This window comes from Peromyscus eremicus, chromosome 15 (assembly GCF_949786415.1).
Source record: "Peromyscus eremicus chromosome 15, PerEre_H2_v1, whole genome shotgun sequence".
Taxonomy (NCBI): domain Eukaryota; kingdom Metazoa; phylum Chordata; class Mammalia; order Rodentia; family Cricetidae; genus Peromyscus; species Peromyscus eremicus.
In genome coordinates, this window is record NC_081431.1 from 9183319 (window position 1) to 9255407 (window position 72089).

The 72089-nt window shown below is 42.7% G+C and overlaps 2 long non-coding RNA genes across 2 annotated transcripts; both read left to right on the forward strand.

Moving 5' to 3' along the window:
• The first annotated feature begins 12216 nt into the window (after positions 1–12216).
• On the forward strand, positions 12217–25396 carry LOC131925578 (uncharacterized). Its single transcript, XR_009383295.1, has 3 exons — positions 12217–14990; positions 18523–18610; positions 25189–25396. It is a non-coding gene; the product is annotated as an uncharacterized LOC131925578 (long non-coding RNA).
• A 1857-nt stretch (positions 25397–27253) lies between these two features.
• Positions 27254–28542, forward strand: LOC131925285 (uncharacterized). The gene is made up of 2 exons (XR_009383209.1): positions 27254–27676; positions 27951–28542. It is a non-coding gene; the product is annotated as an uncharacterized LOC131925285 (long non-coding RNA).
• The last annotated feature ends 43547 nt before the right edge of the window (positions 28543–72089 follow it).

A 72089-nucleotide genomic window follows, 5' to 3' on the forward strand; every position in this document is an offset into this window, starting at 1 on the left:
CTACTCCAACAAAGCCCCACCTCCTAATAGTGCCACTCCCTATGAGTTTATGGGGGCCAATTACATTCAAACTACTGCATTCCACTCCCTGGCCCCCATAATCTTACTACAATATCATAATGCTGAATTCATTCTGTCCAACCTCTAAAGTCCCCATAGTCTGTCACAGTCTCAACAATATTTAAAAGTCAAAAGTTTCTTCTGAGATTCACTTAATTTCTTAACTGTAATGCCCTATATAATCAAAGTCAAAAAAACACATCGCATATTTCCAATATATAATGGCACAAGATATACATTACCATTCTAAAACATAGGAAAGGGAGCATAGTGAGGAAATACTGGTCCAAAGCAAAACTTTAAACCAGCTAGGCAAACTCCAAACTCTGTATCTCCATGTTTGATGTCAAAATGCTCTTCAGATCTCCAATTCCTTTCAGCTTGTTGACTGCAACACACTTCATTCTCTTGGGCTGGTTCCACTCCCTGTTAGCAGCTCTCCTCAGCAGGTATCCCACGACTCTGGCATCTTTAACATCTTGGAGTGTCCAAGGCAATCCAGGCTTCAACTTCACAGCTTCACATGATGGCCTCTCTAGGCCTCCATTCAGGGACACCCCTGACACATGCCTGGCCTCAGTGGTTTTTTTTAATCTTGGGGGAAATTTCGGTAACTCATTTCTTCTATCCTTAACTCCAGAACCATGTGGCTGAAGCTACCAAGTTCTGCTGCTTACTGGGGCTGGAACATGGCCCCTTTGTTCAATTACATCTTCACAAGCTTTCTGTCCTTCACTGCCTAAGCTTGGCTGTCCTGAAACTGGATTTCTAGACCAGGCTGGCCTCAAACTCAGAGATCTGCCAGCCTCTGCCCCTGGAGTCCTGGGATTAAAGGTGTGTATCGCCACACCTGGCTCTATGGCTCTAAGTTTTTCTTTAGTTTCTTTTCACAAATTGGAAACTTAGCTGGACGAGATCTTGCCTGAAGTCACCACTACTTTTCATCCATTTCATAATTGTTTATCTCCTTGAACATGGAACTTAATTCCCTTCCACTTTTTGGTGTTCCTTTTCACCTTAAATTTTACATTTTGTAATTTACCCTTTTCAGCTTCCTCCATTTCATTATAAATCTCCCTTAGAGTTACCACTAATAAACACACAACAGAGTCTATACTAGGCTACTTTGAGATTTCTTCTGCCAAGTAAATTAATCCAAAACTCTTCACTTTAGCCTTAGGCATACTCTTTAGACAAAAACAAAGGGCAGCCACATTCTTCACCAAAATATCACAAGAATGATCTCTAGGCCACATATTAATATTCTTCTCTGAAACTTCCTGAGCACCCCCTCCGTAATAAATTACATTCAGCACCACTGTCTTTCATGCTCCTACTAATATGGCCCATTAAGTAGCACTTAAAGTATTCAACATTCAACTGCTTTTCTTTTTTTTTTTTTTTTTTTTGGTTTTTTGAGACAGGGTTTCTCTGTGTAGCTTTGCGCCTTTCCTGGAACTCACTTGGTAGCCCAGGCTGGCCTCGAACTCACAGAGATCCGCCTGGCTCTGCCTCCCGAGTGCTGGGATTAAAGGCATGCGCCACCACCACCTGGCTCAACTGCTTTTCTAATCTACATCTCTAAGGTCCATATTCCTTCAAACAAAAGCATGATCAGGCCTATCACAACAGTACCCCAGTCCCTGGTACCAACTTCTGTCTTATTTAGGGTTTCTACTACTGTGAAGAGACACCATAACCATGGAAACTCTTACAAAGAAAATATTTGATTATGGTGGCTTATTTACAGCTTCAGAGGTTCAGTCCATTATCATCATGGTAGGATGCAGCCATGTGTAGGCAGACATGGTACTGGAGAGGTAGTTCAGAGTCCTACATCTTGCAGGCAACAAGAAGTAGTGTGTCTCACTAGGCAGTATCTTGAGCATATGAGACCTCAAAGCCCACCTCCACAGTGACACACTTCCTACAACAAAGCCACACCTCCTAATAGTGTCACTCCCTATGAGCTTATGGGGGCTAATTACATTTAAACTACCACAACTTCCATTACCACAATCCAGTAAAAACACGAGAAAGGTAACTTTAGAGGTGACTTTTTTTTTTTTGACGAGCAGTATAGAATTTCATTATGTCAGAGAGAGTCTCTCAAAAAAGAGATGGTCATTGTTTTATCACTGAAGAAAGGTTAATAGGGAAAAAGAAAAGTTTGTTTGAATACTAGTAGTCTGTGAGGTGGTGTTTGCTTATGGGCAGGTGGGGAGGCATGCCAACTAGAAAATTAAAATTCAGTATATTGATTATTTTATCTAATTATTGCATATCAGTTATTTTGCTTAAATAATATCAGCTCAAGTTGGGGATGTGACTCAATGGTACAGTGCTTGCCTACTTTGTGCAAAGTGCTGGGTTTAATCCCCAACACCACCAAAGATGATGATGAGGATAATGATACAAATTTATATATTTGGCAGATTTTATCATCAAATGAAGCTGACTTATCCATTATCGCTTAATAGATAATAACAGGTTGCTGAATTTATGTTTGTACTAGAAATATAACAATAAAAAAACTGAAAAATTCTATACCCTCATATAGCTTTATTCTAAACAAGAGTGTAGCAGAAAGTTTCTCCCATTCCATCTGGCCCCATGGTCCTGCAGCTGCTTATAAAATAATCACTCAGAGGCTTAATATTAATTGCAAATGAGATGGCTTATGGCTTCTTGCTTCTTGCTAGCTAGCTCTTATAACTTAATTCAACTCATTTCTACTAATCTTTGTATCACCACTTCTGTGCCTTTACCTGTGTCTCATTACATGTTGCTCCTTGGACGGACGGCTGACATCTCCTCCCACTCTCCTTTCCTCTCTCTCTGTCCTTCTCTCCTTTCCTCTCTCTCTGTCTTTCTTGGATTTTCCCAACTGGCTCCATCCTGCCCTGCCATAGGCCAATGCAGCTTTATTTATTAGTCAATGGGAGCAAAACCTATTCACAGTGTACAGAAAGACATCCCACAGCACAGAGATTTAGAACATGGCAATAAAAAGACAATATGCTCAAAAGTTATAGGAGCTGTGAAGAGATAAATGAAAGGATTGAGATGTATGATCTTGGATGTGCATAAGCATGCCTAGCACCCACGTAGGAAAAGTCCAGTGAAACTGAACCATCAGAGACAGTATATATCATGATTTGACCCAAAGAAGTAGTGGTCAGAGTTGAAGGTCCCTCAGGGTCTCACAAAGACATTGGCATTTACTGAGAGTGAGAGAGGAAATAATTATGGTTTTAAAAAGTGAAGTGATGGGGTTTAATTTAATGTTTTAGTATGAACCCTGGTTATTGTGTTATGAAGATATAGAAAGCTTCATGTAATTATAATATATATCTTGAATATCATTGCTAACCTTACACATTGTCTTTATGCAATGGTACCTAATTCAAGGGAAAATTAATAAAGCTAACTGCTATTACTTCCAGTCTGCTGATGATATAGTTGTATCAATATTAAGCAGGACTGTATGTAAGAAATACAGTCAGGGGTATCTATCTATCTATCTATCTATCTATCTATCTATCTATCTATCTATCATCTATCTACCTAGCCATCCATCCACCCATTCTCATCCCTACCAAAAGGTCCATTATAAGAAAGTTTCCTCTCTGACTGTAGGTACTGACTATTGCAAATCCAAAATTAATAAGATAGGCTAGAAACTCTCACACTGATAAACCAGCCTATCAGATAGAAAAAGTGTAAAGCCATGTTCATAACTCAAAGGAGCCCAGTACAATGGACAGTGAAGGGAAGGAGTATAGTTGTAAGCATCATCAGCCTGCCCAAAGCTGGGCTATTTGTTGTTGGATAAAAGTTCTCAAATGGGTCAGTCTGGTTTTCCATCTTGTTAACAGTGAGGACCTGGCTTCTGCAGGTGGGCTTCCTAATGCCCACAGGGTAGCTTCCAACCTGCCTGGATCTCATATCTGACATTATTGACATTCTAATCTTCAATTCTTTAATATAGAGAGTTCTATAATATAATAAGAGTTCTGTAATATTATAATTACATGAAGTCTTCCATCTCTTCATAACACAGTTTTTTTAAAAGAGCAACACAGTGCCTGCATTCTTTTGTGAGTAAAATCTATGCATAAGGAGGAACTACCATACAGTGCACCCTATTGACCCAGTGAACTCTGCTCAGTATTTGCAATGTGAACATCATCATGTCCTGAGTTAACTTGAGGAGCCTCCCACTACAGTGGTGCTGTTGCAAACTTTATCTTAGTAATTTGGAGAGATGGTGAAGTTGCTTTGAACTGAAGAGGCCACTATTGGCCAAATCATATGCCTCTGTAGAAGAACAGTTCCTGTGCATAAAAAAAGGAGGGAGAGAAGGAGGAAGAAAATGAAAGAAGGAATCCTCATGACTAATATCCTAAGAATATCCTCATCTTCTCTGGAGTCAGGCAGAACTTTGCAACAACTCCCTGTCACAAGCCTCAGTAGACATGCAGATCACCAACTAACCACACATGTGTGTCACACAGAATGGAAGATCCCAGGGCTCTTAAACCACAGGCATCTCTCCTCTGGATTAAAGGAGGCAGCTTTACAGGCCCAGACTGAAAAGGGAGGTGGTGATTTTTTACAAGATTCTGATTTATAGTTAATAAGGTGAAAAGTTAAGGTACACAGAGTCCAGGAACCATTTGGATTTCTCGTCACCACCCCCTTTAAAGAACTCGTGGCTGCTGGTGGTTTCTACAAAGATACCAAGAGTATTGCCATTTCTGTAAGCATGCCTGGTTCTTGTTTCCGAGCTCCGAGCACAATCTGTGAAGCTACCCTTTGGGATGAAACCCCTGCCTTCGGTTACTAGCCCAGCCAGGGTGAGATAGTTTCCTCTTTAATTAAAACAGAACAAAACAAAAAGCTTGTCCATTTGCTTTGGCCAGCTTTCTGCAAGTTCAAGCACTAAAGAACACTTCCCTCCACAAACAAGCTGTGAGATGTGTTTGGAAGCTGGTTTACACCAGCAGTTGCTGCTTGACACATCGATTCCACTGTGGAGGAAGCGAGAATAAGGACTTTTTCCTAAAAGGAAAAGAAAAAAAGGCAACTTTATATTTATCATTGGCTGTCTATGGGAAGGGTTATATGATTTTGGGGTCCTCTTTCAGACATTGATATAAGCAAGGCACCCCTCAGAAGGGAGGTGACTGCTGCGCTTGCTTGACATTTGAAGAATTCCAGTTTCCATCTAGAAAATAAAGATCTTAAAGCGACCCTGTTCTCACTTTGGGACTTTCTGTCTTAGGCCGTGATGCAACTAAGTAGATTTCTAGAAAAATCCTTCATGAACTGTATTTTTAGATTACAATGTTGCAAAGCTGAATAGCATATTCGATTTGCAAGGCTTTTGAGAGTATTCTCCACTCCAGGGTAGAGATGACATATGCTCTGGTGTTTGTGGGGGAGATGAGTCACAGATTGGGGCCCGAAACGCAGAGGATTGAAGAATAAGGAAGAATGCAAGCCAAGCATGTGCTGCCCGCTTGGTTTCATGTTCCCACCTTCTAGGGTTATTTTTCACTTACTTAAGACGTTATTTGAATTCACATCTTTGGTAGTCTACAATCTGATGTTCTTCTCAGTGTACCTTCCAGGCCTTTGGGGCATCTGTCTCCCCAAGTCACCATTTCTTACAATGTCTTGCCCTGCTAAATTCTCATTTTCCTTTGTGTGTCCCATCTTGTTGGTTCTCTTTGTCTCTTAGTTCTAACAAGGGCTGTGTAATGTTCAGATAGGATACCCATCAATGACAGCTGAACCACTGCCAGCCTCTTAAAGGAGCTATCAAGTGTATTGGTTACCTTTCTGTTGCTGTGACCAACATGACTGGCGAGAGCAGTTCAGAGGATGGAAGGGTCACTGGACTCATGGTTTCAGAGTACCTTGGCTACAATGGAGTCATCCCCTAGGAGTCAGCAAGAAGTTGGGGTAGTGGCTACCCACCCGGTAGTGGGCTAGCAAGTCGGAGATGGACTATAAATATCAAACACCCAGCTGTAGTCACCTCTGTTCACTAGTCAGCACGACCCATCTCCAAACCGGTGCCACCAACTTGGGCTCAAGCATTCAAACATGGGCCAATGAGGGCTTTTTGGAGTCAAACTACAACTTTAGGTAGCCACTCTCCAGCATCCTCAGTGCCACCAGACACAGCAAGATAGCCTACTGACCCACTCTATTGGCCACTTTCTACTATTAATCTGAGGCCACTGCTAGTGAAAGGCAATTTTGATGTAATATGATATCCTTGATATTATGATTCAAAGAACCAAAAATCTTCTGTTGGCATCACAGTGTGAAGGAAGATTTCAGGGCTCTCTTCCACATGGTCACTCAAGTACCTGATTGTTAACTTTTTCCTTCAGTTTTCCTGATCTTTATTGTTCACATAGCCAAAGCTGACATAACTTGGTGTTCACAGCCGTGAGAGAAGAAGGGGAAGAGAGGGGAACAGAATGCTAGTCCAGAAATGCCACGCTCTGCTTCTTACATTTGCAGTAATGAGTCAAGCACATCAAGATAACCTCAAAGAGGGGAAAGAAATAAAAGTCCCTGCCCAGAGAGTCACATGCTTATCCTCTTCCCATCTTCACAGAAAAAGGGAAGAGGAATGTAGGGGACAGTGTGGTGGTATTGTGTTCCCCAAAATATTGTGTACCCTAATAAACTTATCTGGGGTCAGAGAACAGAAAAGCCACTAGATACTTAGGATAGGCAGTGGTAGCACATGCCTTTAATCCTAACACTCCAGAGGCAGAAATCCATGTGTTCAAGGATACAGCCAAGCATGGTGACTCATGCCTTTAATCCCAGAAAGTGAGCCTTTAATCCCAGGGAGTGGTGGTAGAAAGCAGGAAGGTATATAAGGTGTGAGGACCAGAAACTAGAAGCTTTTAGCTGGTTAAGCGTCAGGCTTTTGAGCAGCAGTTCAGCTGAGAGCCATTGGGATGAGGACACAGAAGCTTCCAGTCTGAGGAAACAGGATCAGCTGAGAAGTTGGCCAGGTAAGGTTAGCTGTGGCTTGTTCTGCTTCTCTGACCCTCCAGCATTCACCCCAATAACTGGCCTCAGGTTTGATTTTATTAATAAGAACTTTTAAGATTCATGCTACAGGAGAGCTAGAAGTCCCTGTTGTAATCTTCTCTTGATTCATTTTTCGGATAGGGTTTCATTGTGTAGGACAGCTTTGCCTCAAACTCAGAGACTTACCTCTCAGCTCCTGTGAGTAAAGGCAGGGATGGCCATCTCTTGCTTTTTGAAACAGCTTCTTATAGACACAACTTTCTCTCTAGATCTCAGTAGGCAGCTCCCAAATTCCCACGACATTCTAAGCACAACACAAAGATATTTCTTCCTATTTTAAATCTTTCCTCCCAGACTGGACTTAAGGTTCTCAATGTTGAACACAGAAACAGTGTATTAACCTAGATATTTCTACTGCACTAGCTGAAATATATATTCTTTTCTCCTGTGAGGAAGCCTCTGGGTGGTTTTGGTTTTGTGTGTGTGTGTGTGTGTGTGTGTGTGTGTGTGTGTGTGTGTGTGTGTGTAGGGGGATCCACTCATACGCACACCTACCAGTCAGATTTGATCTACTACTTGAGGACTGAGTGCAGATCTGATAGGTAAAGGGGCAGAATATTCCCAGAACCAGGGAACACAAAAGCAGGCAGGTGTAGACAGCAAAGCCTGAGACAAGTCCAGCCCTAACTACCACAGCAGCTCTCGTCTACCTTGCTTATAGACCGCATGAAAAAAAGGCCGCACGGAGGACCTTTCCAGCTGCCCATACTGGAAACTAAAGGAAGCTAGGAAAGACTAAATAAGAGATCATCCTGAACAGAGAGTCCTACATTTGGCTTAGCTCCAAGGCTACAGAGAATGTGGCTGAGCTTTTCCTCTACCTGAGTCTACACAATGCTCTCCAGGGGGACCTTGGCATCTTTAGGCCTTGTATTGTCTCTCTAGGTTTAAGCTGATGCTGCCAGCAAGTTGCCAGAATAAATTAAAGACAGAATTATAGAGCTGGATTATCCTATGTTGATCTTGCAAAGTAAAGGACAGTGAGCTGATTTTAGCTACTCTTATGTCCTGATGGTGGAATGGAGACTTTAAAATGGGGGCTTCCAGGGACAAGGTTCTGACAGTGGAGGGCAGGGATTCTCTAATGGGATTTCATTGGCTGGCAAGAGCCCTTCTTCAAAGTCCTTTCTGTGAGTGCCTCTGGAGAGCTGCCTCTTACTGCCAGCCTGCTGAAGACTCATCTTAACTTTCAAGACATCGACAATGGATGTTGGAGTCACATCTGAGCAAGCCAAGGCCACTACAGCCAGATGAAGGAGCTGTGTGGTGATCAGCTAGCCTTCTGGGGTTATTGGGCTAAGAGCTGTGGTAGTATTTCTGTGCTAGAGGGAGACGAGGTAGGACAAGAGCCAGTAAGGGCTTAGCATAGGTCTTGTCTGGTGAAGGCCACCAGGAAGAATGGAGGAAATACAGGTGGTAAGAAACCAGAAGAGAACAGGGTATTCTTGGAGCATGCTGGAGGACTCACAAGATCTCCACCAAAATGACTCATGGGAACTACAGGAAACAGCCTTGCAATAATAAGACTGCCCAAAGAGAGACCAGAAAGTAGTAGTAGAGATGTTTAAATATTCCCCATGCAGAAGGCATACACAGGGGAAGACTATGTCAGATCTGGATTTTTCTCACTCCTTAACATGCATTACCTCTTCCCATGACTCTGACACCAAAAGGATCTGAATGGAGGGAGCATGTTTTCAGGTGGGCAGCTGGGAGAAATATGTGGTAAAGAGATACTAAAATGTGAATCATACCATTTGCTCGCACACTGCTGGTTCCCTCTGCTGCTGCTGAGCTTGAGGCAGACCTGGAAGCTGCATAATGGAAGGATATTGTGTTTTCAACCAAGTGCCAAGTTTTCCTAAATATTTTGGTTGCAGCATTGTGTCATTTCTAACTTGAGACTTTGTGGCTTAAAGTGACCCTAGGACTTAAGCATGATCTAAAAATGGCCTAAGGGAATTTTTATCTAGGTTAGATAAAAGTTTGAAAGAATAGTGTAGAAGAATTTTTAAAATTCATTTGATTACATCATGGATTCTGCTTGCTCGGGGAACTGTTTGCGTTCCTGTAGATGTGATGAGCCCAGGACAACATTCCAACCATGCTTCCAAATCCATCCCATCACCTAAAAAATCTTCAACCAACCCTTCCTGAATCAGTGCTGCATCCTACCAAATTTGTGACAAGAAAGCCACGTGGTTATAACAGCCTCATTAGGTCACTTGGAGAAAGCAAGGGGCCCGTTTTGTAAAGAAGATTCTGGGGCCACATGGATATCCCCTTTGGCAGGACGTAATGACAGGTGACATCTGAAGTACTATAGAGAGAATCCCCTCAGATGGGAAGAAATGACTAAGATTATAGCAGAGCTTTCTTTCCTGTGGTGAGAGGGTGCCCAGCTGCTGGGGACTGTCTCCTTGGGGGTCTCTGACCTAAGGTGTCAGAGGGACCAGTGCTGGAGCTTCATTTGTTGTGACAGTTGTCATTCCCAAGCTACTCAGGCCAGCCTAGTCATGAGAACATGCTACCCTCCTTGACATGCCTGTTGGAGGGAATGGTGGGGAGAACTGCAGCATTCCTCAGGAGGGTTTGGTGGATCTCTCAGTAGTCAGCACTTAAGTATGAAGATGATGATATCGCTATCCTGTATTTATGAAACAAATGCTTAACCCGTGCTTTGGGGGTACCTCATCTGCATTCCTGTATTCTGTGTGATGGGCACCATGCTAGAACATAAACATAGTAAGAAAAACATGTGCATGTTTGCTCCCCTTGGTAGAACTGAGTTCCGCTAGGGTCCAGGCTGCATCTACTTCACTCTGTAAACTTGATGCAAACCTAGATGTCTAACAAGGAATGGAGAAAATGGGGTTTACATACAATGGTATTTTTTCAGTCATAAGGATAAAGAAAGTTGTCACTTGTAGGAAAGTGAATGCAACTGGAGATAATTAATTAAGTGAATTAAGTGAGTCTGAGAAAGTTATAGCATGCTTTGTCCCATTTGTGAACCCTAGATGTCACAGGTACAGAATACCATATATACTCCATGGACATGGATGAAAAAGAGCTACTGGGGGGAACAAGAGGACTAGTGAGAAGGTGGGAGAGGGTGGTGGGGTATAGGGAAAATGTGCTCAAAGTACACTATATACTTGTACAAAATGGGCTTTTGTAACTCTGTAAACTAAGAACAAAGACTATGGTGTAGAGTGCAAACATTCACTTCCTTGGGTGAATTACGGTGACTGCTGCCATAAGGCACTGAAAATTAAATGGAGGAAGAAGCTGTGTTGGGAGAATACTGTGCAGATGGGTGGCCCAGAGAACGAAAACTACATAGCCACAAACAGAGCAGGGGTGAGGGAGGAGTAAGAATAGGAATGACAGGGTGCTCTGAGCACATCCCAGCCCTAGCTTGGCCTTGTTCACTGCTGGTTCTTGATTTCATTTCCTCTCTTTTGGTACACTGGGACTGGGACAATGGTCCAAGAGCAAGCACATGGAGTAGGGTCCTTTCTGTAGCTCTGTAATGGTGAACTCACAGTACCTTGTACTTACCTGCACAAGACCTACGCAAGATCAAGCTCGTCAACATCCCAGCTTGGAATGCCACTGAGCTTCTCCTGGCTGAGGATGGCTACTGGAAGAGGAAGGGTTAACGTGCCAATGATGTGACCCGGTAGGATGTGAGCACCATCCCTGTGGGACCGTGGCCTGTAATTTCTTGGCAGAGGCCCTCAGTCCTCTCAGTGCTAAGGTCAGAGCTGGGGAAAGATGCCATAACCACCATCAAGGCACTTGGGCCCAAAGGCAACACCCGCCCTGCGATCTGCACTTGCAGGGAAGTGCACAGAGCAGACTATTCCTGCGTGTGGCCAATTTGATGGGGTTAAAATATGATTAAGCCTAAACATGTAAACACGAAATTCCCAAGTTGATCATGCTGTAATACTGTATTAGGGTTAGGTCAGATTACAGCTGGTGTGTTGCTTCATCCTGGAGCCTGGTCCAAAACGATGAATCCTCTTATAAACCCCGCAGCCGCTCTCAGAACACAGTTCGCAAGGAAGGCCTTCCTAAAGTTTCAAGAGGGCTCCAGCGAGGCATATTTTAAACACCACCTGGAAAAACCACAGGCAGCGCTAGCTGGCTCTCGGGGAGCATCAGGGAAATGCCACACATCTAGAGCCCCAGGCCCGCAGTGCCCTTCCTGGGGGGGAGTGGGGAGGAGCTCCACGTGGAGCCTGGGTCACGCGTGCTCTACCTCACATTCTAACAGAGAAGAAAAGCACCAGGCCGTTAACCATAAAGGAAAAATAATACCACACTCGGCTGAAATCACATCCAACTGGAGTCCTGTTTGTAATCCTTCATCCTTTCTGGGAGTCAGTCAGCTGCCATGGACACCCCCACAGGATGGATCTTTTTCCAAGGCAACAAACGCTCAATTCATGGGGGAACTGGAGCCCGGCTCCTGTGCTGTTTCTTCGAGGTCCTTGAAAGGGTGGAATATGAATTGAAACCAAAGACAGATTATTTTCAGAAGTGAGCACATTTTCACCCTGGTTTAAGGATGTCGGCCTTATCCCTCTCTTGCATAAGGAGGGTGTCCCAGCTCTGTAAGCCATTCCCAGTGACTTCACAGGGCCTGGAAGACAGGCGGGTCTCTTCTGTTCCAGCCGCGCTGCTTCTGACAGCCTTAAGTGCAAAAGCAAATGTTTCGTTTAGGTAGGGATCTTAAAATAATGAGGCTTGGCTTTTGAAAAGATTAGCTACAAGAAAGAAAAATGCCGTAGGAAGTCGTAACAGTAATGGTTATCATGATATTAATATGCAACATCTGGGCTTCCAGGGATTATGCCAGTGAGCTCCAAAGGGCGGCTGAGTGCACACAATTTGGGTGAGAGAGAGGGGAGAGAAACACACACACACACACACACACACACACACACACACACACACACAGAGAGAGAGAGAGAGAGAGAGAGAGAGAGAGAGAGAGAGAGAGAGAGAGAGAATAATTCTTTAAGTCTGAATGTGAGTCTGTTTTGCAGAACTATCAGAATTTTACTAAAGCTTCCTAACTATTACCTGCTAAAAGATGAGAAGCCTTCCTATTGGATAAAACTATGCAGCTGACTCTATACTCCATTTCTGTGCAACAGAGAAAAACAGGGCCGGGAAAATAATGGCTCACAGGGTAAAGTGCCTGCTGCACAAACGTGAGAACCTGAGTCTGGGACCCCAGCTCCTGTATAAAGAGCAGAATTGGTGCTGTGCATCTATCACCCCAGCACTGGGGGCTGAAGAGGGGCATGAGGCAGGTGGCAGTTGCTTGTCAGTCTGTCCAGTGGAAACAGCAAGCAGTAAGTGCCAGGTTCAGAGAGAGCCCCTGCTTCAAATGGTAAGTCAAAGAAACAACCGAGGAGGACATTCAGACGTCAGCCTCCGGCCTGCACACATGCCCTCACAGATGAACACACTCCTCCTCCATATACTCACACACTCAGATGCTATAGTGGCCTGCTTGTTTCCAGACTTAGCTGTAAATTCTTATCTGGATAAGTCCTCCTGGTATCATGTTATTGGAAGTATCTTATCTCCAAACCTCACGAGTGCCATCATCTGCAGGACCCGCTGCGAATAGTGAAATAGGAAAACTCAGGAGTCTATAGAATGGAACCCTAGTTACCCCATCCCCTTGGCCGATTACCTGGTTATATGCTCACTGTCCTTTCTTACCTCCACTGCTTCTTGGGAACTGCAACATCTTGTTAGTCCAGAGGCAGAGGCTAGGTGAGTGATATGTCTCAATCTGAAGTCTATCTGTATGTTAAAAACAATGTTGTGGGGATAGGGATGTGGCTTCATTGGTAGAATGCCTGCCTGGCAAGCGCAAAGGCTAGACTCCATCACCAGGAGTGCATAAACTTGGCAGGAAATGGAGGCAGGAGGATCAGGAGCTTCAAAGCCCTCAGGTACATGGAGAGTTCAAGGCCAGCAAGTGCTGTATGAGGCCCCATCTCAAGGAAAAGAGAAGGAACTCTGTACTGCCACAGATCAGTCAAATTTATCTGTTCTCATGCAGAGCGGAGTTAAATGAAACAACTCAGCTTTGTTTCACACAGCGCTGATTTTCATTTGGACAGTTGGATGCTTCTCAATTCTTTCCGTCATCAGATAATTCCTAAGGCCTTATCCATAATGGTTTTGGAGGAATGTGAGCTAAGGGTGAAGACATATGGGCCCCGAAGTCAGGTTGGACACTGAAGTATTTCTTGAAGATCCCTCCTTCCTTTTTTACAATTTTACCTTTGTTCTTCTTATGTGTCATAACGCTTTTCTCCAATTCATATTTCTACCACTTCTGTTTAAAAAACATAATCACTATTCCCTGTGCTTAGCCTGGTACTTGCTCTCGAGTATAACCACCCAAATTGATGTTCTGTCTCTCACTGTGATTTCTCCACAGGAGACACGGGACTAGTCACAGGGACAGTGCTATCCTTTCACATTCCACTGAGTTTCACACCTGCAAGGCAGCCCTGCTATTATCTCTCTACAGGACTTGTCTCTGTATTAGTTTTCTATTACTACCTAGGCTTAGTGCACACCTTATCTCTTGTGAGTCAGAAGTCCATACTCATCTGAGCTACACTGTCTTCTCAGTATCCCACATGACTCCTACGGAAGTGTCAGAGGCAGCAGGAGGGGAAGATTTGCTTCCAACCTGACTCAAGTTTCTACCAGAATAAATTCCCTCATAGCTGTGGGACCCAAGCCTCCCAAGGTGTTGCTCACTGTCCCTGGATTGTGCTTTTCTCTTGGGGGTTCCACTTGGATCCCTACCACATGGTCCCTTCAGAAGTCCTCTCACATTTCCATTCTCCTAGTTAGCACCTTTAGAGATGTGACTAGATGTGGCCCAACAAGATAACTCTTTTGTCATATACATAATATGGTCACGGGAGTGACATCTAACTAGATCCTTGGATACCACCTATGCTCAGTGGAGAGAATTAACTATAAAAGAGCAAAGTCAGGCTGGGCAGTGGTGGTGCATGCCTTTAATCCCGCACTCATGAGGCAGAGGCAGGTGGACCTGTGGGTTCGAGGCCAGCCTGGGCTATAGAGTGAGTTCCAGGAAAGGCTCCAAAGCTACACAGAGAAACCTTGTGTCAAAAAAAACCAAGAAAAATAAAAAAGCAAAGTCTCAAGAGTCATATTCAAACCCTGTTGACTATATCTTCTCTTTATTCTCTGCTGGGCAAAGTACCATTGATGATCTAGGAATTAAAACACACATCCTGCTTACGCTGTCCTGATACATGCAGGCTGAGGTTCTAGGCACGGTTCCACGTTTGTCACGATACCATTACATTTATCACCTCCTATTCCTTCTATCTACATACATGGTGGACTACGTCAAGACGTAAGAAATTGAAATACTGTGGGATTCTCAATTTCCTTCTGCATACTCAGATCCCGCATTCTATGTCTTGGGTGTTAAAACTCCTTTCTTTGGTTTGCAGAGCCTGAAGGGGAGCTGTGAGGGTTGTTTAGCAGAAGGGTTGTTTGGAGGCTCACTACCAAAGGAAGAGTAAGTTCCCTGCACTGGGTATGCTACCCTATATGCTCAAAGCTCATTCCTTTCCTGCTAGAGCCAAGGACACACTGCAGCTCCAAATACGAAGTAACAGAACGGCTCACATGCACCAGGCATCTGGAGTCTCTCATAAAGGTTGCTACCCCGTGAGAAAACGTCCTCAAGAATGGGCTAGAAGCACATCGCTGAAAAGGTACCAAAGTTTGTGGTTCTTTTAAAAGTTCAGATTGAACAATTATTTTGCATCTGTCGTCCAAATGGATAAAGCTGATGGTGGCCAGAAATGGAATAAACAGCGAGGCAAGAGTGGCCCTGCTATAAAACAAACTGCTCAATTGTTTTTTTCCTTTGAAACCTATTTTCATAAAGGAAATAGAGGGAATGCTACTGAATGTGCCTGATTATTCTTCCTGTTGTGGGATTAATGAAGCCAGGCTTTTTGGTTTGTTTGCTTGCTTCCTTTTGTTTCTATCACTTTCTCTAGTTAAAAATAAAAGCTATGCAAGAGTACTGGGTAGCATACCCACACACGTGTGCACCCCAAACCTGCAAGAAACAACTGCTTTTTGTCTGTTTAGCAATGTAAAAATATATCCTGTTTTGTTGATTTTCTGTTAGGATAGCTGGAATTTGAGTCACTGCACACTATAGACTGAATTTCAGGACTCCTCAGTTTGAAAAGAATGAGCATAGGAAATTTTCCAGAACCACAGCTCTTTACTGCAAATAGGAAAAAAAAAATCTGGAGTTTATCCCTGAATATTCTCTGAAAGACAGCAGGGTCTGCAGTCATTCTAAACTCAGAATATCCCAGATAAGACCCAGATAAAGGGAAAGTTCATGCCTGATGCCTTTTCACATGTTTGCAGGGAACAAGGATTGTGCACTCTTTGCCAAGGGAATGCTGAGAATAAAGGCAAGAGTTAAGTTAGGACAATATTTAACAAAGCGTGTTGAACTGGCACCAAGCTTCCATTAATGGAATTAAAAAATATCTGCCAGTGTTCCAGGGAAGATGATTCCCACAGTTCCCCTCCAAAATATTTTCAACTCCGCAGGGCGAGACAAAGGGGTGGAAGAGATGAGTGAAGAAGCAGATTGCCTCACGGATAGTTTGGCTAAGCTGGGATAAATTATGTTAGCCTCTGTATTCTGATCATTACCTTCCCTGAGACATTATGGACAGTGCCATTGCCCCAATTGGTGGAGACAGTTTAAAAATTGATCTGGAAATCTCAGCAGTTGACCCAGAACCCCACTCTTTGTCAGCACATTCAGTCACATCTGGTCTTGAGCTGTGAAATTATCGGCCTGATTCAGAGCTGGTCGCTCCGATAGCTGCAGGCATTTCCCCTCAAAGCAGCTCCTCTCAGAGAGGAAGGGAGCCAGCCCAACATAGCCTTCATTACTGGGTCACTATGTGTATATTTTGTATGTGTGTGTATTTTTATTCATTTAGCAAGAATTAACTATCTACAGTGAGTCAAACTCATTTCTCAACACACACATGACATAAAGCACCCCCAAGAGGGAATGAAGGACTGGTTTTCCTGTAGGGCTGAGGAGGTGGCTTCTTAGTAAAGTGTTTGTCACTCAAGCAGGAGAGTTCTAGTCCCTAGCACCTATGGAAAAAGCTGTTTCAGTCGTCTGGCCACGGATGGAGTGCCAGGCTCCAGCAAACAACCTCTCACCCCTGCTCACATGGGATTAAATGTAGTGGGGAACCACACAAAAGATGTGAAAATAAGAAGGAAAGGCTCGCTGGGCGGAAGTGCTTCAGGCGGAGAAGGAGGTGGAGGACGAGATGGGGTAAAAGAAATTGAAAGCATGGAAACTCGTTTTTGTTTTTTGTTTTTTTGTTATTGTTTTTGTTTTTTTTTACACGTATGAAACTGCCAAATAACCAAAATTTTAAAAATTAAATAAAGCTAGACATGGTGGCACATTCCTAAAATGGCAGGGTTGGGAGGACTTTAAGATGGCAAGATCCCTGGTGCTTGCTGCCAGGCCAACCAGTGAGCTTCAGGTTCAGTGGGAGACCCTGTCTCAGAGAGTAAGGTAGAGAGCAACCAAGGGAGACACTCACTGTAGACCTCTGACCACCTCACACATGTGATCCATGGGATCTGATGCCCTCTTCTGGTCTCCACAGGCACCAGGTACACATGGTTCGCAGATATACACGCAGGCAAAATACCCATACACACAAAATAGTAAACAAAAACCAAAAGCACACTGCTTAAGAAGCCTCTGGAAGTCAGAATTTAAGCCACAGGCCCACAGCCACAAGGGATTTCTGAGCAGAGGGATCCAGCTGGGATTCACAACCCCAGTCTCTTTGACTGTGCCATCTGCATTTCCAACAGGGGTCATGCTGGCCACTGTAGGACAGCGATGACTTGAATGAGTCCAGTCTCCAGTTGTTCACCACCTTTCAAAGAGATTAGGTAGAACAACCTACTCAGGTCACCTCAAAAGGTTATCAGTAAACTGTTCAAAGCTTCCTGTAACTCAGGTGAGAGCTTCCACATCATTTCCTTGGAATAACAGTCAACTTTCTTTGTCCTCTGATCTCAGTCTAAGTGTGTGGCTTCCTCAGAAGCTGCTGTCCCCACTCTCCTGGGGTCTATGCAGCTCCATTCTGGTCACATCACGCTGTCCCTCCCATGTCTTAAACTGTTATAAGAGTTCATGACTCTTCCTGGGGATATTTTCAGCCACACACTAACTCCGTTTGCATTTGATTGAGAAATCCTTTTACTTGGCTCATATGTCCTCCAAAGCTTATCTTTATTATTACATAGGTCATATTTAGCTGTCTGTTACCATTGGACCATAAATTCATTCTCTCTCATTCATATTTCTGATCCCAAAGTGTGAGATCAGTAGGTGACTTGGAACATGCTCATTAAAAAAAAAAAAAAAAGTGGAAGGTGATTTCTTTGTTTCACATCACCCTTTTGTTATTCTGGGGTCATGGAAAGTGTTGAATTGTACATGACTTCTTAATGTTTTCAAAGCAATACTTAGAAGGATGTTTTCCACATTTGTTATAGTCACACACAGACTTCATCAGTTATCTGTCTCTAAATATAGGAAAGTAGAAGCTCCTGAGCATTCATAACATCTATCTCCCCACATATTCAGATGCAAAAGGGCAAACATGCCTGTAGTCATTAGATCATTTAACTAACATTTATCATTTGCACATTCTCAGGGTCCCATGACACTTAAAAAAAGTAACTTTCCCTAAATAAAGTCTCCATACTCCCTCTTCTCTTGTCTGTAATCAGCAGTGTTAGCCTCTCGCATTTCAAAGGTATTTCACATCTAATAGTATAATGGGGACTTCTATCTTCTGACAAGATGTTAAAATAATATGGCCTCTTTTCTTCCTTCCCCAAACCTAATCTGGAATATCAAGCCGGTGCAAGGACCTGAGATTGACTGATCTGAGAAAATCATGCCACAGTTTTGAGATACCATAGAAAATATGAATGGATTCTGAGGAAGTAGAAACAACAGCTCAGACTAGGTGGGGGCTGTGCGTTATAAAGGGTTGGGATGCAGCCTGTCCATTATGCTCTTTTCTTACACAATATTGCCCAACAGGACCATTGCCCTGAACTTGCAATCCTCCTTGTTCCCTAAGTTTTCTAGGTAGTTGGATGATGACCTTAAGCTTCTGGTCCCCTTACATCCACCTCCCACATGCTGCATTTCAGTGCTTGAACCATCATGCGCAGTTCATCTTGGATTCTCTTGAAGGGCCTCGTTGATATCCAGCTGGCAGATCCTCAGTCTGTTGTCAAGGTAATGTTGTGGCAATCCTACAGGAAAGCAGGGCCACGGTTTCAGGCTCTTCAGCTCATCAAAGAATTATTATCAAAGGAGATTTATGACATGCTTCCCAACTACAGAGCAAAAGGAGAGGAGAGGAGAGGAGAAGGGAAGGGAAGGGAAGAGGAGGAGGGAAGAGGAGGAGGGAAGAGGAGGAGGGAAGAGGAGGAGGGAAGAGGAGGAGGGAAGAGGAGGAGGGAAGAGGAGGAGGGAAGAGGAGGAGGGAAGAGGAGGAGGGAAGAGGAGTCTCTTGTTTGTAGCAAACCTGAGATGGTACTTGTAGTAAGATCCGATGGTATCCCTGGGCTCCCTGAACGGACAACCACTGGCTGATTTTGAGCATGCTTTACCCATGGGATGAGAAGCCAGTTGTGTGGCTTTGTGTTTCCTTGTTGACTTTGTGTTTTAGTCTCTATTTTAACAAGTGAAAGACAACATAGAGTTGCATCAAACCAAAGACTGCGTTTCTTTAGCCCCCACCCGAAGTCTTTGCAGGTTCTGAACTTGCCCCCCATCTGGGTCTGTGCTCCATTTCCCCCATCATGTGCAGCTTGTCATTATCCCTTCTCAGGCAGATTCCTTTCTTCCAAGACCAGAAGGCAGCTTCCTAGGTGTGGATGTCTCAGACAAGGAAGCACTGATAACAGAGGGGTAGCCACTTCATCATCCTATGTGGGAGCTGAACAACCCCCTCACCCTCAGGCTGAACCCATACAGCATGATGTGAATCAGAGATCTCCAATCACATTTGTCTTTGAAGACAGCTTTGGGCTCCCTGGTTTAAAGTGATCCCTGAGCCAAAGATTCAGGCCATTTGCAGAGATCTTGGCAATAGGAGCCCCAGCTGTCAGCAAGCATAAGCGGTGAGTGCACACGCGCACATCCAGTGAGATGGAGTCAGGGGAAACCTATCTGCCCTGTGTCAAGACGTTGCACATCCCTGAGGGTGCTTTTGATAGACTCCGGCTTGTTCCAGGATAGTCGCCCCCGAAGCATAAGGCATCTCTGTCTTGGATACCACTGGTCAGAAAAGAATGACACAGTTTTATTTTTGTATTACCTGGGGGTGGGGTGGGGTGCTTTGCTAAAAAGTGTCACACACCACTAGCTTTTCAATCAGAAAATGGATGTTAGCTGGGCGGTGGTGGCGCACGCCTTTAATCCCAGAACTCGGGAGGCAGAGCCAGGCGGATCTCTGTGAGTTCGAGGCCAGCCTGGGCTACCAAGTGAGTTCCAGGAAAGCTACACAGAGAAACCCTGTCTCAAAAAACCAAAAAAAAAAAAAAAAAAAAAAAAAGAAAGAAAGAAAATGGATGTTGATCTTCTGTCACCTTCTGTGACAGGACTTTTTTTTTTTGTTGTTTAATTTCCAAGCTGATATCTAGGTGCTTGTTATGCCCTTGCCTTTAGAACTCCCACAGGGTAGGAAGCAAAAGCTTTATGGAGCTAGCAACTCACCTCATCTTCTATAAAGTCCCAAGCTATAGGGTGGTAGGTCATGGTTCAAAACACTGAAGTTTTCTCTCAATTATCTGATTGCTTTGTTCCTAAAGATTTCCAGCATACAAATGCTAAGTTCAACAGACCATTGCATTGACTGATGGCTTCCTGTGAATATCAAAACAAACAAACAAACAAAACAAAACAAAGCAAAACCCCATGAACACAATGACAAAGCCTACTGGCAGAGGTATGTCTAAAAACCAAACCCCACCACAGTTAGTACATAAAAGCTGCACTTTTGAATTCACTACCAAGGCAAAGAGTCCAGTATCACAAGATGTCATATCTCTGATTATCGTCTGCCACCTCTTGATTCAGAGATGCAGATACTGAGACATTTTATATCTGTGTGTGGTGGGGTGCAAAAGCACATGTAGAAAATGTGTATGGAGATCAGAGGACAACATTGGGTAGCATTCTTCGGATGCTGTCCCCCTTTTTTTTTTTTTTTTTTTTTGAGACAGGATCTGGTCTGGAACCATGTTAGGCTAATCTCCAGGGATCCACTCATCTCTACTTCTCCATGCCAGGATACCTGACTCTTTTCACTTGTGTTCTGGGGATTGAACTCAGGTCCTCATGCTTTCAAAGCAAGAACCTTACCAACTGGCCTATTTCTCCAGCTCCTGACTCTGAGTCTTCTTGATTGCAAGACCAGCAGTGACAAATGTTTGAGAGGCTGATTTACAGCTCTTGTGGACTGATGTGATTGAATATTTAAAATTTAACTGTAGCTGTCTGTCACATGAAGAGCGATGTATGGTCTCCAGTTTTCAATACTCAGGCTTGGCTGTGCTTGGGCTAAGTTTTGGGTGAGTTATTAAAACAATGTTACTATTTGTAGCCTACCTAAATATGCTCCCTCTCCACAGCAGAAAAATTTGAAATCCAAGAAGTCAATATGACATCAGAGTGCCCTTGGCTGATTTTCCTCCATATAAACTAGCTACCTATAAATGGATAATTGAATTGGAACCTCTAGGGTTCAAGTGCCTTTGGAGTACTCATCCAAGTAAGCCAGACATTTTTCTTTTACTCTGATTAACCTCTAAAAAGATATAATTGTCTCAATCTGGGCACAAGAGAGAAAACATAAACAAAACCTCAAGTATATTCAGTGGGAATAACTTGATACAGGGGGTTGGACTTTTGAGTCTTCAGAAAGGCCAAAGAATGGTCTCCAGTGTTAGCTTCCAGGAATGCTCCCTCAGCGCTGAAGCTTTAGAAACTCTTCAGCTGTGTGACAATTGCAGAGTCAGAGTGACTGAAAAGCTTGCTTTTGTGTATTTAACTCTGCCAAGGATGCAGCAGTCGGAGTTACTGTGCTCACACCGACGTCAGAGGATCAAGAAACAAATGGTGGCTGTACTCTGGAGTGCTGCTCCCTGACTGCCACATCCACCGGCTCTTAAAGGACTTGAAACTAGGTCTAAACCCTGCAACCCTGCTGCTGCTGAAAACCTTGAACACCCCGCCCGATCTTGCTTGCTAGTAGACGTCAACCAAGGCAGCAGTTGTGTGGAAATGGCTTCCTTTTGCTGGCCACGTTTTATGTCCCCTCAACACATTGGTAGAACCTACTGCACATGGATATAATGTTACTTCTAATTTATTTAAAAATAATATAAATTTCATATATACATACATACATACATACATATTAGATTTTTATCATATTTACCTCTCACTATTTTTCTTCAACACCCCCCCCCCCTTCCAGGACTTACCAACCCATCTCCCTCCCAACACCAGGTCCTTTTAAAAATATCATTATAAATAGTTCGCTTAGTTCAGTTAGTGCTGATCATATGCAAATGAGCGGAGGACATCTATTGGGACATCAGGCGACCTATCAGTGTCCGTATCCCGAAAGGAAAGTGACTTGTCCTCCCTCAGCAGCCATCACCTGCCAATAGTTCCTTGGCTAGGTGTAATGCTGGGATTTTGATTGGCTTGATGTTGTGTGGGTATCATGTGAGCTGTGAATTCATTAGCATTTACCATGTTGTGTCCTGAAGCCAGCATTTCCTAGCTTTCCTCCTCATCCTTTCGATCTTCTATGCTTTTGGCCCACTCTACCCTGGTGTTCCCTGGGCCCTGGACAGCACAGGCTGCTATAGGTGAACCACTTACTGCTTGCTGAGCACTCATTGTCTGAGCCTTCATCACTACCCACTACAAGAAGCTTCTCTGACCATGGCAGAGAGGAGCACAAGTCTGTGGATAAAACCATAAACACTTAGACAGCAGTTTGACAACATGACCATTTAGAAAAACAATATCAATCGATTCTTCCTTGGGGCCTATGACATCCCTAGCCATGGTTTCTGACCATGTTTACAGATCAGGCATGGATTCCCTCCTGTGGAGTACCCTGTATCAAGTGAAAATTAGTTTAAACAACTAAGCTTGAGTCTATTTATTATGTGGTAGGAGAACACTGGTAATGCCTACTAAAAGTTCTATCTTCTGGGGTTGGGGATGTAGAGCTCATGTGGTAGAGTGACTGTGTGGTGTGTAAATCCCTGAATATCTTGACCCTCAGTACTCAGTGGTAGTACACACCTGTACCCCACCCCTTGGGAAGTGAAGACCAAAGGATCAGAAACTCAAGTCAGAGGCCAATCTGGAATACACAAGAGAAAACTTATCTCCAAAAAACCAAGTAATTAACTACAGTGACAATTCTTTCTTCTGAGAGAATCTTCTCCCTTGTTTTGCTTTTCTCCCTGAAGAGAATTGGCCGGCCTTCCTCCTGCACTACCTCTATCTATTGTATACATTTATATTTTTGCACTTTTGTTGAAATATATTTTTGAGGGTTTTTCTTTATTTTCAAATAAACTATGATGTAGTCATTTCCCAGTCCTATTGCCCAGGATTACCTGTGACTCATCTTAAGTTTTGTATATATTCCATCAATAAAATGGAATTGAATCAGATCAATGTTGGTTTTTTTGACTGGTATTTTGGGTCAATTCCACAAGTGATATTTAAGTGAGGATCATGATATCAATTGTAAAAACCCAGGTACCTAGAATCCCAGGGTTGGGGTGTAGAGAAAGGAGCCCTGGACAGCCAGCCTAGCTGGATCTGTGATCTGATTCTGTGATCTCCAGCTTTAAGGAAAGACTCTTGACTTAAAAATAAGATGGAGAAAAATAGATGAAGACACTCAACATCTGATATCAACCTCTGGCTCCCCCATGGGCATATATGAGTAAGCACACCTACATGTTCACACTCCTATAAGTGTGTATACACACACACACACACACACACACACACACACACACACCACACACAAGTTCCCTAACAAAAAAAAACCATAACCAATGTTTTTGTAATGACCTATGGGCTATCTTTTATAGAGTCACTAAAAATAGCTCTATTATCAAAAAGAACATGAAGAACACAGGGGAGATGATTGACTATCAGGCTAGGGATCCAAGATGCCTCATATGCAGTACTTGCTCATGCAATGCTCCCCGGTTTAAATGAAATGAGATGGGTGGTGTGAAGAACAGTGTGAGAGGAGAGTCTGCAAGGTTGAGAGTCCCTGCGTTTGATCTGGATGACAGAGAGTTGTTAGACCCAACATGACAATGAGAGGCATAAGCACCGGCAGCCAAGAGCTGTCATCTGGGGTGGAACTCTTCCAAACGCCTTCCGTTATCATTCCAAACCAAGTCAGCTCTGTGAAGGTGGGACAGGATGTACAGACACACGCACTGTGCTGAGTCCACAGGCAAAGCACAGAGAACACTTGAAAGAGCCATTCTATTAATGCACACCAATTATAATGATGGCATTCACAATGGTGAGAATGCTTTTCAGAGGACAAAGGGGAAATGGGCCATCAACAAGCAAAATAATTAACAATTCAGAAATCATAACAACATTACATGGCCTATTTACTGCAGCACAGACACGAAAAACAACAAAAAGAAAAGTACAGCTGGACAGGGGCTCATACTTATAATCAGTGCTTGGGAGACTGAAGCAGGAGGATTGCTATGAGTTCCAGGCTAGTGAGGGTTGCATAGCAAGACCCCATTTCAACACAATACAACAACAACAACAAAAACCAACCAACCAAATATCTTTACTGTGAGGGCTGGAGAAGTGGCCCAGCTCTCAGGAGTGTTGCTGCCCTTGCGGAGGAGGATCTGAGTTGGGCTCCCAGAATGCAATGTCTGGCGGCTCAGAGTGACCTGTCTATAACTCCAGCTCAGGAGATCCTGGCACCTCAGGCCTCCGTGTGAAGCACACACATACACATATACAGATAATTAAAAATAAAATAAATTTTATCTTTAAGAACATCTGTGTTGTATTCTGTTAGATGTGTAAGCAAATGCGTCAAGGTAAGTGCACACATTAAATTAGCCAGTGTTTGGGTTTCCCCAGAGGTGACAGGAGAATAGAACTCTGGTGTGTCGGCCTTGCTCTATAACTCCAGCACCAACCACACCGACTTTTGCAGATTACAGGCAATTTTTAAATATTTGATTGACTGACTGACTTTCTAGGAAAACACACCAAAGCAGAAAATAATAGCAAAATCTTAACTAAGCGAAATCACTAAAAATCTCCAGCTGGCCAATCTCTCCTCCCTCCCCCTTCCAGGAGATTAATTGCAGCACTTAACATTTGTAAAGCACTTCTGACACATCAAAATGGCCAGAGGGGAATATGTACTGAAAATCTAATCCATTATTATTAAAAAATTGCCTTGTGGTCCCAGCAACTCCCCAGGGAAGCAGAGATGGGAAAGAAAGGGAAACTCACATTCAATATTTTTCTCAATGTCTTAATTTGGGAAAACGCAGAGGGTTTGTTGGTGGTTCATTCAGAGGTCTGGGCAAAGGTTCAAGCCCATTCCTGAGTTATCTAAACTGATTCATCCTTCCCCTGTCTAAAGCCAACAACTGCAGAGGTTTGCAGCAGCCGCTGCCCTGGCTGCGCTTCACACTGAGGGCTTTAGTAATCGTTCTCTGGTTGGTCTCCTTATCGTCTGGTGCTTCTCTGTCTCATCTCCTTCCCAGAGGCTCCCAACATAATCAGCATCTCCTGCAGCTGCTGACAGACACAATGAGTGGATGAACCAAAAGGTTAATGGAAGGGGACCGGTGAATCCAGTTTGACCTGGAGTAAAGGAAACAAGGCCAGAAGTTGAGCAAGAGTGACATGCAAGCAGAGAGTCAAAAGGACTTTAAAGGGGCTGGACACAAAGTCAGGAGAAAAGAATGCAAGAGGTGAGCTGGGCATTCTCTCACACTTTCTCCACCAGCAAAAAAACTTACAGCCTCGACAAGTTAAAATGCTTTATTTGCTTATTTGAAGAGGTGTCTTATATAGATTATAGGCAAACACCATTCTATCTCTCTCTCTCTCTCTCCATATATATATATATATATATATATATATATATATATATATATGTATATACATATATATATATTTCTATAAGAGCTATTGATGTAATACATGCGTAATTTACCAGCTCTTTCTGTTGGGAGACCTTTTCAAGCTGGGATGATCATTTGTCAGAGTGCCCTGCCCAGCATCTTCTCTCCCTCTAACCCAAGTGCCCAGGTAGGGTGGTAGAGAATGACTTCTCCCTGCTACTGTGTGGCATCTTAGTGAGATTTTTCATCTGGATTTTCAGGACTGAGCATATAACCCAAGGTGCTCAAACTGGGCTCTTTCTCCCAAGTCCTAGAAAATGAAGTCAAACAAGGTAAAGGACTGGGAAGATGCCTCAGTACAGTGGCAGTTTGCAAGCATGAGAACCTGAATTCAGATCCCCACCTCCCACATTAAATAAGCCAAGAGTACACTTGTAACCCTGTTACTGGGGAAGCAGAAACAGGTGGACCCTGGGGCTTATTGGCAGCCATTCCAGCTGAACTTGAGTACTAGGTTCATTGCAAAACCCTGCCTCAAAAGCTAAGGTGGAGAAAGACAGAGGAAGATACCCAATGCCCACCTCCATTCTCCACACGCAAATGCACACTAACCTGTACACACAGGTACACACAGATGACAGACAGACAGACAGATGCACGCACATGTGTGTATGCACACACACACACGCTGGAAAATAGTGGTATTATCTCAACAACGCTGAAAAAGATTGTAAGACAGGTGAACGTAAAACTAAGGAACACCATTGGGAGTTCAGCTGATGCAGTTCTGTCCCACTACAAAGCTCTAGAAACATCAGTCACAGTAGTAAACAGTCCCCAGCCATATGTGCAGTGTTCATGGTTCTGGCTAGAAAACAGGGTCTCTGTAGACTCTAAGTGCAATTACAGTACTGTCTGGCCTCATCCATCCATCTGTTGCCGTAGGCATACTTTTCTAAGAATATAAAGAATACAACAGAAAATAAGCTCTTATGCTAGGAATGCCTGCTGCCTCCCCATTGGCCCCAGCTCATAGAGACAGTTTCCCTTCTGAATGAGATGGGATAAATTAAGCCAGTTATCTCCATGTTAATCTTATCTACAGTAGTCAGTTTATAAAGAGCGAATGTTTTCTTTAGCCCAAGTTTTCAGTCTACAATCAATTGGCCTACAGGGCACAGCCATGCAGAGGTAATAATGTGCCTAAAAACTGTTCCTATTGTGCCCTAGGAGCACAAGAGAAGAGAGACAGGCTGGTGCTTCATGTTTCCCACTGGGGACACATCCCCAGTGATATAGTAACTTCACACTAGGACCCAGAACTAAGAAAGTTCAACTACCTTGTTCCTGGGCTAGAAGCCTCCAGCATACGTAAATTGGGTGGGGGACATTTAAGATTCAAACTACTACACAGGTGGTATATTGGTTACTTCAATCATTTTTGTGACCGAACAACTGACATGAAACAACTTAAGAGAAAAAAGGTTTATTTTGGCTCATGGGTCAGTCACAGGGTGTGGAGGGTATAGTAGATGATAACTGTGGCAGTGGGAACACATGAAAGTTGTTTGCTCATATCTCACTAGGACAGGAAGCAGAGCAGACAGGAAGCAGAGAGTAGACAGGAAGCTGAGAGCAGACAGGAAGCAGAGTGGACAGGAAGCTGAGAGCAGACAGGAAGCAGAGTGGACAAGAAGCTGAGAGCAGACAGGAAGCAAAGTGGACAGGAAGCTGAGAGCAGACAGGAAGCAGAGTGGACAGGAAGCAGAGGAGACAGGAAGCAGAGTGGACAGGAAGCTGAGAGCAGACAGGAAGCAGAGTGGACAAGAAGCTGAGAGCAGACAGGAAGCAAAGTGGACAGGAAGCTGAGAGCAGACAGGAAGCAGAGAGTGGACAGGAAGCTGAGAGCAGACAGGAAGCAGAGTGGACAGGAAGCAGAGTGGACAGGAAACAGAGGAGACAGGAAGCAGAGTGGACAGGAAGCTGAGAGCAGACAGGAAGCAGAGCAGACAGGAAGCAGAGTATACAGGAAGCAGAGAAAATAGGAAGCAGGGAGCAGACATGAAGCTGAGAGTGAATAGAAAGCATGGCCAGTAACTCATTTCAAACATTCAGACCATACTAGGTAAGTAAGAGGAGTGGTATAGAGGACCAGTGTGGTCTGTGATGGCCTAAGAAACTTTTATGGGCCAGATAGGACTGGATTTAGATTTTGAATGACATACATTGGACACAAATGACTGGACACTTCCCAGCTATGATGGAGGGGGTGAGTAAAATTATTTATTTAGAAAAACCATGATGCGTACTAAGAGGACAACATATAGGCATCATGGCAGAAATGATGAAGGATAAAGAAGCTATTAGAAGAAAAACTGAGAAAACCATTCTCTTTTCAGATGACAAAAAAACCTGCAAAGTCTGGATAAGGAGTTGGAACTTTATTGACTGCATCCTGTGGGTAAAATGACATCAGTGGAAAACACAGCAAAAAGACATTTTAATAAAAGAAAAGGTAAGACACCTGAGGACTGAGAACTGTTGATGCTGGTGAAGGCTTGGAGGAAAATATGAACTCAGGATGAACTTTGGACATTTCCACTTGCTTTGTTACCAAACCACAGACAACTATATACATCTCATTTATTCTCAGAGCAAAGGATGGAGTTCTTTTTGCTGGGGGTTTCCAGTGGTACAGGACCAATCATCTAAGTCACTTCCTCCCCTGATTTGAATTAGAGACAGATCCTGTGAGCCACAATAAGTGCTAAGCTAGCCTGAAGGATTGATGCTGCCATTCACACTGCAGAAGGGGGAGTCTTCTTGGGTGGGTCCTTACTCATTTCTTTTGACGTTCAGAAGTATAGTCAGCAAAACTACCAAGTCTTTTTGAGTGCCATCTTAAGTTTTCATGCCCAGCTATCTGAACTTTAGAACAAACATTCTTAAACATCTTTACACTCTCAATAAACAAAAATTTCTTTGCATGTATCAACCAGGAGTGATTTAACACTGGGAATAAGAAACCTAAGTGAACGTGATACCAATCAGAAATTAATCTGATAATAAGGGAATGAGGGGAAAACATTTGGAAAGATGGAGGAATTCTTTATAAATTCCGATTCACAAAAAGTATTTCCTAATAAAGATCATATGTGTCCTCATAATTTAAGCATAAGGCTTAAATTCATCGATGGAAACAATATGGGGCTTAGATGTCCACTGCAGAAGTCACACTGAATGGAAAAGTTTATCATAAGTACTTGGAAGAAGTTGTTTTACAAACTTGTCATCATCACAACCATCATCACCATCATCATGACCACTGTCATTACCATCATAATCATCATCAAATCACCACCAAATGAAATGTTTATTGAACAGCTATCATATGATAAAATGCCAGTGATACTCAGGTAAACAAAAATCTGTTTTTCCCAAACACTTTGTTTGTAAAATGTTAAACATACACTTTTTGAGATAAATCCATTTGGATGCTAGGAAGGGAAGAGTACTCAAACACTTAAACCAAGGTTAGCCTCACAGTGCCACTGATGAGATGTCTCTTTTCTGCTGTGGAACAATCTTTGTACATGGTAATATGTAAATATGTGTTACTCTCACTGGTTAGTAAAGGGCTGACTGGCCTATAGCTGGGAAGGAAGAGATTGGGCAGGAGAGCCAGACCACGAGGACTCTGGGAAGGAGAAGGGCAGAGTCTCAGGAGTCACAAGCCAGATGCAGAGGAAGCAAGATGTGTACAAAATGAGGTAACAGGCCATGAGCCACGTGGTAGAACTTAGATAAGAAATATGGATTAATTAAGTTGTAAGAGCTAGTTAGTAACAAGCCTGAGCTATCAACTGAGAATTTATAATTAATATTGAGTTTCCCTGTTGGTTATTTGGGAACTGGCAAGTGGGAAAGAAAAGCCCACCTATACTTTTAAAATGGCACATTATTAGTATTTCGTGTTAAGGGAAGTTTATAATGATTCTTCTCCATGCTATAGCATAGGATCACTTGGTTTTATTGCACAATACTCCCCTATGCTCCATTTCTCCTCATACCTTTTTGCCACTAATTTTCCCACCTGCTCAGCCAGTGTCTGGGTATGGAGCTAAGCAGAGACCATTATAAAAGGCCACACAACACGAAATGGTGCTTTGTCCATCAAGCCCCTGAGATTCAGCCTGAAGACTTTGAAAGGAATCTCATACTGTATCTGCACCCTGGTCTTGAGGAAATCGCAGTGATCCAGGAAAAGTTAAAAGGTCAGCTTGCTGATTAATGCAGATATTACTGCAGACAGTACTGCCTCTAGCAGAGAGGAACCCCAGAGTTGGTAAGGTCAGCTTTGCCTCCACAGTGTTCAGGGATGCCAGGAAGTCCACGAGACCTTTTCTACTCTTTAAGTAAAAAAAAAAAAGACGACCAAAAATGAACAAACAAACAATAAATAGGTTTTCATCCTTGGGGAGGACATTATGAGAACACTCCAAGAGTATGGAGAGGGTAGGAACATGTTAAATATTGACATTGTCGTGAGGAAAAAAAGAACAGGAAATAGAGTTATGAAAGTTTCACAGGGATGTGTTTTAAGTTCTGGGAAATGTTTAAGACAAAGTTTTATAGGATGAATGTGGTATTGCAAACGTGGCCATGAAAAATGAGAAACAGCTTCTTCAGACTGAGACACCTGATTAAATAATCGTTAAGTCTGCATTGGCAGATTCCAGGTTGAATTCTCTCTTACTTGGTCAACAGCAGTCATGTGAAGTGAGCAGGGTATCCAGCATGAACACCATTTTATCAATGGAAATGCTGAGGGTCAGAGAATCTTGTCAGAGTATGACTGAGTAGCACCAGCCCCAGGAAAGCTACACTAGGGATAGTTTGGTAACCTGAGGTGTAGTGGGTAGCTGCTCCAGCTTTGACCTGGAAGTATTACACCTAGTGAGGCTTCTGGTAACTGCCATGCCTACCTATGACCTGCTCCTGGGGCAGGACCAAGGTGGGAGCTCTTAAGATCCGAGATCCGGATGTGCTGGCCCTCTTGGTTCCTGGTGATCCTGGATGTTGGATGGCAGACCAGTCAGAGTTCTCCAGAGAACCCCGCTGGACTGTACCTCACCTGTCCTGGATCCTGTAACCAACCCCTTTACTGGCTGTAAGTTACCCCAAAATAAACCTCCTTTTTAACTACGTGGAGTTGCCTTGTTAAATCCCCACATTACTGAGGAACATTCTGGAAGGTTCTACCTGGAATTTTTATCTAAGGAGTGCATCTATAAGTAAATCAGAACAAGGATGGTTATTTTGAGATTGGTCATTTTTTTTCTTTTTTTCTTTTTGAGTTGAAAACTGTTTAATAATCTTTTTCTCTAGCAATATTTACAAAACTGCTAATTCACAACTTATTTAGTTATTATTTATCTTTTTTCCTTTTTTATTATTAAAAAATTTTGTTTTCATTTTATATACCAACCACAGATTCCCCCCTCTTCCCCCTTCCTGCCCCCCAGCCTTTTCCCCCAACCCTCCTCCCATTTCCACCTCCTCTAAGGCAAGGTCTCCCATGGGGAGTCAGCAGAGCCTGGTACATTCAGTTGAGGCAGGTCTAAGGCCCTACATTTTTTTCTTAGAATGTATCATTATGATGTCAGGTTGAAGAAGAAATTGATAAAAATGGCCTGGATAAGGATATTCACTTTATAAAGTTGGTCACAATAGAACTATGAAGCCGGTGGTTACAGTTATGCTTTGAATATGAAATGTCCCCATTGGTGTGCATGTTTGAACACCTTAACTTTTTAAAACTATGACATCAGTTGTTTTGTACAATGCCTCACACTTTAGCTTTGCTGTCTCATTTCAACATGGTGAGTGTGGAGAGCATGACCTATGAGTTGTAATGTACTCAAAAATTAGGATGTCCATATAAGATTTTCCTTTTGAATAAGTTCAATTTATTCACATAAACATTCCTTATGATATCATGCTAATATAAAGGTTCCTTAATCAGGCTTGACTCCAATCAGAGGTAATCCAAGGGAATGCAAATCCTAGGTCTCCTGTGAAGTTTCTCTTTCAGGAAGAAGACATCTCTATATGAAGCTTCCAGAGATGTCCAAGCCTTTGCATGTGAGTGGCATATATATTGGAATACTGTTGATTTTGTGACATAGATAAATATGCTCAGACCCATTCCCAGGTGTCTGGTAAACAGTGTGGGATATGATCCTCCCCCCCCACACACACACCAAGTTGTAGAGGTTCTGATTTACACTCTGCAAGCTGAGTGCTTAGAGTTTCTACCTCCTAGGAGAAGCTTCAGGACACAGCACATCAGGACACACACCCATCCAGGGTGGCTTATAAGGTTTCCAGGTGCAATGTGTCCATCAGGACCCCTGAGGGCAGGCAAGGGAATGGCCAGGCCTGCACCATAGCCTTAGACATCAGTGTGTTCCCTGTGACTATATAAGAAGAACTTCATGGCAGGTCCTCCAGATAAAAACCAAGGGCTCATTACTCAATAAACTCCGCCTTGCCAGGTCCTGGAGTGTAGAAACCTCAACATTCACTCAGAGGGATCTGCAGGGAAATGATCCCATGTTCTCTGTTCAATTACAATCCTAAACTCTGAAATGGGTGCCATTGGTCTTCATTTTAAAGTCCTTGGGAGCCAGACGTGGTGAGGTACAACCTGAAATTACAGCACTTGGAAGGTGGAACCCAGGATCTAGGGTTCACCTTCAAAACCAGGACAGATCCAGGTATGGCCTGCAGAGCCCCCTGAATCCGTGGCATCCAGGCTGTGACTCCATGCTTCAGGATGCCTAGAGCAACATACTTTCTTTAGAACCTGTTCCCGATCCAGATGGTCAAAAACTTTGGCTTCTGCATTCAGGGAAGGGCATTTACAATTCAGGATTGTACGTATTAGCAGACAGATTAAAACTGTTCAGACAATGTAGAGAAATTTGACCAAAGTCATCAATAGGAAAGTGCCACAAAGTCACTAAAAGCCCCTAGCAGTTTCAGAAGGTAGTTGGGTACCTGACTCTCTCTGCCATCCACCTTCCTGGGTCTCCTCTTCCTGAGGAAGTGTATGAAAAATGTTAAGAGCTAATAAAACACTCTACCTTGCTTTGTAAAATGCCAGACTCTGGTTCTGTTCAAAGCACCAGACGTCATGACTTCTTGTGCCACTCTGTTTGCTAGTCACTCAGATGGAGAACGTCGTCGGAAGAGGGGACCGGGGAGTCCACAGAAGAAGGATGGGGGGGGGTGTTCTTGCCCAAAATAGTCTGTTCCATGGCACAAAGGCAGCCAGGATGGTGGTTTTCAAATTTATTGTCGAAAAGAAACACACATAACATAGAGAACTGTAATACTCCAGCCCGCCCGTCTCATTCACTTCTCGATCTTTCCAAGAAATACCACACTGTGCTCAGCCAAATATTCAGATCAAACTCAGCTTCCACGGATGTGGGAAAGAGGCGAGAAGGGGCAGACCAGGAAGGAGCAGCTGAAAGGGGGGATGTTTGATGAGGAGAAGGAAGACCACCTCAGAGTTTCTCTGAGGCAACCCTGGTCCCGGAGAACAGACAGAAAACGAGTTGCTTTGCAGACATTAATCTAGCTGGGTGAGGGAGGCAGGCAGCTCTTGGTGAAAGAACTGAGCATGCTCATGTTATAAAGAGAGAGGGCTGATGAGGAGGGAGAGAGAAGGGAGGAGGGGAGGGGAGGAAAGGGGAGGAACAGGGAGGGGAGGGAAGGGAAGGGAAGGGAAGAGAAGAGAGAAGTGAAAAGAAGAGAGTGTGGGCTTGCTCACAAGTGTGCTTTACAAGCTTTTCCGTTTCAGGAGTTCTTCAAATATTATTCCAACAGGCTGAAAATATATATATATATATATATATATATATATATATATATATATATATATATATATATATATATATATATATATTCACCACACTGGAGTCATTTGGACTTCTGTTTGTATTCCCTGGTTTTTCTATTAAAATATCCTTTTGTCAGAGGAAAATACGAGTCTCAGTAATTGTGACCTTTAGTTTGCAGGGATTGATCAACAAAATAAAACTTCAATGACAAGGTTTTTTTTTCTTTCTTTCTTTCTCTTTCTTTCTTTCTTTCTTTCTTTCTTTTTTTTTTTTAAAGGATCTGCTCGTTATATGTTGTGTAACCTATGGTTTGGTGTAATGGATTGGATTTGTAGCATTTATGTGATATGTAGTATTTATTTACTGTCATTTGAAGAACTAAACAAGAATTATTTGGTAGGACATTTATAAGTATGTTAGAAGTTCTTTTGATGTCATTGTAACAGGGTAGCATTTTGACGTTTTTAAATTAATTTTCTCCCTTACAAAGGGTATATGGTTTCCCAGTATTTTTCTTTTTCTTTTAAAAATATGTATATTTTGTTAGTTCTTTGAGAATTTCATATAATGTGTTTTGATACTTTCAACCCCTTTCCAAACATTTCCTAGATCTAACACCACTTCCCTATCCATATAACATTGTGTCCTTTTAGAATTTTAACCCATCAAGTGCAGTTTATGTTCTGTGTACACTCTTGGATGTGTGGCTAGCCACTGGAGAATGGTTGACTTCTATACATACTCTAAGAGAAAATGAGCTCTCTGTGCTAGCAGCTGTCAATTGCCAGTAGCTCCTTGGCCAAGGATGCTACTTCATATCCAGCTCCCATCTCCATGCTGGGATTTGGGCTGGCTAAAGCTTGCACAGGTCATGTGCACACTGTTTCAACCACTGTAACTTCATATGTACAGCTGCCCTGCTGTGTCCAGAAGATACTGTTTCCTTCTTATCATCCACCACCTCTGTATCTACACCCTTTCTACTCCTTCCTCAAAGATCTATGGGCCTTGGGAAGAGGAGGTGAAGTATGGATGCTCCATTTAACGCATTAGGAAATCTCTTTACTCCCTGAACTTTGGCCAGTTAAGGGTTGCTGTGTTAATCACAAACAGAAACTTCTCTGATGAGGGTTTGGTAATGTAGTACTCTATGGGTATAATGTGTCACTAGGAGTCGGTTTCATATAATGTCCATTTCGCAGAATAACAGTAGTAAGTTCTTCCCTAGGTTCTAGGACTTGTCTATGCATAGGTTCCATAGGTTCTTGGCCCAATAATAGTGCCATGTGAGGGTTTCACCTTGTGGAGAGGGCTGTAAATCCAGGCAGAAAGTGCTTGGTTACTCACATGATGTTCATGCCACTATTACACCAGTGGGCATGTCTTGCCAGGCCAGTTATTGCATCCATAGGCATTTACATATAGGTAAGACTGGTGATGCTTTTCTCCTCCAGTAGCATGCACAGTACCTTTAAGTATCATGAAAGCTAAACAGTAAGGATGAGCCTTCCAGGTGAGTACCAGCTTGACTTCTCCATGTTCTATGACTCAAGTATGTGATGCTGTCAGCAATAGGGTCTTCCTGTCAAGTTCTGGAGTGTAACAAACAGCATTGACAACAGCCTGTAACCTTTGGGAAGTCTATGAGTCCTCACTAGCCAGCAACTTCAAAAAAAGTAACACACACCTGGCACTGGGATTGTGGGTTGTTAGCCTGTGATGTCCAGTAGGGAAACGTTCACCCTATTATACAGTAACTTAAACTTTTTTGTGTGTATGTATACACACACACACATACACATACACACACACATACACATACACACACACACATACACACATATATTTATATATATGGAAGCTTCTGCAGTGATACGTTTCCAGATGAGATTTATAAAAGGTTTTTAATGTTATTTATCCCTACCCATATTCTTTACTCTACTCGGCCCTCCCCTTCCCACTTCAATGTACCTCTTCATGTTCTACTATTCCCCTTTATACCACCGAGTTACATCTTCCCTCCCTTTAAAGAGGCCTAGATGTCCAGACACTGACAAATGGATATTAGCAATGTGATAATGTGGTATGCTTACACAATGTAATATTATTCTGCTGTTAAGAAAAATGAAATTATGAAACTCACAGGTAAATGGATAGAACTGGAAACAATCATTCTGAGTGAGGTAACCCAGGCTCAGAAAGACAAATATATCTTTTCTCTTATTTGTGAATATTAGCTATGACTCTTCAGATATGTATGTTTCACTTGGAAAACTCATAGAGATCAGGGAATTTTCAAGCATTTTTTGTACCTTCCTGGTCCCTTCTCTCAGGTGGTGAATTTTCACTGACCACTCCACCTCCAGTCAGAGATCAAGCTTCTGCCATCATCTCTTCAGAGAAGACTTAGCAAAGAAGGACTAAAGCATTAAATCCAGTCTGTAGATCTTGAGTTTGCCTCATGGCAAAAGGGATGTTTGAAGGCCGCAAATATTTGGTTTGAGAGATTCCTTAAGTATTGTTCAAATTTACAAAGACGAGCTTCTAGGGAAACATTTTCCCCCCTGGCTTTTAACAAATTAAGAAGTAGCCAGTTAATAAAAAGAGCTGGAATTCAGAACAGGTTCTCTGCATCTGCTCCAGCAGCCCTCAGTTTGGGGGACATGAGGATGAGGTATGGTCTCACTCCATCTTTGGATGAAGTTTAGGAGCTGTCCACAGAAGAGTGTGGTTTCACCAGCAACAGTGTCTTCTGGGTACCCTAAATGATGGCAGAATCAGCTAAGAACCCAGCAGTGACCTCTATAGATCCACCACTGGAATGAGGGAGAAACTGGTCCTATCAGCCATCAACAATCTATGAGGATTAATGATCTGTTGTTGGGATGCTATGGACCCCAGCAAGAAATCATCAGTCATTAACATCAGCTGGATGATATATAAACAAAAAGAGTAAGTCCAGTTCTCTAAATGTAAGTGCTCTGACAAACACAGTGATTTAGTTAGACATGTTTATGCTTGCACACCCAGTTGGAATGAAAAGGTAAACACAATTGGAAATTTCCTTTCTTTCCAACTTTAATCACTTGCCATCATTATTGAGACAAATAGCTTCTATGATGAGGATTACACAATTGATCTGTATACACTATGAGTTCCCTGGTCCAGTAGTCCAGTATTGACTTCAAAGTACACTTCACTACCTGCAAATGGGCTGATATACAGCCTCCCACTTCACAGAGGTGGGAAGGCAGGAAGGAAGTGGAAAATGACACATTATTTTTTTTCTTGAAAGGAGAAAACTACATGGGGAAAAAAATCAGTGAATTGATAAGAATCTGTTCTTTGAATTCAAAAGAATATATAGTCAGCCTTCTACTGAAAATACCAGGAACTCATTTTATGCTATGCATTTTTAATTCAAAACTAACTAGATAGAATGTCGATTATTTCAAACAAGATTAAGCCATGAGAGGGCCTGCTTTTCAGTGTCTACAGCTTGGAGCAATGTTTTCCTACTATGAGTTGGTGACTGTATAGAAAAACTTGGTTAATGTTATCTTAGAAATACATAATATAGAATGTCAACTTACTTCTGGAGGCAGAGGGCTCTAACACAATCTGAAGGAGCCAGAAAGTCTTTAAAAAAATCATCTAGACAATATTACCTGAATTCTTTGTCATCCAATAGTATGGAGAATAGAATATAGACTTGCAATAGTGTCTGGATTATTTCGCACTCGGAATTCAAGGGTCATTGATATAGAAATGGAGCATAAGATTATAGTCAGACAACCAGGACATCTGCTATGAGACAGTGTATTCCATATATGACAAGGACATGCGCCCATGAATATGTGATGATGTGGTCACCTGAACAGACCTGCACAGTGACAACACTAGTTGGCATTCCAAAGTGGATGGGGGAAATATTTCAAGGCTCTATCCTTAGATGAAAATCTACAAGTGATTAATGGTTACTGAAGGAAGGAAAATCAGTCTTTTCTAGGGATGAGTGTCCTGATAGGTTATCCAATCCCAAATCAGCCTTAAACACATGTACCTATCTACAAGCAATTAAATGGATTCAGTAGAACACACACACACACACACACTACATGCATGCACATACACATGCACACACACATGCACTCACACACACATGCACACACACAAATGTAATAATAAAGAGAAGAGGTTCTGAATTTGAGAAGGAGTAGGGGGCATGGAAAGTGTTGGAGAGGAGAGAAGGTAGGATAGAAGTGACATAAATAAAGTATTTGTGTATGAAATTCTCAAAAACAATATAAATATAAGTAAAATTTTATGGCTATAAAAAGAAATGGGTTAAGCTTGCAGGAGGATGCTTTGAAGGTAGATTTTAGGACAGTTTGTAAGGCCTGGCTTGCTAGAGGGACCTGGGAATCACCAGAAAGGCAGACTCCTGGGTCGTAACACAATCACCAACTCTGAAACAACCCTAACAATGATAGACAATCTTCTGGGATTATTGAAAGCTGTTCCTGGAAGAAGAGAGTAAAACAGATCCCTCCAGTTTCTCCAATGTCAAAACTTCCCAGAAGAAGGATTTAGTCTTTTACTGGATGAAAGCCAGTGACCTGGAGAACCAGCGAAATCTTTCTCTGTCTTCAAAATCCGTGGTTTATAAGGCAGTGACAAAAACTTTACAAATACGCACAACGTTTGGCTATGCTGCCCTCAATGAAACTAGTTGATCTTCTCAATAAGTGAAAGCTGAGCCACTGTGTGTGGACGGAGCTGTTCATGCTTTCACTAAGTGCCTTTGTAGGATCCCTTTGATTCTTAACTCTAGGACAGTTTTGTTCTGCATGAGCTTTGATTGCAGAAAACTATAATAGACTGAAAACTTTGGATGCTGATGATGCATGAAAGCAAGCAGATTTGGGAAGCGATGTGCTTCTGCTGCTGCTGCTAAATTTACATTGTCTTTCTTAGAGGGTGGAGTGGGGATTCCAGAAGCCAGGATGCATGAAACAGTTGGAGGTCATCCTCAGGACAGAGTCAGGCCTAAGATATTAACTTCTGCATCAGACCATCTCTCTCTCTCTTTCTCTCCCTCTCTCCCTCTTCTCCTCTTCCTCTCTCCCTTTCCCTCTTTCTGTCCCCCTCTCCCTCTCCCTCCCCCTCTTCCTTTCCCCCTCCCCCTCTTGCTCTCCCAACTAGGAATCCAAACTCAGGTTCTCATGCTCACATGGCAAGCGCTGTAGCTGTATGGACTAAGCTGTCTCCTCAGCCCCTTGGGTGCATTTTTTTTCAAATAATTCAGACTCTGGAGGCCCTGCTCAGGCCTCCAATCTTAATCTGTGGAGAGCTGAAGCTACCATCAGCATTTTAAACAAGTCTGGGAGATTATTTTACACATCCTACATTTGTAAAGGAAATGCATTGATAAAAAAATCATAACAGAGAATCCTTTGCTTAGGTACAGGCCACATTTTATTTGTTTGTTTGTTTAGATTTTTTTTTTTGAGCCAGGGTCCAGTCTAGCCTAGAACTCACTATGAAGTTCATGCTAGCTTTGAACTCTCAAAGATCCTGTCACTTCAGCCTCTGTAGTGTCGGAATTACAGTGCGGGACTGTTCTACCACTGAGCTACATACTCAGTGCAAGTAACATTTTATGTCTAATTATATGTGTGTGGGGGGTGGTTCTGGGAACTGGACTTGGGTTCTCTGCAAGAGCAACACACACCATAACTGCTGAGCCCTCTGTCTAGCCCACAGGTGACACCTCAATGAAAAGTTTAGTCATTACAATTCTCTTTAATGTTTCAAATCACAGGGTAAATATTGAGAAGAAGGTGAAGTCACAGGTCTTAGACCTCCCTGCATGCTGCTGTGAGGTTTTGCAGTTTATCCCATCTTAACAACTACCTTGAACACATCTAATCTGACAGCCTTTCCTTTTCCTTTTCTTCTTTCACCTTTTCTTAATAATTTCCCTTTTCTTATAATTTCCCTTTCTCCATGAAGGTGGAGACCACTGCCACAGAATCTTGCACCTCAAGTATTTTTGTGAATTTGTCTCCCAACATTCTTGAAAACCCTTAGAGCAAGATCACTGCCATCTTCTTTATTTAGTTCATTTTCATTGTTTCAGTTCCAAAGTACTGGATTCACTGGGGTGTTTTCCTCTGCCCACTGCATTCAGAATCTTCTGTTGCTTGCATCCTGTGTAAGGGAACCAAGAATCTTCAGTGCCAATCAGTCAAGCACTGTGCTGAGCCATGGAGCCCTTTTGTGTCAAATGTTTCTTGCATGAGAACAATGATAAGGTTTACATTATCAAATGCTGCCAGAACATTTTTAAGACAAATTATCCAATGTCTGACAGAACAAATATCTGTGTTTATTCCTTTTCTAAAGTGGAATCATTTCTCATGTAGCCAAGGAGGCTTCATGGAGACGGTCATTCAGTTTGCTCCAGTATTCATTTTCATTCTCACCGATGAGATTATCAGCTCACAAGAATTCTTCCTACCTGTAGGCTCAGTGCGTAAGGTCAGGGAAGGAGGAGCAAAGTCAAACAGGCAGATTTCCATCAGGAGTTTGCCTCAGGATTTGATTGCCTTTCACTAGAAACTTCCAATATTAAAAGAATCCAATTCAAATCATCAAGCAACCATCTTCATGAAGCTCCTTGGCAGAAGCCTGCTGATGTTGTGGAGATGTTACGGCTTCTAAGGTTTTGTGTTTATTTGTGTGACGTTTCCCGAGCTCTTGGACAGATAGTACACATCATATATGGCCTTAAATTGTCCCTGTCAGGGCTTGATCAGCATCTCCCTGCTGTGTTGGTTTGGGCACAGAGGCAAGAGAAGCCCTCACTTCATGCCTCACCCTGGTTTCTGGGCCAACATCTTGAGGAAGCCAGGGTCGGCATTTTTGTTTTCTAAATCTCATATGAAATCTAGAAAGAAATTTATCACAATGGTAAGTGGTTATCTGTAGGTATTAGGAAAAAGTTTTTTTTCCTTTTTGTTTCAATGTGTTTTTCTATGCTTAATACAATCATCATAGATTGTTTGATTTTTGAAGTTATACATGGTATGAATACAGAGATTGTCTCTAAAAATAAATGGTTTTGTTTTTATTTAAAAAATGAGTTCTTTTGTGTTAAGGTGACAGAAAACTTAGTTTATATTATGAACTATCAAACCAGCAACCATCAAGGAAAATACTCTTTGTGCCTGTGGGAAACCCCAGGAAAAGACCCAGGAGTTGGGTGATATCCCTGGCTACAAGTGAGCTACACAGACTCGCTGGGCCCCGTATCACAGCTAGGCACTCACTTTTCCTAGACATTATATCTCATAAGAGATGGAAACAATTGTTCTAAATTTAACTGATTGGAAAACAGGAAGACACTTAGACAGGTCCATTGTATGAAGGAACTGTAACCTACGAAAGGCACAAAAGCCCATTTTCTTATGGAATGCCCATAATGGAAATTTCTCAAGGCACAGAAAGTGTCCCTGCCACTGAGCCTTTATATTACCCCAGGAAGGCTTTTTAATTCTCTCAACTCTGAAAGAGTGAACCTGTTGCTTTTAGACTTGGGTATTCATGGTGGAAGTAACTAATACCATGGAAGTGGCCTTGACCGCTTAGGGAGATGAAGGGGTTGTGATGGGTTTACTGCAGCTACGGTGTGATCTACTCTCTGCCTTTGTGTGGAAACTCAGACAGCTGTGGATCTAAAGTGACTCTTAACTGAGATAACAGCGTACATAAGGCTCTCTACTGAGTATCACTCTGTCTCCTGTTCCAGGTTTTAAAACAATCCTTAGAACTTCCCCATTTCATTAAATTGACCAGAGTGGAACCATTCTGGATGTCCTTCCTTTGCCCCATGTCCAACATGTCAGCATTTTCTAAGACACACCCCACCCCTAGCCTTCAATTCCTATATTTTCTTTGGATTACATGGCATCTCCCAGAAAACCGACCTTCTCTTGGACTATCACACATGTACAATGAGCCATCAAATCGATGTTGTTAATCCTGGGGTGGTCAGGGAAGGCTTTGTGAAGGCAGTTAAGTTAAAGGGTGGATTTTGTACAGGAGAACACGCCTAGGGGAAAGGGACTCTCAGATAAGGAAAGCAGTATTAGCTGAAGCACAGAGAGAGGCAGGAGGTTCTGTGTGCGGGAGCCATGTTAATGGGAAACATTGATGGATGGCGCTTTCATATTTATTACCCTTACAGCCCCTTTTCATATTTTTATGTCTCCAGGGACCTGCCTGGCCATGTGCTTCTTGACCAACTTGCTGGCTCTTCCTCCCGTTCCTGCATACTGAGATCAGGCCGTGGAGGGAAAAATCCTCATCTTCTCAGTTGCATTCACCTTAATCATCTTTGGGGAGCACCACAGTCTTCCTGATGTTTGGTCTTTACAGCTGGTTGCTCACTTACATTTTTTTTGTAACTTTGTCTTTGAGTTACAGTTCTAAATACCTGGAGGAGACTGAGTTCAAGGCACAACACAACACATGTGGCATCATATCACACTTCTGTAGCTTATTTCTGTCCAGAGTTGACCTGACAGGACTTTCTCCCATCTCTTCTAATGTGTTGTTTGGGAGTGAATATCATAGCTGAGAACCCCACCCTGCACTCTTCCCCCTTCTCGTGTGTGTGTGTGTGTGTGTGTGTGTGTGTGTGTGTGTGTGTGTGTGCATGCTGAGAATATGTATGTGCATTCATGAGGAGGCCAGAGAAGGGGAGTCTTCCTCTACCACTCTCAACCTTGTTATCTTGAGACAGAATGTCTCCCTGAACTGGAAGCTGGCATTTACGGATAGGCTGGCGGGATAGACAGTTCCTGGGATCCACCTATCTGTTTTCCCAATGCTGGGGTTGTAAGCATGGGCAGCCATGCCAGGCTTTTTACACGGGTGCTAGTGATTCAAACTCAGGTCCTCATTGGTAGAACAGATATGTGGTTCCAAATTGATTCTTTCTTCAGTTACTGTCTAGGGAAACTGTAGTCGAAGATAGTTGAGGAACTGGGATATGGCCTAAGGAACTGGCTTGAAGTCAGTCCCCCGTGAAGGGTTTTGCCTGACACAGACAGAAGAAGTTTCCATCTACTGCTGGCTGATGGTGTTTGACAGGGGTCTTATCTGTTGTGAGGTAGAAGAAGCATAGGGGCAGAAGTCTTCTCACCTGCTCATTAACAGACACCTGCGTGTGGTGGTATTGTGTTCCCCAAAATATTGTGCACACTAATAAACTTATCTTGGGTCCGAGAAGAGAACAGCCACAATATTAAACATAGAGGATAGGCAGTGGTAGCACACACCTTTAATCCTAGCATTCCAGAAGCAGAAATCCCTCTGGATCTCTCTGAGTTCAAGGCCACATTGGAAAGAGCCAGGCATGGTGACACATGCCTTTAATCCCAGAAGGTGGTGGTGGGGGGAGCAGAAAGGTATATAAATCATGAAACCCAGGAACTAGGCTGGTTAAGCATTCAGGCTTTGGAGAAGCAGTTCAGCTGAGATTCATTCCGGATTAGGACACAGAGACTTCCAGTCTGAGGAAACAGGATCAGCTGAGGAATTGGTGAGATGAGGTGGCTGTAACTTGTTCTGCTTCTCTGATCTTCCAGTGTTCACCCCAGTACCTGGCTCCGGGTTTGTTTTTATTAATAAACCCCTTTTAAGATTTCTGCTACACCTGTGTGTATGCTTGACCTTCTCTGAGTTGGGGATTATTATGGTTTTAGTTCCTCACCCCGTCTCCTCACAAAAGGTAGAAATAGACCATTCAGGCTGGGGAGATGGTGTTAAAGCTCTTGCTGGGTAGGGTTCACTTCCTAGAGCCCCTGTCTTACAGCTCATAACTGCCTGTAATTCCAACTCCAGAGGATTCAATATCCTCTTCTGTTTACCTAGGGTACCTGCACTCAGCATATGGAAGACACAGACAGATCCACATATACACGTACAAATAAAAAAAAAAAAAACATAGAAACAAATCTCTAAAAAAAAAGAAAGAAAGAAAAAGAAAAGCAACCTCTAACATTTAAAAGGAAAGTACAACACACAGTGGAATGGAAATAGATTTTCTACAACCCTCAAAGAAAAAATGGTAATTTGTGCCATGGGATGTCTTTTTGTATGCTGTGAATATGTTGCTCTCGTTGATTGATAAATAAAGCTGTTTGGCCAATGGCAAGGCAGAATAAGGTCAGGCGTTAGGCAGTGCACTCAAACTGAAGACAGATGAGGAAGGGTGGAGTCAGGCAGACACTGCCAGCTGCCCTCAGGAGAAGTGAGATGTGAGACAACAGGTAATGCCACAAAGCCATGTGGCAAAACACAGATTAATAGGAACAGGTGGAGTTAAGATGTAAAAGCTAGCTAGTAATGAACCTGAGCCATAGGCTATACAGTTTGTAATTAATATAAGCCTCTGTGTGTTTACTTTATGAGCGGCTGCAGGACTGCAGGTAGGAGAGATTCGTCCAGAGAAACCTCTGGCAAACAAACTTGTTTACAACTCTGTCTCACTGTGAGACATAATCCAAAATTTCAGAAAAATTTAGCATTCATAAATTGAGATAGACAAGGATCTTTAAAGGGACAGCAACCATTTAACAATGGCATTTAAAGCAGTTCAAGGGAAGTCAAGTGTGAAATCAGACTCTACACTCTTGGTTCCGAGTCCCTGGATCCACATGAGGCAGACACACCTGTTTCTGCACACATCTGGATGTGCACCATCTTCCCCTCTGCCTTCATGACTAACACTCGAGAAGCTACAGGGACAACGTACCCTCCAAAAGCCTTTCCTGCTTGTGCAAACCATGGACTAATAAGCCCTGCATCTTTTGGATGAGTGGTGGAAATGGACATTTTTAAGGCTTGTACTTTCCACAGGAAGTCTCAATGCACCATGGACAGATGATTTCGATTTTGTGGGACACAGTGGGCCTTTAATGTCTCCAGCTTTGGGGGATGTTAAATTCCAAGACTCCTTCACTATCCTAAAGAAACAGTAATAAAACATGCTTCAGGATTCAATTTGTGCAGTTTCAGAGTCAGAGACAGATGGACTGTTTTATTTGGAGGGGGCAAGAGTGACCCAAACTTCCACCTGAAGAAGAGCGACTCCAAATTGATAAAGTTCAAAATATAAAGAGTAGAAACTTTCTTCCTAAAAAGATCTTCTAATTTTATATTATCCATCACCTTTGTGGGTAGGAAGAGGAGATCCGAATTGAAATGGAAAGACTAGATTCTCTCTGCTCACCAACATTGGTCACCAATAGACTCAAATAAGTGCTCCTACCCGTGTCTGAGGCCATGAACTCTGTATTTGGCCATGGGAATTCATTTGGCTAATGACTCTGGGCAGTTTCTTTTTCAATGCCAAGATCTTGCCCATCCTGAACAGATACTGGCCACTGAACTATGCTATCAGCCTAACCCCTTTATCTTAATGTGTTCCGAATCAAAGTTTCAAAACACACACACACACACACACACACACACATACACACACACACACACACACACACACACACACACACGCCCCTTGAAATTTCTTTTTGTCGGTGAAACAATTCTTCGTGCCCTTGGATTTAGCTGTATATGAACTGAAGTGGGCCATATGTATGCTGCTGTCTAGTACGTCAGTGAACTCAGCTTAGATTTTTCTCTGAAGGTTTTTGAATAGTGGTTACTTTATTTTCACCATTCCTAGAGTTTGGTCTGTTGGCAATAGACTGAGCTATAAGGCAACTGGTCCAGATTCTGTGCCCCTTCTGTGACTTTGGAATACAGAAAACACTGCACACTTTTACAAGGGAATCAGTACATACAAAGATTTCATTGAGACAAGGCCCATGGGATGGCCAGTCACAAGGGATGCGAGGTGTCACAGCAGAAGGCATATCTGGTGACGTAGAGCCTTGAAGTCAGTGTCTGGCCACTTTTGTTTGGATCTAGACAAACTGATTTCTGAACAATTTATTTCTCCTTGTGAAAGTGAAAGGGGGAGCCTCTTCACTCCTTTGTAAATTGCTGTCATGTACGGTCGGTCAGTCATAGTGTGTGCCAACCATGCTATATGACATTCTTGTGGGCTAGGTGTGCCAGACATCGATGGAAACAAGAGCTAGTTCCTGAACTGTCAGCTCATATTTTTTGCAAGAAAACTTGAGCTTAATTCGAGGAAGACCCTGAGTCTCTCGGGTGCTCTTTAATATCTATTTTCTCTATGCTTTGACAACTAAGAATCCAAAGTGTGCCGAGAAATGAGAGAGATAAAGAAGAAAGTGGAGCCCAGAAGTGAGAGGGAGACATCTTCAGGGACTGCTGGTTCCATGACTGAGTGGTCTGTGGGTCACCACTGGAGGAGAGGACGGCGGAGTTCTTACTAAGCCAGAGAGGCTGAGGTTGTGTTCTCTAGTCGACGTCAAGACGGGTGGCAATGTATCACAACACTTTAGCAGTCTTAATAGTAATGACCTTATTAAGCTGCAGGGAGAGTGTGTGCAAAGATGAGTGACTCGTTAGAAGTAAAAGGAGATAGTGCTTGATGGAGGGAGGAGCAGAGAAGAGATGGAACACTAGCATCTTACTCAAGGAACTCAATTTTAGGAAGAGAACCACAGCAAACCACTGAGTGAGCGAGCGTGCAGTGAATTCTTAGAAAAGGTTATGATGGTGGGGTGGGTGGGTCATAGATATCACTCAACCCAGACCTGTGTTTCTATGCTGTTTTCTTCTTTGATTGCTTGATTGCTTTTTGTGGGTCTCCCTGTGACAGGAGCTGGCCTGGAGTTCACTGTAAAGCCCCCCCCCCCGGGGTGGGGGGATTGTAATGCCTACCCCTGCCTACTAAGGGCTATTGTTACAGACATACACCACTCTATCCATATTATATATTTAAAAAAAATTAAATGAGTTGGCCTTGAAAAGACTGTATCTACTCCAGGGCACACACTAGTGTCCTTCTCTATCTCACTTTCTCCTTGTTTCTTAATGCTCATCTTAAATTGGTATTAATTTTTTCCTCATATACACCAACTATGCTTGAAAATAAAAATTAAAGGTGTCTATTCACTGTCTGGGACCAATAACATACTTTCAGCAGCTCTTATAACTTGATGATAAATCTGCAAAAAGTAAATTTTAATGAGGCTGTGTAGTGATTATAGGGGAATTCAAATAAATTATTCTCTGTACCTTTTCTAAAATCTTGAAATACTTCAGATGTTTATATATGAAAAGGAAGAAAGGAAATTCTGAGAAAAAAGGGCATACATGGTCTTACAAGTTCAGATAATCCCACTGGAGCAGTATTTAAGCAAGTGGTTTTGAGTAACACTGGCCTGAAAGTGGGGTGGGACCGCCTTCCCCAGGAATCTCGGAACTGAGTGGGAATGCAGGCAGTGTGATGGAAAACGTTAAGGATTTCACCCCAAGTGCTCTAGTCCTTTATTTCCCCTTGTTGACGTGAACAAAATAAATCTACATGCCCATAATTCTACGGAGCATCTGTTTCTTGTGGCTACACAAGGGCTAAAAATATATAACATATGTTGAAGTTGCAGAGAGAAACAGGCCCATAAAAACCTCGAGGGACCCTCAGCTGTATCTACGTGAAAGCTTATGCCTGTGCATGTGCTTGTCAAGTGCTTAGGAAGACAACGCTGGTGACAGATGTTACTGGTGTCATCTCCTCTACCCTATGGCAGACTTGAATTCTCTTCTCTGGTTTACTCAAGAGAATATCAAGGAGCCTACAGTCTAGACAGCCAGTGTGCTTCTCAAAGGGATTCCTTCAACCAAGATGTCATGGTGCTTCAAATGGCTGCTTACAGAAAATACACAGTAACTTATTTACTGTTGTCCATACTTTTTTTCCTTTAGCTCAGAACCTCTTAGCTCACCAACCTCTGCACCTCATAAATGGCGTGTCATGTTCTCCAGCAGCTGAATCATCCAAAAAGGAATAATGGAAACCACATCCCAGTGTGGGTTTGAATGCAATTTAACTTCCTCATTGGTTGTAATTCTTACAGAAGTCACAGACTATGCATTCAGGTAGGGCCGAGTCTTTATCTACGCTGCATTAGCATTCTTTTACATCACAGCTGTATTTTACATTTTCTGTAAAACAATTTTTTATTTTTATTTTAGCTACTTGTTATATATGTGTACTACGTGTAAGCCTAGTACCCACAGAGGCCTGAAGAATGTGCTGGATCCCCTGGACTTGGATCGATAGATAATGGTGAGCTGTCACATGGGTTCTGGGAACTGAACCCGGGCCCTCTGGAAGTGTAACGAGTGCTCTTAAACAGGGAGCCATCTTTCAGCCTCCAAACACATTTTCTACCGGGTTACTATACTATGAGAACCTTCCTGTTTTATTTATTTATTTGTCTTAGCAGTTCATAACTTGATGAACTATTGGATACTTTCTGTAAAGAAAACCCAAGAAATGTGTTCTGGCGGAATTTTCCCTGCTGAATTAATGACACAGGGGATTAACTGGAATGTATGTCCAGATTACACTGGTATATACTTCCATGTTTTAGGTCTTAGGTTACACTTCAGTCTTCACTAGTAGCCATCTTTTATTGTAGTCTAAGGAATAACACAATTTAATCTTTGTGGGAGGAGTTGTTTAACAATCCCTAAACCAGATTTTTAGTTACTGCAGGTTTTCTTATATATTGAATGAAATTTGATATAGTTAATGAGCAAGTTTTGTTTAAGAGAGATTTAAATGAGGTATGGGGGTGTATTTTGCCCTTCTCTCCATACTTCCTACCTCAAAATGTAAGCTTATCAGTTTGTTTTCATTTCCATGCAAGACTTGTATTTCTCAGGCATGGGGGCATGTATTTTGTTGATGATATAAGAAAGTGACCCAACTTCAGCCTGTTAAGACATTCCAAAATTACTATGTCCTAAATGTGGCAACTTTGCCTAGATCTGCTCATAACTTAGAGTTGTTGATAAAAGCTTGCTTCCCAGATCACTGAGGTTGTGAAGCTCAGTGATGGAGATCAAGGACTCCATTTCCACAGTGATCATCTTGAAGGCGTCTAGTCATGTATGGGCTCAGAGTTCTTCAGATCTAGCAACAGAGGATGGAGAGCTTACTCCTGTTTTACAAATGAATCTCTCTCATCCCCTCCTCTTCTGTCTGCCTTGTTCTTCTACTCTTCCTGATGCATCGCTCTGAGCCCACGTGAGAACCACGTGATTGAAGCCCATCCTGACAAGCTATTATGATCTGCATAGTCAAGGTCTCTAGCCTGAATGACATTAGATTTCTTGGTCATACATGGTGGAGTCATGACTGTAATTAGGAAGTAAGAATTTTATAGTTGGGGGGGGCTCTTCTTCCCATCAGAGTGGGAGATGTTTGATCTTTCTGAGTCATGTGGACATCAGGAGAGGACTTGAGGGTAACAGACTCTTCTTATACTAGAACTTTCTCAGCCAAGACCAAGTGCTAGCTGGTAACAGAGCAACCTGTGGAGGGTCTCACAGTAGCACCTTAAGGAGAGCCTCTAGCAACTACTATGTTAATGAGCTGGTGACATCTAATTGACAGTGCTTTCTGTTACTAATGCATGGTGGCTAGTTTTCATGTCAACTTGACACAGGCTAGAGTCATTTGGGAGAAAATGCCTCCACCAGGTTGGCCTATGGACGAGCCTGTGGATCATTTTCTTGATTAAAGATCGATGTGGGTAGACCCAAATGGACCTGAGTTTAGCAGGGATTAACATAGAGCTTGTCATTCTTGCTGTCTGTAGTTAAAGATCATCCTTTTACCTGTTCCATTACGAATCTAGTGTACTGCAGGACCTAAGCTCTTACTGTTTATACCTACTTGGTTAGGTATATGGGTATGACCCACTGCAGATCCCATGAGGAACTATACCTGACAATTGCCCATAGACTGTTAGATCTTATGTGTTGTTAACATGTATCATGGGGTTTCACGTCACTCCTAAACAATATGTACCCATGTAAAAGCTGGCACAGTGTTATGCTCTGAGTGAGTGGTCCTAGATATTATAAGAAAGCAGACTGAGCAAACCATAAGGAGCAAGCCAGTAAGCATTGTTCCTCCATGACCTCTGCATCAGTTCTTGTCTCCAGGTTCCTGCCTTAAGTTCCTGCCCTGACTTCCCTGAATGATGGAATACAAGCTGTAAACTGAAACAAAGCCTTTCTTCCTCAATTGCTTTTGGTTAGGGTGTTTTATCACAGCAATAGAAAAGCATCTAAGACGTGATACCCCTTTGAAAAACACAGTGTTAAGTCCTATCAGGCTTACTTTTCCAGAGCTCAAGAGTGGTTTTAATCTGTAGAAGTTTGTGAAACCTTAGTAAATGATGAGCATTCTTTGTTTAATGGAGTGTTCGTGATTCAACCAGAGCTATTTTTGGCGCTGCTTTGATAATGGTGCTTTTGGTAGATAACTTTGTCAACTTGATACAACCTACAATTACCTGGGAAGAGAATCGTAATGAGGGATTGCGTACATGGACTTGACCTGTGGGTGTATCTATAGGGGGAATTGTGTTACTTAGGCTGACTGATGTGGGAATACCCAGCCCACTGTGGACAGTACCATTCCCTAGGCAGGGGATCATATACCATGGGACTTCACTTCACTTTCCAACAATATTATGAGGCAATGGAAAAGGAATTTTTAATATCCTCATGATGAAGTTGATACACCCAGAGGATCAAGGTCTTGTCTTAAAGTCACATGAATGTCAAATGCAATTGGTCTGATTGACACTCAGCGACATAAATGGCCGTGATATTGCCTGCCATCTCCCACAGAGTAATGTTAGAGTAAAGCAGGAGCTTTATGTAAGACATCATTGAGGATGTTCTTTATCTCATGTATTGCTGATGTGATGAGATGGGAAGTTCCAGAAGACGCTCCATAGAATTCAGTATTTCCTCAGGCACCTGTAGAGTTTTGAGATTTTTTCCTTCCATGTACTATAAGATATAGATTTCAGCTGAATTTTTTTACCGGGTACATTTGGGACACTGGGGGTTAACACACTCCTGTTTCTCTTGCCTGCAGATCTTCCCTCACAGCAGTGAGCACATGCCTTTTCTCCAGTAAACCCCTCCTCCCCCCTCCCCTCTTCTTCTCCTCTCTGGAGAGCACCTCAGCTGCACTGAGATTAGCTGAGAGCTAAATGCTGGCTGATAGGCAAACAGCAGCGATAAGCCTGTTGATTCCATGGAAGCTTGAAGATCTTGAAGATCTTTCTAACTTTCCCAGACCCCACACAACTGACGGGTGTGGGGACGGGAGGTCGCCTTGCGTTATACAAACAGATCACTCCAGTAACTCCCACTTAGCCTATGATTAGAAAGGCTTGTGCTTAGGAGGGAGGTGCCCTGTTCTCTTAAAGCTTGCTATCTGGGGGCCGCCTTTTCTAGTCAACCTAGTGGTTCTTCTGTGTTTGTTTTGGTGGTTACACAACGGATTCATTTCTGTCTGTCTTTTAGAAAATACCCCATTTCTCACAGAACTACGTGGGTGCTGTCTGTCAGAGGACACCATCTTCCATTAATCTCTGTTTCCGTGGGCGCCCTGATAAGAAGTGAAGGAGATGAAATCCAGTTCCTTTCTGTGGGGGAAGATACTGGACAGAAAAGACTTTACAGAGACCTCAACGACAAGGATTTTTCTCAGAAAACTATACTGTTTTATTTTATTTATTTATTTATTGCCCAGTGTTACTGGCTTTTGTGGTGGTGGTGGTTGTGTGGAATAAAGTAAAGCTGGTAACATCTTTTAATATACAAGAGAGAGAGAGTTTGAAGAAAGCCAAAGACCCGAATTCCTTCTTTTGTTCCCTCCAGTAGCAGCACAGTGAACAGAACGGAGAGACTGTTATCGATAAACTTTCATAGTGACCTCCAGCAGCATGAGCACTTCTAAGAGAATGGTTAAGCTGTGGGAGGAGCAGGAGCGATATCCAGAAGCTGCAGCCTAGCATAGCCAGGAGGCTATGAAGGTCTTGACACTGTCCTGTAACAGCCAGTCGCAGTTCCTATGTGCCTCCTACTTGGGTCCTGCGTTGTCCAGTTGTGCTGTCCCCCCCCAAGAGTCTTCCTGGCCCCACCCTCACCCCAATAGTCTTCCTGGGGTCACCTGTCTCTCAGTCATTCACCTCAACAAGTGTCAACTTCTGAATAGAGAAGAGAAAAATCTGTTAACAGATTCTCTTGAGAGTGGGCAAGGTGTTGGGAAGCAGGCTTTAAACTTGCTTTATCCAAACAAAGCAAAAACATGGATCTGAGCCAGGCAGAGTACTGTAGAGAGCCTGCCCAGTAGCCAGAGAGACTTTCAAGATAAGCTTCTGTGTGTGTTCATTAGGTGAAAACAGACTGGGGTTTTGCTTCTGGGGGACAGCAGGGAACGTGGAAGAGGTGCTTTGAGCCTGTTCCACTTGCTGTCTCTCTAGGACGGCTGGGGAATGCTGTTATATTTTGTTAGCAGTTAGGAAGGCCCCATTGGTGTGTTCAAACTCAACGGACAATTTTATTATTAAATTCATTATGTAGCCCAATGTGAGGCTGATGATTCCCATCCAGAGAACCTAAAGTCACGCGTCATCTGGCTTAGATTTCAGTGGCATCCACTTTCTTGAGTGGAAAGACTACACGTTTTAGGACCAAGTAAAATTAGTTTGAATCTTGGTTTATTAGGTAAACTCTGTGACTCCCGTGAATCTATCTTCTCATATGTAACACTGAGAAGAATCCAATCCTATGGCTGATTTAAGAATATTGGATTTATTGTAAGACTCATCAGTAAACTGAATCTGCCATACAAGGGTGTCTCAGAGCTGCCTGGGGTCAAGAGACAGCGTTGAAAGGTGTTTGCACTTCTGGCCTGCCATCCTCCCTTATGCCCCTTAATGGCTTTCTCATTTTAGACCAGTGTTGCTTGGATCAGATCATCCTCTTCCAACTTCCTCTTGGCACAAAAGTGCTCAGATCCACAAAGCTCTAGCCCACTGCTCAGAACTGCTGTGTACCTTCTTAGTGGTCCCTAGTTTCTCATGTGTTTGTCCGTCCCTCTCTGTTGTGTTCAAACTCTATAGAGGTTCCCAAAGGACTCCAAGTGTTCTTGGTCACCATTGGTAACTCACACAGTGAGTCATTCAGTTTGTCTAGTCTAGGTGTAGTTAGCAACTTCTCCTCAGAGATCACTAGGTGGAAGAGAGATATTGGCTGGAGGGGACTTTTATGCAATACCTCCACAAGCCAGGACCTTGCCAGGTCATTTAATTTTACGTGAAGACCAGCAAAGGGAGGTACCGGCACTTCTCAGTGGAGAAAACTGACCTCTGAGAGGGCACATCAATCATATGAAGGTAGGTCATGGGCCTGACCATCTTACTAGCTTATGTGTGGCAAAAGAGTCCTTGTGGAGGGTAATATGTCCCATGCTCTGCAGTATGTCTGATTGAGATGAAACAAGGAGGGATAATGTGCTCTGGGCTTTCTTAGATGACACTACATGTCAATAAATGATGGCTTTGGGTGGAGGCACAATCTAGTTTAAACATGAGAATAGATTTTTAAACACCCCAAGGCCTATCCTGTGTGTGCCAGATACACAGACATATACAGAGAGCATAGAGAAGTAGGGAGGCAACAGAGCAAAAAACATGTTTTTCTCTTCTTTAGGTGTCTGACTCTCTGAAGCAATGTGGTTCCAAGGGAGGAGAAAACCCATGACTGAATCCTAGGGAGGCCATCGTTGACAGTGTTCTCCTCACAGAACTGTTGAAGCTCCTGGGCCTCAGGTTCGCTCATCTGTGAGGTAATGAAAACCTCCACTGGGTTAAGGCCAGCTATGGGAGGCTTGTACAAGTTCTAACTGTGTCAGTCAATATCCTCTCACTCTTCATTAACATTTAACGGATAAGTGCACTGGCCATAGTCTACGTGAAAAATGATTGGGAAGCTATCGCAAAGCAATTCGTCTCAGTGTCTTATCCAAACAGACAGACATACAGAACAGATCATAGAAAGGGAAGTCTAAAGTCCAAAGGCTAAAAGTCCCAATGTAATGTGTGGGTTTGAAGGCAAATAAAATAAAAGTGATGATGTTCTGTTGTTTCCTTTGGAGGGCCACTTAAACCATCACGTCACCACTGTCGTGCAGTGTTGTTTGGGTTCATGGGGAAACCAGGGATGTGTCCGCAGGATCAAATTTTTCTTAATAATATTGAAAAAGGACTCACCAATACATTTTGCTAACACAGGCTGTTCAGCAAGGAAAGAATGCATGTCTGCAGCAGTCATTCTTCAGAAACAACCATGGAGGAGTTTGGATCCAAAGAGAGTCTGCCCTCTAGACCTGAATACCACTTTCTATAAGAGGGCTCTGCTTCAAGTAATAATATGTATAGGGGAAAACTAGAGCCAAGCCCAACCCTGCCCACCCCCCAACCCCCAAGCTGATACAGCAACTGGGATTAAAAAGTAATTTGAACTCAGAGTTCTTACAAATGAGATGAAAACTGCCATTTAAGGGTTTTTCAGTGGCACCAAGTGGATTAGATCAGCTCTGGAGACAGGCGTCTTTTGACAATCCCTGGAACCGTGTCTGTTTCCTGGAGGGCAGAGTGATGCACGCAAAGTCAGTTAAAGCTGACTGCGTAAAAGACGGTGGCTCGACACGATTCATACCACACACTTGCCGAGAGTCTCTGGCTCTGTTTATTGGGATTTTCCCTGATGATGATTTGAAACTGAAATCTGAACATCAAGGGTTGGGGGGAATAACTAGATGAATGTCTGACTGCAGAGGAGCAGAGAAATTCTACATCTGCTAGAGATGCTTCTATGAACAATAATAATGCAGTCTGACATGAAACTTGAGTTTTTACAAAATGAAGCCCTCCCCTTCCACTAACATGTGAGCACACGGGATAGAGACTGCATGTGTGAGTGTGTGGCGTATAGTGTGTGGGTCGATAACCATAGGCATTTCTGTCCAGTGTCATTTCTCTGTGTTCCCTTTTTACAAATGTCGAGGAGTGATAGAAACCTTTGCTGTCAGTGGAACTGGTGTTGGGATAGCCACACTGGCTCACAGCAGATGCCAATCAGAACAGAATACTCAGGAGCACATACAACATCTCCCTGAGGCATCAGGCCACAAAAATCTTGTGAGACTTTGAGAATGAGATAGACGTTCTATGTATGTATTTGTACATGTGCCAGTGCATGTACATGTATGTGAGAAGGGCAGGGGACAGCCTGAGCTGTCGTTCCTTAATCACCGACCATTATGTTTGGTTTGGCTTTGTTTTCGAAGCAGCGTCTCTCATTGGCCTGGTACTTGCTAAGTAGACTATTCTGGCTTGCTGGGAAGTCTCATGAAACTTTAAAGACTATGTTAAGCAGAGCCTATGGCTAAGCATCACTAATAGCTTACCGTGGACCCACAAATAGATACTAGTGGGATCCTAAAGGCTTTAAGCTCCTGATTCATTTAATCTTCCCAGATCCCTGCCAAGTATTGCCATGTAGCAGCTACACCTATGCCTTTGTGCTGGTTTCTGCAGCTTGCAGGATAAAGGGAAGACCAGCCATAATAACCATGCTCTAGAAGCCATCGTGTGAGCCCTTAAGCCAGCTTTAGAAGTCTATTATGTGAGAACTTGTGTTGAACATAGGCTTGTCATTTAGGAGTGTTTCATTTTATTCACACTACCACTGCAGTGAGAAAAGTCCTTAATGACATTGAACTGCTCACCCAAGCCTTTCAACGGGAAAACAAGACAAAACAAAACTAGAAAGTTTAATTGGCTTGCACAAATTGACACAACAAACTGTGAGATGGGGCCTCTAGACAAATGTCCATGTCCCCTTTAACAGCGGTAATGGGCATTTGCCAGAGGTGCTTCTGGCCTGCTATGCTCTGCCAGCAGCTGCCATTCACCCATTCTGGTCTCAGTATTCCTGAGACATGAGCACAGTCAGCATCCATATCTTGACTGAGGTTGCATGTAGTGGTGGTGTGGGGGGGGGGGCTGAAATGACCCTGGAGCTGTGTGACCCTGGAGCCTGGGAGCTTGAGGGTGCTTCCTCCACTCACACTGACCTGCTCACAATTGGTTCTGGGGACCCTGAGAACACTACCTTTGATCCTAAATGTCTTCCAAAGGCTCATGTGCTGCAGGCTGGTTTTCCAGCTTCACGCCATGGAAAAGTGATAAAATAAAAATCTTTGAGGACTTAGTGGGGAGTATTAGGTCAATAGAGTCATGTTCTTGACATGGATGGGCTGATGCTGGTCTCTTCTCTCTTCATATCCCCAGCATGAAGTCAACATTTCCACAGTTCCATTCCTTAGCTCCACTAGGGTTGGACTGGAACCTCCAACACTGTCAACTCAAATGAACCTTTCTTCTTTGTAAGATGATTCTCTTATGAATTTTGTTACAGTACCAGAAAGTTCATGAGCACGCTGGGTGTAAAGGAATAACCCTGATACTGAACATACAGCAAACCTAGACAACTGCCTAGAGCCTTTAATCCATTAGTTTACATTCATTATAACAAGCTTCACCTCCTTAACACAGAACTTAATAATGTTGGAGCTGGAGAGATGGCTCGGCTGGTGAAGTGGCTACCTGGCAAGCAGAGGATATGAGTTCAGATGCCCACAATGCATGTAAAAAGCCAGATATGGTAGATTCTAGGGAGTCGTCATTAAGAGGAAGATCTCTGGAGTTTGACAGCCAGCTAGTTTAGCTGAATCAGCAAGCTTCATGTTCGATGAGAGACCCTGTTTCTAACAATAAGATGAATGGGCCCAGTGAGATGGTTCAGAGGATATAGGTACTTGCCACACAACGACACAGGTCTGTCAGCCTTAGTTCAATCCTCAGAAGCCAAGCAAAGTTAGAAAGAGAGATCTAGCTCCACAAGGTTGTCCTTGTATGTATACACACACACACACACACACACACACACACACACACACACACACTTTCTCATAATGCCTATCAATAAGAATTAGTATTTTTTTGCAAGATGCATTTAATTCTGATGAAAGTTTTGCAAAAAGCCTAGGGATTCAGAGGAAAGGTGCTGGGTAGCTTTAGTCAGAAGATACCACCTCTCGTTTTGGCTTTTTCTTGTAGTGCTATTTAGATTAAACTACTCACTCCTTGGGTACTAGGACCTCAGTACTTTGCTTGAAAAATGAGGATAATACATTCGTTTTATCTATTTAAGAGTCACTGTGAGGCCATTAGGAAACATGTCAAGTTAATGTAAAATACTATATTTTATGGCATCTGGCTAGTTCTCTATGGCTGCAGCAGGACACTTAAGGTAATCAACTCAGAGAGAAGAAAGGTTTATTTTGGCTCACAGTTTGGAGATTTCAACCTGTGGTTTTTCTGCCTTGGGGTCTGTGGCAAAGCACTGCACCCTAGAACAAGTGCTACTCAAGAAGATGCTCACAGACCGGCAGCTGGGAGTCAAAGGAGAGGCAGAGGCAGGTATCTCAGTCTCCATCCAGTCTACAACCCACAAATACCCTAGCACTCCCAGGAGGTCACAGCTCCAAGCATGACACCACTTCCCCAGTAGTCCCAAGATGGGACTAAGTCTTCAACATTTGAAGAACATTCTGGATCCAAATGATAGCATACTGGAAAGTTGTTTTCGTTTTTTACTTTTTACATAGCTGTATAAGGGGGTGGATACCTTATACTGCTTATATAATTCTCATGAATTGGGAAGTAAAGAAATTTGCATAAAAGTAAAAGTTCTTGGTCTTCTGTGACTGCCGGCAGATTCTGGCCTGAAACTCTGTCCATACCAAGTCCGTGCCGTGGAAACAATTGTCACTTCACGGTTGCCTCTGGCACAAATGGATTTAAACAGCCGATGCAGCTGTGGCATACACTCGAAGTGGGGGGCTGCCTTCAAACACTGCATCCACATCTGAAAGGTTTCAAACAACAAGGGAAATCACACCGAGACAGCACCAGATCGTTACTGATTAACAACCCTGGAAACTCAACTTTTCATTTTGTACCAAAGGCAGAAATTCTGTCTGTATTTGTCTTCCCCAGGCTCGAGTGTCTTGGCATTTCATCTCATTTCTAATCACCTTCGGTGTGTGCATGTGTGTGTGTGTGTGTGTGGGGGGTATGTGTACATGCAGGTGGATATATAGATACATGTATATGTGCAAATGCAGAGTCCAGAGGAGGATGCTGGTTGCCCTGTTCTATTATTTTTTGCCTTTTCCCCTGAGACATGGTCTCTCATTAAACCTGGAGCTAGGATGGCTGACAGCCCATCAGCCCCAGTGATCCTCTTTTCTCCATCCCTCAGAGCTCTGGGATTACAGGTATGCATGGCCAAGCCCATTGGTTTACATGGATGCTGGGGGACTCAGATTCTTGCTTAACAGGTACTTGGGCCACTTCATTGCTGGTGTTCGCAGATGTTTTCTTCTTCTATTAACTCCACTTCCGCCCCTCAGTGCCACCCCAACTGACACATTCCCCTTATGTATATGGAGGAGGGAAGGGGTGAGCACAGCTATATCCCAAGGTTATGTTATGAAAACCCTGTCGTCATTACTTCTATGTCTTTGTGGCAGCATCTTGGCCATAATTATTCTTGATAGCTGCACACTAGCTTGTCTGTGAAAGTCTCATGACAGACACGTGTATAAATACAACAACTATTATAATCACTGGTTTAAGGTAAAGAAGGAATACTTTCTAGTTAACGGGCCCCACTTGAAGTGCTGGATAAGCACAGTTCAACACTCGAGAATTCAGGATCTCTCACCACTTTGATACAGAAGCTGGGTATGGTCCCTGTGATGATTGATCTTGTCAACTTGACTGGATCTAGAATTAACCAGGAAAGAAGCTGTAGGACACACCTGTGAGATTTTCTTTTTCAGGTTGGTTGAAGTGGGAAGGCCCACTGTACATATGGGAAATGCCCCATGCCACGAGATAAAAGGAAGTACAAGAAGAAAGCATTGTATCCTGGTAACTGCTCTATTGCTGTGAAGAGACACCATGACCAAGGCAACTTCTAGGAGAAAGCATTTATTTGGAGTCTTGCTTACACTTTTAGAGGGTTAGTCCATGATCATCATGGTAGGAGATAGACGGGCTTGGTGCTGAAGCAGTAGCTGAGAGCTTTACATTCTGATCCACAGGCAGGTGGGGGTGGGGAAGAGGGAGACAGAGAAGGAGACTGGAACAGTCATGGGCTTTTGAAACCTCAAACTCACCCCCTAGTGACACACCTAGGAACAAGGATGCTCCTAATCCTTCCCAAACACTTCCAACCACTGGGAACCAAGTCTTCCAACATGTGAGCCTATGGGGCCACTGCTATTCAAACTACACTTTGTTTCTGGCCTTGCTGTTTCACACCTCCATGGGCCATTCATTTTCCTTGTTGCTGAAGCCAGTGATGCTGTTGCTAATGAATGAAGACATCCCCTCGCTGATATCAGGACCCAGCTTCTTTGGGGCTCTGGTGTAGACTGAAGACCAGTGGCTCTCCAGGAATCCAGCACCAGTGTGGGACTGCCGTCACATCCATCCTCATGGGCTGAGCAGATGCTGAGTCTCAGCCTCTCCATTGTTGGACAAAGCTGTGCTATGTGAGTCAATCTAATAAACTTCCATTCTACAGGTTCTGTTCCTCTAGAGAACCCTAACACACACACACACACACACACACACACACACACACACACACACACCCTGATTCCTCTGAGCTGAAAGACAGTTCATGTCCCCATGGATTCCAGGAGCTACTTTCTCCCTTCTCTCAGGGCTTGTCACTTTTGTGACAGAACTGACTTTCTTAGGCTTTTGTCTCATGGTATCAAGGTATGTTTGGAACATCTCAAAGACGTTTCCAAGGTAGAAACACAATCTTCAAGTCATTGTCAACATTGCAAAAATCTGCCCTGTATCTTGGAGATGGAATGTTGAAATTGGGAAAGTTCACACTGGTTAATTCACATGGGTGACCGAATTTCCTGGAGTGTTGGACTTGTGGACCAGGATGAAGGGCACATCACTCATCGCAGGGCATGAATTGGAGCCTCTTTCCAAAGCCGTTGCTAGTCTCTATTTAGATGCTGCTCTCTTCAGTCCATTCAGTCCACAGTCCTAAGGGTTCCCAAGGCAGCACTTTCCAATATTGCTCAAAATTGCTGCTCTGTCATGAGTCCATCATATGCATGCCCCATCATTCCTAATTTTGTTTTTAATTCCATGATGAATGTGCTTGTGGATTTGAATTTTGGCTCCCCAGGGCCTGCCAGGGATTTCTATTTGTGGAAACAGAAAGTCTTCTGTAATCCAAGGGTTAGCTAAAAAAGTGTCTTGAGAAATGCACAACCTTCTATTCTGTGATTTTTCCTTAAGTGAGCAGTGTGACTCTGGCAGAAATGACTGAGCAGTTGTGTGCAAAAGGCTGCATAGGGCTCAAAGGGGCCTGGCGGGTAGTGTGGTCTACTGATTAGTCTCACAAATCCCAGGTCCCATTTCCACTGCACACCTGAGCAAGCTCCACCCACAGAACGTGCTGGTCAAAGCCACAGCTCTGGGCCTTCTCCCCAACAGCAGACAGCTGGCATTTAGTTAGGAAGGGAAGGAGCTGGCCTTAGGAAGTCAGACGCCTTAGTTGTTGGAGTAATAAAATGATTTCTACCACCACTGAATGACTGTCAAATTTTAATTAATAGTTTGCATTCTATCTCCCTTTCTCAGCTGTGGAAGAAGGGACAGAAAGGATGTGAGAGCTGAGAATGGGAGGAGGGCTATGAAATGTCATCTTCTGGACATGACAAGCTCTTGTACTTAAGAATTTGTAGCAGCTAAGGTTGCTTGCACAAGACTTGTACAAGACCAGACCAGTCAAAATTCTAGAATGGTAGGAGAGGGGCTTCCAAGGCCCCACCCCTAGCTGAGGAGTTATGAGCAGTTGATAGATGCTGAGGGAGATGACTTTTCCTTGGGGTGTGGTGACTGGTAGGTTTTCCATGCTCCTGTGGATGGTCCCACATCCACATGCATGTGGGTATAATGAATTGGACAATTTAAAAAGAAGACAGGAAGTGCTGGTTTCTGTCAACCCGACACAAGCTAGAGTCATCGGAGAGGAAGGAGCTTCAATTGGGCAAAATGCCTGACTAATACTGGCTTAGAGCCAAGCCCATGGAGGATTTAATTCATTAAAGATTGATATGGAAGGGCCTTGCCCATTGGGAGGGCCTTGCCCATTGGATACCCTTGCATGGGTGGTCCTGGGGTATATAAGGAAACCAACCAACCAAGCCATGAGGACCAAGCCAGTAAACAGACTCCTCCATGGTCTCTGCTTCAATTCTTGACTCCAGGTTCCTGCCTTGAGTTCATCATTGACTTCCTCAATCATAGGCTGGGACCTGAGAATTGCAGGCTGCAATAAACCCTTTCTTCTCCAAGTTACTTCTGGTCATGGTGTTTTATTACAGTAATAGAATCCCTAACTATCGAAGATGAAGCTGGGAGGGAGATGCATTGGAGGTGCAGTGGGAGGTGGAGGGGGTGAATATGTAATCAAGGTTATGTTTACATGTATAAAAGTTTTGAAGGAAAAAATATATTATTTTGGGGGGATGATTTATATTTTATGACAACTAGTTTGGGAATATTTCTTTTACTTGTTGGTCAATTCTACATTCTTTTTTAATTTTTTTATTTTTTAAATTGATTTCTTTATTTTACATCCTGACCACAGTTTTCCCTAACCTCCTTTTAAACTTTCCATGAAGTTTAAGAATAGGCAAATTAATGATGCTTGCATGTCAAGCAGTGATTATCTACAGAGGAGTTGGAATCAGTTAGAATGAGTTGCAGGGAACTTGAAATGTTCTACACCTCGATTTGGATATAGTTTGTACAGATATACACAGTTTGTCATAACCATATAGCCATCTGACTTTTTATATTACAATTTAGCTTCAATTTAAAGCATTGACTGCCTTGCTCTACTGTCCAATTTAGCTCTTTTAGAAAAATCTCAATTTGTCCCAGTTCCTCCCCCTTCCCTCCCTTTTCCCCTCCCCTCTCCCCTCCCCCATCCTCTTCTTCATTTCTATTCAGAAAAGGACAGGCCTCCCATGAATACCAACAAAGCATGACATATCAAGTTGCAATAAGACTAATCACTTCCCCATGTACTAAGACTGGGAAAGGCAACCCAATATGAGAAATAGGAACCAAAAAGCCATAACCTAAAGAGGGAACACACACACACACACACACACACACACACACACACACACACACAACCACTACCACCATCAACAACTACAACAAAATAACAGGAATTAACAATCATTGTTCATCAATATCTCTCAATAGCAAGGGACTCAATTCCCCAATAAAAAGACCCAGACTAACAGAATGGATAAAAACACAAGATCTATCCTTCTGTTGCCTACAAGAAACACACCTCAAAATCACAGATAGACATTAACTCAGAGTAAAGGGTTGGAAAAAGGTTTACCAAGCAAATGGCTCCAAGAAGCAAGCTGGTGTAGCTATTCTTTTTTTAAATTTATTTATTTTTATGTTATGTGCATTAGTGTTTTGCCTGCAGGTATTTCTGTGTGAGGGTGTCAGATATTGGAGTTATAGGCAGTTGTTACCTGCCATGTGGGTGCTGGGAATTGAACCCAGGTCCTCTGGAAGAGCAGCCAGTGCTCCCAACCACTGAGCCATCTCTCCAGCCCCTGGTGTAGCTATTCTAATATCTAACAAAATAGACTTCAAACCAAAATTAATCAAAAGAAATAAATATATTGTTAAAAATAGATCAATTAGCTTGATGAACTGGGCCACTGGAAAGGAGAGATTGACTCTGAGGATGATATGGTAATGGCAGTGTCAGGATACTTATAAAAGTTGGTGTGAAGGTGAAGTCTTCTAGGTGTGCCCAGGAGGGACTCCAGAGAAGTAGATGCACTTCAGGGACATGCCAGAGCTGTCTGACTTCAACACCTTTCTCTCCATTTGTCACACAATTGCCTTATAGCCTAAAGACTCGGATGGAGTGGTTGCCTACATATTAGTAGGTAGCTCCTGTGGTCTCTGGAACAACAGTTAATGTTAAATAATAATTACCAGGCAGCTTTGTAAATCCCTGTGTTTCTGTCTTATGTCAATTTAGGGAACAGAAAACTCATTTTATTTCAGGATATTTTTATTTACTTTTCTTTAAAACTGTTGGAAAACTCTTAATTTTCATGGAAAATAGAATAATGTTCTGCATTAGTGCTCTTGTTTCCTTTAATTTTTACTACCTCTATACTCTCAATTGCAAATTGAGATTTTTCTAAAGGAGCTAAATTGGACAGTAGAGCAAGGCAGTCAATGCTTTAAATTGAAGCTAAATTGTAATATAAAAAGTCAGATGGCTATATGGTTATGACAAACTGTGTATATCTGTACAAACTATATCCAAATCAAGGTGTAGAACATTTCAAGTTCCCCCGCACCTCATTCTAACTGATTCCAACTCCTCTGTAGATAATCACTGCTTGACATGCAAGCATCATTAATCTGCCTATTCTTAAACTTCATGGAAACATGAAGTTCTTTTATATCTGTTTACTTTTATGCATAATGTTTTTGAGATTTATTACTGTATTTTTATTTGTTTATTTATTTATTTGTTTATTCATTCATTCATTCATTCATTCATTTGGTTTTTTGAGACAGGGTTTCTCTGTATAGTTTTGGAGCCTGTCCTGGAACTTGCTCTGTAGATCAGGCTGGCCTCGAACACACAGAGATATGCCTTCTCATATTTATTTTTACTGCTCCATAGTGTTCCATTCTGTGATTTCTTATCTATTTTCCTGTTGATGACTGGCTTGGTCTGTTGGTTTTTTTTTCCCCTCAGTTTTTTGTTATTATGAAGAAAGCTTTTTATAAATATAATATTAACATGCAAAACTTCATTTGAACATCTGTAGGTGTTCAGCTTAGTAAAAACTGCCAACAATGACTAGAGTTCTCTCACTGCTTCATATACCTTGTAATATTTGGTCTTTCTATTTACAGTCTTCATAGGTGTGAAGTGATGTGGTGTTTTAAAGACTCTTTATATTTGCAATTATGTGTAGATGTGTTTTGGGGTTTATGTGCCAATGTGAGGGCAGGTGCTGGTGGACTCCAGTAGAGGGGGTCAGATCCCCAGTAGCTGGAGTAACAGGAAGGCATAAGCCTCTAGGTGCCAGGAGCTGAACTCAGGTTCTCATTTATTCTGAACCACTGAGCATCACTCCAGATCAGAGGTTTTTTGATTTTTTTTGTTTCTGTTTTGTTTTTCTAAACAGAGCTGAGGATCAAACCCTTGGCTTTCCACGTGCTAGGCAAGGGCTTCACCACTGAGCTCCAGCCCGAGCTTACTGATGTTCTGCTGTTTTTCACGTCACATCCCCTGATTACCCTGAGCTTAGTTCATCATGTAGTTTACCTACTATCTTAAAAATTGGTTTCCTTTTAGCCATTGAACTTGTAGTAGTTCATGTTGTATATCTATAAGCCATAATTCAGATATATGCAACACAAATATCTTCTTTCAGCCTGTGGCCAGCATTTCTAGCTTATTAAACGTAATGTGTATATGTATGTGTGTTTGTGTGTCTGTGCATGTGTGCATGTGTATGCCTATGTGCACATGTGTGTGGTGTAAGCACTTGTTTATATATGGAAGGGTGTGCATGTATATGGTTAGGTCAGGCAATCATCAAATGTTTTCTTCCGGATCCTCACCTTTTGTTTGGAGTTCAGATCTCTCACTGAATGAGTTAAATCACTCATTAATTTGCCTAAGCAGTTTGGTCAATGAGCTCCCAGGACACACCTATCTCTGCCTCCCCAGTGCTGGGAATGTAGACTCTCACTTCTATGGTTAGTTTTTTCTTTTGTGAGAATGCCAGGGTCTGAACTCAGCTCCTCATGACTGAGTGCAGGGCAAGCATTTTACTGATTGAGCCGTCTCCCTGCTCCTTCAAGGTATTGTTTAGAAGCACAAAATTCCTCATATTTTGACAAAGCTTACTTTATCAATAATTTACTCTGTCAAATTTTTGAAAACAGTCTAAAAAATACCCTGTTCTATTTTTTTTCTCTAGAAGCTTCTAGAAGTATATTAGTTACCTGCAATTGAACATTTGACACAGGAAATTCAAGTCTTGTCTGTTGCGTTTTCTAGAGGCCAAGGTCCCAAAGACAACACCCAGAGAGGACACTGAGGACTCAGTAGCTCTGTGGTCCTGTGTGTCATCATCCCAGCATGACAAGTGTGAAGAGTTCTGAGGCCGTCATTGTGGTGTTGTTTTTGGAGATGACTTCAGTTTCTGCAGCTTTGGCTTTCTCTAGGATCAGAGCCATGCTCCGTAGCGAAGGTTGCCAAACCAAACTTTTCCCTGGGTTTGAGAGCACGTGTTTACCCACGTGCAGACCCGAGCCCCAGTGTCCTGCTGTAATTGCATCTGTAAAATCTCTTTCTCAAATATTGCTCTTTGCCTCTGTGGAAAAATGGCATCTTTGGCTAAAAGAACAAGGAGGCAAAGGTCTCCCCTATCCCCCCACACCACTGAGGGGTGGCGTTTAAAAATGGAAGCGGCTTGTGTGACCCGCTTCTCTTTGGCTTTAAAATAACAGTTTGTAGATCTGCATTTGTTTTTAATTCTTGACCTTGTGACCCCCTGCTCCTGTTTGACTTGATAAATTCCATCTCTCCTTCCACAGCCCAGGATTCAGGCCTGAACATATTTCATCAACCTGGTTTTAGGTAAGTCTCCAGTTCCCAAGACTGGGAATTTTGAACTGCAAAGAAGAAAAGTACATGTCAGTAATATTTTACCACTTCCTTTTCTCATTTTAAATGATTTTATGGGAGTTTAATGCAATTGCTACTCACAATTAGGCAATGGAGTGAATATAACATAAAACAGACCCTCTGACAATTCCCAAACTGGGGGAACTCTAGGATGTTTTATTTTCTTGTGGTTGTTCCATTCCAAACTCTGAGTTAACATACAACAGTGAGAAAATAAGTCTTATGCCCGCCCATTTAATCTATGCAGCAAGCTAAGTGCATATGAGTGTATACATAATGCCCACGCCTTATGATAGCTAATATAGAAAACTCACTGAGAACACAGAAATGGTTAGGTGAGCTGAGAATTATTGCAAAGCATACAGAGAGAACTTCATGCTATTTGCATCCATGAGTAAAGAAACAGCTCTGTAGAAATACTTTTTGTTTTACTGCATTTGTGTGTGTATGTGTGCACACACACGTGCATGCAATGGCTTGCATGTGGAAGTCACAGGACAACCTTCAGAAGTCGCTTCTGTCCCTTCACTATGTGTATCTTAGAGATTGAATTCAGGTTATCAGGTTTGGTAGCAAGTACCTTTAACCACTGATTCATCTTAAGGGACCCATAGGAACATTTTTCAGAGTCAAACAAAGTGGTAGTAGATTATGGTAGAGACATGATAATAGATGGGCTAAATAGTAGAGACCTATCATCCCCACTACTCAAGAAGCTGAGACAGGAGGATGGCAAGTTGAGCTACTGTGTTATGGAGTGAATTGAAGACCAGCTTGGGTATGGACTATGGATAGTGTCTCTGCAGTGTCTTCACTGGCCTCTGTTGATGCATACAGCCTGGTGTTTCATCTGCTTGTGGATACATCAGGTCTGTAGGAACAGGGCTCTGCTCTTACCTTTGGTTACCTCTTTAAAGGTCCAGCCTCCTAATACATTCATATTATAGGTTATACTTCAAATTATAGGTATAGATTTAGCCTACAGTTGTGAGAATACACACTTGCTATAGTGTTTAGACTATCTAGTTTTCTTATTGGTCAACTTAACATTATCAAAACATTATCTCAAAATAATGTCAGGTCTGTAAAATTGGTTCATGTGCAGCATGCAAATATATAACACATAAATAAATGTAATGAATGTATTGAGGGAAAAATACATTTGTCTAAATGCTTTCTTTCCAAAGTAATCATTATCCACATCTAACAGATGACAGCATAGACAGATGTATGAAATCAAGATTGAATGACAGACAGATATGTAGATGATAGGTAAATAGTAGACAGAAAACAGATAGATGGATTGCAGATAGATGAATTATTAATGACAAGAAGATAGGTTAGTGGCAGATAGACAGATGGTACATGATAGGTAGATAGATGATAGATGATATATAGATACATGATTGATAATAAATAGATTATAAGTAGATACATACATGACAGGTAGAAGATAAAATGATTGGAGGACAGATAGATGGATGATAGATGATACACAGAGATAGACAGATAGGTAGACAGACAGATGCAAATAGATGGACAAATGATAGATGACAGGTAGGTGATGAATACATTATAAAAATGATAGCTAATTCCACAAAATATACATATATGTTATTTTTATTAAAACAGTAAATTTACTATTTCCTAAACTTAATGAAAGAAGAAATGTAAAACAAAGAAATTCTGAAGAGTTAAAGAGTTACTAAATGACCTCTGCACAGCATATGTTACAAGGTTCCGAAAGAAGCCTGGTGTGGTTGTACACCCAAGTAATCCCAGGTGACTGAGGCAGGAGAATTGCAAGTTCCAGAACAGCATGGGGTGCATATCAAAACTCGATATCCAAAACCAGCCATTTACTAACTTTCTGAAAGACTAACTCTAGTATTTTAAGTAAGGTGAAAACTATTAACTGGCTGTGTTCATATCTAACTGCATGTTTTAGGCTTGGTAGTGTTTCTCAGTGCTTTGTGAAAGGAAGCCAGGGAGGTCCATGATTTCAGACCCCTGACTCCCTACCACATACACATAGTTATCCCCTCTCTTCATTGTCAATGTTTACAACATTGGCATATGAATGGAAATTGTATTTCTCACAATCATGCAGGTTACAAATAAATATCCTAAAATCAACAGAAGATATCAATCTACCTGGGATTTCTTCAATTTCTGAGAAGTGACAACATAATGAATGCCATTTGTAATTGAGTTCCTTGTGTTCAGAGGAAAGGCACATGGATTTTCTGGTTTTTCATCGAAACTTTCAGCATGCAGTACCACAGTTGGGAACACTCTCACAGACTTTCAGGTATTGAGGATTGGACTGAGGGTTCATGGCCGGCGAGTGCTCTACCACTGAGCTATCAACACCACCTGCTCATTTTAAGCCATCTCTTCAAGTGTTTGCCAGTCTGAGAAATCTTGTTTTATAAAAAATTGTTTTGAAATAGTTAACTGAGAAACAGTCAGAGTGTCAATACATGAAGTCCTAAAGGTAGCTGTAAAGCACATAGGTGCTTCATTCAGTAGCTCTACTTCAAGGCATAAATAACAGACAAGCACCCCTACAGTTGTTCTTTCTAGCTAAGCACAAATATCACTAGTATTTCTATCAGCAGATTTATTTTAAGCAGCATTTTCACCGTTCCTGTGAATTTACCAAATATTTATGAGCCTCCAACTCTGAGAAATGGCTTTGAATGCTTTGTCTTCTAATCTTCATAAACATAACCTATTTAGGGATGGTTACCATCCCTGTCTCACACAAAAGAAAATGGAAGCTTGCGGCATTTAAGTAACTTTCCCATGGTTACTCAGATTATGGCAGAGCTCATTCAAACCCCAAGCCCAACTTTTCCCATCATACTTTGTGGTCTCTTAAGAACACACATATGTGCACCCACACATATAAGAACACACCTGGCAGCTAGACAAAGAACTCTTTCTGCTCCAGGCCTTGAGTACATACACTCTTCAAACCACAGCACTTATCATGATTCATTGTGTTTTCCTTTTATGGTCCCATTTTCCCAGGAGGCCTGGGAGCTCTTGAAAGTGGGTTTCATGCCTTATTCATCTTTGTAACGTCTCTGGCACATACTGCCAGTCACATGGAGGACCGTCATAAAGGTTGGGTTGCACTTAACTCTTAGCTGTCACTGTTTTGTGGTGTGTGTGTGTGTGTGTGTGTGTGTGTGTGTGTGTGTGTGTGTGTGTGTGTTGTGTAAAATGAAACAAGAGAGTCTGGGGAAGTTTCTTCGGAGACTCCTACTTCTGTCCCCCCACCCTCTGCCTTCAGGTGCTAGCATGTGGAAAGAAAAAAAACTACAGTGGTTTTATGTTCAGTATCATAGTGCACAGGAAATAAAGGTAAGCTTTTCACTTCAGAAATCATGAAGTTGGAGAAATGGGTCCAGGGGAAAAGATGGCAGTCCTGGACCCTGGACTATGGGAGGAAGTAAAAGTGGATTGAAGGGCGGAGGCTGGAGATGGGGCAGATAGCTCTTCTGTTTACATTTACCAGGAGTTAGGGATGGGAGTGATGTGTGTGTGTGTGTGTGTGTGTGTGTGTGTGTGTGTGTGTGTGTGTTAGCCTAGGGCATGTCCACAGAAGGAGAATAAAGGAAGAAGAAGAAAACTTGAGGTTCTGTCAGCAAAGAAGATTCAGTTAGTACAACGGCACTTCATTGGAGAATTTCCCAGAAATCCATGTGAACCAGGCGCCATGTGGATGAGTCAGAGACATGGGAGGTCAAAGAACAGGAATAATGGACATGGGCTGGGGAAATAGCTTGGTGGGTAAAATGTTTGATGTGCAAATATGAATCTTCAGAACCTACATAAAGCTGGACACAGTAGTCATAATTCCATTGTTCCTGTAGAGACAGGAGAACCAACCCAGGATGCTCCTGGACCTGCCAGCCTGGTGTGCACATTGCAGGGAAACAAGAAAAGGTCTTGGTTCAAGCAAGAAGACAGAACAATGACACCCAATACCCGAGGTTGTCATCTGACCTCCAGAAATGTGCTGCGGTTTATGCATACCTGTACACATGCACACACACACACACACACACACACACACACACACACACACACACACAGAGTGAGAAAGAATTAAGGAGAAACGTCAGAGTTTATTACATGCTCTGGGCATGGATAGGCTGAGATGAGGAGTTAGCATCTGAAAGTGAAGTTCTTTCTGGCAGATCTGAAGGCCAGGCCAAACTGGGATGTGGTGTTCTTTGACACAGTCCTCATAGTGCAAAAGGACAACCACAGCCAGGACAGTAGCCATGAGGTTAATTTTAGAGATGAGGATATGCTCTGAATGGGGAAGAAAATCAGGCGGGAGACACAGACTTTAAGGAAGGTCAAGAGAAAGTGGCAAAGATGCATGTTGGTACTTCCCTGATTTTCACAGTGTCTTTTTAGGGTTTCTATTGCTGTGAAGAGACACCGTGGCCACAGCAACTCTTATAAAGGAAAACATTTAATGGGGTGGGTTACAGTTCAGAGGTTCAGTCCATTATCATTCAGGTGGGACCTGATGGTGTGCAGGCAGACATGGTGCTGGAGAAGGAGCTGAGAGTTCTACATCTTGTGCAGGCAAAAGGAAGTGAACTGTCTCACTGAGTGTGGCTTGAGCACATGAGACATCAAAGCCTGCCTCCACAGTGACACACCTCCTCCAACAAGCGCACACCAACAAGGCCACACCTCCTAACAGTGCCACTACCTTTGGGACCATTTTCTTTCAAACCAGTACACACAGTTGCTTCCTGGTGTAGCCCTGGATTCTTCTCCCACAACAATCAAGGCCAACAGGACTCACCTAGGCCAGTCATCTGCAAGAACATGGCAGACAAGTTCAGTTGTCTGAACAACTTTGAGGACTAATTTAACTGCTACCACTTCCTTCCTCACAGCAAGGCAGACAGTGTGATATCGCTAAAGAATCTTTGATTATAGGGTGTACTTATAAATTTAAAAGGATCCTATTTTAAGAGTAAAGAACTATAAACTCATGCCACCAGAAAGCCAAAGATCCCATGCACAGTGTCTTTCTTATCAGGCATAAAAGCTGGAATATTATGGGGTTCATGCATGTGGATGTTACTGCTAATGTGTCTAAGGATGTGCTTATCCATGAAATTATATCTCACTTTACTAGTAATGTTTTAACAGAATGGGGAAACATACCGTTTTAGGGAAACAGGCCCAGGAATCATTAAAGAATGCAGCATACTTTGAAAATATTGAATCACTTAGACAAAAGAAATACCAAAGCTGTAAAACAAAAATAATGGCTTGATTTTTGTATTTGAAGCCCCCAGGTCCAACATAGGCAGCAATGATTTGACAAAAGACCTATAGGTGAAGAGCAAGTCCCTGACTTCTTCAGCTCGTTTCCATAGACCTTTCCTTTAAGACAATGTTCAGGTTTCTAGTTTTGTTTTTGTTTTTTTGTTTTTTTCTCCTAGAGTCACACATGAGCTATGCTTGTCCATGAAGGAAAGTATTTCTCCAACCTGAACAGAGTGGTCTCTAAGTTGAAACAGGCAGCTTGATTAAAATGTGCAGAAATTAACTAAAGTATAAATGTCTGTGAGTTCACGCTACTGTAAATAAATGGATTAACTTAAACGTAGATATGGTGGTTTAAATAGGAATGGCCCGCATAGACTCGTGTTTGAATGTTTGGCCCATAGTGAGTGTCACTACTAGGAGCTGTGGCCTTGTTGGAATAGGTGTGGCCTTGGTGAAGGAAGTGTGTCATTTTGGAAGTGGGCTTTGAGGTCTCAGATGCTCAAGCTAGGCCTAGTGTAGCTCAGTCTCACTCTGCTGCCTGTGGATCAAGATGTAGAATTTGCAGCTGCTTCTCTGCCTGCATGAGGCCATATTATCTTGGCATGACAATAATGGACTAAACCTCTGAAACTGTAAGCCAGCTCCAATTAAATATTTTCCTTTATAAGAGTCGCCATGGTCATGGTGTCTCTTCACAGCAATAGAAACCCTAACTAAGACAGGAGGTGAGTCTAGATAGCTCTAGTCTCTAAGACTGGATTCCAAAGTATGCATGCAGAATCCTGACCTCTACAATGTAGTGTACTCCAGACTCCTTAGGCATGGATGCACAGGCAACTTTCTCCCAGTGAGTACAATATGGAAAGGGGAAAATACTATGTTCATTTGGGGAAAACCAAGAGACACCACCTCAGCCATGTGATCAAAGGGGTACTAGTAGAGGTAAATTATGACAAGAGTTTGTGTACCTTACATTATTTTATACAAATGAATATTTTTTCTCTGTAGCATGACCTAGGCATTACAACCACAGCAGTTGTGTATGCTTGCCCTGGGTCCACAGAAGTCAGGCCCTTCTAGCAAACAGCTACTGAAGGGGAAAGGGATCCATGGATCCCTACCATGTTCTGCTAATCCACTGGCAACCAACAGATGGGGGTGGGGGACACCATATCCAGTCTTGTACCCACTGTTGAGCCCACCAGGCTATGATGGTTAGTTCCAAGCTCCAGTCACAGAGATGGCCCTAATGAAGCTCTGTGAGACACTGAACTAGTAAACAGGCAGCAAAGATTGGTAATGGGGTGTTGGAGGGAAATGGTGGGGAGGGTG